Source organism: Medicago sativa, chromosome 4 (genome assembly GCF_051527215.1).
Source record: "Medicago sativa cultivar Bolivia chromosome 4, Bolivia_mono, whole genome shotgun sequence".
In the NCBI taxonomy this organism is placed as follows: domain Eukaryota; kingdom Viridiplantae; phylum Streptophyta; class Magnoliopsida; order Fabales; family Fabaceae; genus Medicago; species Medicago sativa.
Genome location: NC_140752.1, coordinates 46,483,751 through 46,550,204, shown reverse-complemented (window position 1 = coordinate 46,550,204; position 66,454 = coordinate 46,483,751). Strand labels below are relative to the sequence as shown.

General features: G+C 35.9%; 3 protein-coding genes and 1 non-coding gene across 4 annotated transcripts; 1 reads left to right on the top strand and 3 right to left on the bottom strand.

Annotated features, from left to right (window-relative positions):
* Positions 1 to 37,971: 37,971 nt before the first annotated feature.
* LOC146929393 (uncharacterized) lies at positions 37,972 to 38,556 on the bottom strand. Its single transcript, XM_085707308.1, has one exon. It carries the CDS (start codon positions 38,554 to 38,556, stop codon positions 37,972 to 37,974), a length of 585 nt encoding a protein of 194 aa, XP_085563434.1.
* A 435-nt stretch (positions 38,557 to 38,991) lies between these two features.
* LOC146929392 (small nucleolar RNA R71) lies at positions 38,992 to 39,098 on the top strand. The gene has a single exon (XR_015009185.1). It is a non-coding gene; the product is annotated as a small nucleolar RNA R71 (small nucleolar RNA).
* A 7,274-nt stretch (positions 39,099 to 46,372) lies between these two features.
* LOC146929391 (expansin-B3-like) lies at positions 46,373 to 50,781 on the bottom strand. The gene is made up of 4 exons (XM_085701350.1): positions 50,484 to 50,781; positions 49,864 to 50,164; positions 48,572 to 48,701; positions 46,373 to 47,000 (listed from the first exon to the last, which is right to left on the bottom strand). Exons 1-4 carry the CDS (start codon positions 50,656 to 50,658, stop codon positions 46,806 to 46,808), a joined length of 801 nt encoding a protein of 266 aa, XP_085557476.1. The 5' UTR covers positions 50,659 to 50,781; the 3' UTR covers positions 46,373 to 46,805.
* Positions 50,782 to 56,303: 5,522 nt separating this feature from the next.
* Positions 56,304 to 56,912, bottom strand: LOC146929390 (uncharacterized). The gene has a single exon (XM_085707307.1). It carries the CDS (start codon positions 56,910 to 56,912, stop codon positions 56,304 to 56,306), a length of 609 nt encoding a protein of 202 aa, XP_085563433.1.
* Between the last annotated feature and the right edge of the window lie 9,542 nt (positions 56,913 to 66,454).

Below are 66,454 nucleotides of genomic sequence, written 5' to 3'. Positions count from 1 at the left end.
CGTGAAAGGGGCAAAGGAAAGCATGAAGACATTGCAGTTTAGAAAGAAATTGAAGGCCTCAGAAAACAAATCTTGGCTAGGCTTATTCTCTTTGTATCGAAGCATAGCAAGCCCGGATCCTTCAAAAGGTCTATCTTTACATGCTTCCTCAGAATCTTTTGGAAGGAAAGCGCCTAGTTCAGGTCCAAAGGTGGCAAAAAGCCACATTTGAAATAGCCAAATCGGACCAGGGATCATCAGTCTATCAACTTGAACTCGTATGTCAGTTACTCCTTGGTTGAGACTTTCATACAAATAGCCTAGGAGAAGCTTGCTTAGGCAGATTTGCTTCCCCTCGTGTAGTTGGTAAGCTAAGGTCCTATAATGTTTCGCCACTTAAATAGATCTTGTGCAGAAGAAATACATAGACAGCCGTAAAATTAAAAAGGCTATATGTTCTTCATCAGAAACGTCATTGGCTCTGGTGTTGTGATGGTCTGTAATATAGTTTTCAAAGGCAACCCTTATGAAGTCGAAGGTTACGTTTGACTCGCAAATGTTTGGATTGAAGATGTCACCCGTTGGCTTAAGACCAGTTATAGCTGGATTGAACATCCCACATTTTAAGTGATGAGTATTGGTCGAGATGTCCCAAAAGTGCAAAGCAGCTAACAACGTATCTTGGTAGCACCTGGGACCTTGTCTCGAAAGCTGGATAAGATTGAAAATTCCAAGTTCTTTCCAAAAATTCCCTTTCTTTTTCTCAAGCTTGTTAAGCCAGACAAGATAAGGCTCATTATTCTCAAATCTGGGAGCCGCCTAGTAAACCTTAGTACCTAAAAATTTAAGGTCATAGGGAGCGTCAGGGTTTTGAATGAAAATCAAAGGGCAGTGTTTTTTATAGCAGGGAAAGATTTGTTGAACTTCCTCACTCTCGGTTGTCTCAATTGGGCCTAGGTATGCGTGTTTTGAGTCAAAGTGAGGTATCAATACCTGGGATTTCCAGATTTGAACTTTTTCTTTAGTTAGGTATGGTTCTTCTGAAAACCATGCATTTCCAGATTGCGCTGGCACCGAGAAATTGATAAATCCTTGGTCTGATGTTTGAGGCGACGAATCTTCGGTATTGTTCGCCATAAGGTTGTCAGGAAGTTTCGTTTTTATGAAATGAAAAGTGATCTGGGCTTGACATGCAATGTGTTCTTTCACAATAAAGGAGAAAGAAGCCTAAATTGCGAGTATGAGTGGGAGAATGAAGAGCAGGTAGAAAGAAATGGATACCCATTTATAGGCCTTGGTCCTTAACAGGTGTCAACAACGTTGGCAGTTATTAAAATGTAAAGAAAAATTGCAAATCCAAGATGTAGAACGTGGCCCACTAAGTGGGGTTTGATGACATCACTAGAAGGATGGTTTTAACTGCCCTTCGACCAAAGGGATACACTCAGTGAGGTTCAAAAAATGTACTCTTTCTTCTTCTATATGAAGATATCAACGAAAAACACATTTTTTGGGGGGCAATTTGTTAGCCTGTATTTTCAACAGGCTATAATAAATGTGGTCAATGAAGTTTGACTCAGATTTTGAAGAGAATGAATTGGGTTCAACTCTCAAGTTCGACAGTCGAAGCGAAGTCCAGAAGATGTGCTGATCGAGATGATGGTTCGACGTAGTGAAGAAGATGTCGAAGGAAGATTGGCGTCGAAAAGAGGAGCTCAAGAGAGGTTTCTCGTCGAAGAGACATTATTTGAAATTCAAATAAGCCTGTAGTAGTTATTGGCAGTTACATCCCAAACGTGTCTGTAGGTAGTTACTTAGTATAAATAACATTTTCCTCTATGGAAAATGGGTCACAATTCAATCATACTGAAAAATTACACTCAAACAATCCGTCCGCATAAGGAGAAACGAGCAAACAAGTCCTAATGTATGAATCTGTGTACCATTTTACTTTCATTTTAATGTAATTCTAGTTTATCTTTCAAGACTCTTTTCCTTTTTCTTTGTTTAAACCTTTTTCTTTTAAGATTTCGCATCGATCCCATGAAGATAATCTCGACAGGTCTCACCCTATGTCTGGATTTCGACGGCTATATTCATAGTTCGCCATTAGTAACAGGAACAATCACGGTTTTTTGGAAAAAAATCAAGCACAAAATGCCTTGAGATTTGCTGATTGATCTCACTCGCCTTTGTTTTAAATCAGTTCAGTAGTTTACCAAAATCCAGGGTAAACAACTTTATATAGTATTATGCTTGTATACTCGATGTTTATTAATGATGTGGAATTCGATGTGAGTCACTTTATTAAGTGTTATAATCCTTTGAAATTAATTATGTTGTTTTATTTTCATTTGATTATACTTTAATTGTGGAATGTTATCTAACCCCCAGTGGTCATTTGGTTGATCCCCTAGTGGTCGTTTGGTTGAAGAGGTGCTTCTTCTAAGAAGCCAATTCCTTCTCCCTTGTTTCTGCTGACACCATAAATCATTGAAGCTAACTTTCTTCTGAGCGTATGAAATTTAACCTTTCTCCTATTTCACATCTTGAGATTTTCAATTTGTATGTCGAGAGTCTTAAATTTCCATGTTACCAAATCATATTCCTTTTTTAAAATTTTCATGATTTTTGAATTGTTAATACAGTGCCCTATAAGTTATTTGATAACATTGACTAACTCTTCATGAGTGAAGTCAGAATCTGCTTCAAATTCTGCATAAGAAGATGTTGAAGCCATCAGTGCCAGATTGCTTCTTCTTCATCAGTTTCTTCATCAAGCATTTCACATGTTGACATGAGACTTTTACTGACTTTATTTCTGAAGCTCTCATTCTTGGATCTTTCCTTCTTTGACTTGTCCTTTTGCAACTTTGAACAGTAAGCAATGAAGTGATCAGGTTTCTTGCAATTGAAGCAACCCTTTTGGTCATCCTTCTTATCCTTGTAGCCTGATCCTAGGGGTGGACCTGAGCAGGGCAGGGTGTGGCAATAGCCACACCAGCCCAGACCCAATTTTTAACATTGTTTTTATCAGCCCAGCTCATAATTGCATAACTCAGTTTTTATTCCAGTATTCTAGTATAGGAAAAACTCGTGTGTTTCTTTTCCTTTCCTTCTTCTTAGGCAATTACATTCTTGTTGGTGATTTATTGTTCTCAATTACATTGTCCTGTTTATTGCATACTACTACTAACTATATTCTTAAGTTTATTTATATTGATAATATAGTAAGCTAATATTTTGTTTGTTGTATAATTGAGTTAGGATGTAGAATTTTTTTCCAATTATGCCTAGAAAAGAAAAGCTAGTGGTAGTAATGATTTTTTTATCTCATTTTCAACAAATGGAAAGTAGAGCATTTGTTTTGCAATTTTGGTTGCTACAACCACTTTTAATATAACTTCTTGTTAAATTTTGTATTAGTTAATCATTTGACACAAAAAAATATTGCCCCACCGATATTGAAAGTCCAGGTCCGCCCATGCCTGGTCCTTCGGACAAGGGACGGGAATAGGACATGCCTGCCTACAAGGGCCTACGACGTAGCCTATTTAAAGATGTTCATATCAAATAAGCTTTTAAACAAGCTAGCATGCCATATCCGGCTTTTAGAAGGCCATGCTCAGACCTAAAAATTAAGCCTTTGACAGGTCGGATGCTAGGCTTAAGCCTTAAAACTTTTGATAGGCCAAACATAGGCTTTGCAAAGCCTTACTCGGCATAGCATGTAACACCCTATTTTACTATTTAATTATTTGATGGAGTTTAGAGTCCTTTTTATAATTTAATTGATTTATTTGATGAGAGATATTTTTGTTGTGTGTTAATATATATTAGTAGCCCCTATTTTATTATTTAGTGGAAGAATATAATTAATTAGAATTATGAGACTATGGGGGCAGAATTGGAAATAAGGGAAAATAAGTAGGTTAAGAATTTATATAAAGGAGAGAGTCAGAGTTAGAAAGATTAGAATACGTGAAAACTGTTTTTGGGAGAAAAGGGAGAAACCAAGAGAAGAGAAGAGTCAGCGAAGAGAAGTTCTGTAGAACGTTGCAATCAATCAATCTATGGTAAGGGTGAGATTAACTTTCTCTAATTTTAGGTTGTATAATTCTGAAATTGAGTTTAGCATGTTATTATTTGTGAATTTGTGAATTTGGGAATAAGGTTTTGATTTGGAATTGACTGTTGAAAAAGTAGATAATTCAATGAATTCATGATTAACTGCTATTGTTGTTGTTGAGAGATTAAGATTCAAAAACCAAAGTTTGGGTAATTGATTTGAGAATTTAATCATATGAAGAGTGATGCAATTACAAAAATTATGTGGAAAAGTAGTGTTTGAATGTTAGGGTAACCCTAAGTAATGTTTCATATCAGTTTTGGATCATAAGGGCTCTTAAAGTGGATATTTAGGGCGATTTAGAAGCACTCCCGTAACTCAAAAACGTAGAATTTGAGCACATCGCAGCGCTGCACAGCAGTAAGGGCGCCTAGCGCCCACAACCCGAGAGCTGGCGCCTCAGGTGCCTGTTCCTGGCGCCTATCACCCACATATGAGTGTTTTTCACCCATTTATGTTCCGAACTGGGTCTTTCTGTAAACATGAAAGTTTTAGATAATTTTGTTAGCTTTTCAGTGGCTTTGGTTTGAAGTGAAAATGATTTTTGGTTTTTGAGTTATGATGAAAATACTCCAAGGAGGTCTTAGTGATAGCATACCCTATTTCTTGTTTTTGCGTCTTTTTCACACGTTTTTGTTTTAAATTGGTCTTTGGTATAAACATGAAAGTTGTTGATAATTGTGATATCCTTCCAGTAGCCTTGGTTTGACATGAAAATATGTTGTGGATAATTTATTATGTTTTTACAAAGATGCATGATGAATTGTTGATGTTTAAATACGATGTTATATGATGTTGTTTACGATTGATGAATTATGATATTATGATGCGAAGTCGTTGTTGTTGTCGTTGCAGCTGTTGTCGTCAATGTCGTTAAGGTTGTAAGTTGTTGTCGTTGCCGCTGTTGTCATCAATGTCGTTAAGGTTGTAAGTTGTTGTCGATATCGTTGAAGTTGTTGGTTGTTGTTGTATTGTTGTTGAGTCCATGCATCATCATTAAATTTGGGGGCTTGATGCCCTGTTGAATGCATAGTCATTCATATATAAAGTTGGGGGTTTGATGCCCTGTTGAATGCATAGTCATTCATATGTAAAGTTTGGGGCTTGATGCCCTGTTGAATATATAAAGTTGGGGGCATGATGGTCCGATGAATGCTTAATCATTCATACCACGTTGAGAGCCTATGCTCTATAAGTTGGGGGCTTGATGCCCTGATTGGTACCACATGCATAATACGTTGTCAAGTTGATGTAGTTGTCGTTGCAATGTCGTTGATGTTGGGTTGTCGATGTTGTTGTCGTGTTGTCAAGTTGTCAATATAATTAATGAGTTGATAATGAGTAATGTGTTGAAGTTGTTGTCGATGTCGTTGAAGTTGTTGGTTGTTGTTGTATTGTTGTTGAGTCCATGCATCATCATTAAAGTTGGGGGCTTGATGCCCTGTTGAATGCATAGTCATTTGATAGAAGTTTGGCAAGTGTACCAAATACTATCGAAGTAGTAAAAATATCGATCCCACGAGGACTGTTTTTAATCTCAATAATTCAATCGCGTTATTAAAATAGGATGTATAAAAGTTATTTTGTTTTGCCATTAGGCAGAAGATTTGGTTTGATTTTATGAAATTAAGTAACAGAAAATAAAGATTGATTAAGAAAATATGGAGAGAGATGAGATCAGGTCTGTCGAATCCTCTATTGTTCCACTAATTGGTATACTGCACCTATTCTTATGAATGATTCCCCAGTTTCACGATAGTTAACAAATTAGCCCTAATCAATCTCTTGAGTTAGGACCCTCTTCTTAAACTACAGCTCCTAATTCCTTAGGTGGTCTAATAATCCTTGAAGGTTTAAGCACGTTAACCTAATATCACTAACAAACGATTATTCATTCCTAGACTAACCCTGTTTATTATAACAATTCAATTTGGTCTAAGTTGAAAGTTATGGTCAGTAGTCATTCAATCTCACTAAGTTTATATGTGATCAAGATATAAAAAGCAATAATAACAATTGAATTGAATAAAAACTAGATTGTCATTCATAATAAATAGAGTTTCACAGCAACATAGATCAATCAGGGTTACATAGATTCATCTTGGACCTAATCTCTGAGAGATTTAGCTACTCATAATTGAGTTTACAAATAGCATAATCAATGGAAGAATTAAAACATACATAAACTGGATTAGAGATGATGAAATCGCCTCTTCTGCAGTCTTCTGGGTGTCAAAATCGCACTTTAGCTCTCCAAAATCGTAACCCTTAATTCTGGAACTGACTTCAGCTTAAATAGGAAATATTTTCTGCGCCCAAAATCGCGCCACGCCTCATAAAATCGCGCCATGATTCTGCAAAAATCGCGCCACGCCACCAGAAATCGTACCACGATTTCGGTGGCCGAACCAAACCTTCATTCTGGTTACAAAATCGCGACACGATTGCCTATTTTCAGCACTTCCAGAATTTCTGCTTTTCACACCTCCAGGCTGTCTAAAATTGCTACAGACTCAATAAAAACATCAACACAACTGTTTCTTCAAAATCTTCTATTTTTCTTGCTTTCCTTGTTGTTTAAGCTTGCTTGTGAACTCAAAACATCATGAAAACGACACTAAAAATAACGTAATGACTACTGTCATCACAACCCCAAACTTGAACCATTCCTTGTCCTTAAGGAATCTACTTGCAATATTGACAATTGACGGTAAAATAACAATTACCTGATCAAGCGATAGTACCCAAAAGTTCAACTCCTTACTAGCTAAAGATGAGCTAGTTTGACTTGTACGCATCCACCAATTCACAACTCCACGCAACAAATGAATAGGGTTCACACAGTCGACATGCAAATCTACATATTACCATATGCTTGAAAATTTCTAAACGTCAATCAAAATCAATGTCAATGCACACTTTGAGGTCTTTCAGGGTTATAACGAGGCTTAGGTGAAGGTGGAATATTATTTGGATATGTAGGCTACACAAAATATGGGTTAGGCATTCCTACGGAAGTTAAGCACAAAATTCAGTCCGTCATTCATTCACCTTTTGGAACAACAATTCTTGTAAAGGTACTAGAGAATAAGTGTAACAATTGGGACAATCGAGTTTGAAGTTACTCGGATTTTCAATGTTTTGTCCCTTTTTCATTCTTTTTTTTTTTTTTTGAATACACCATTTTGGCATATTGTTTTCATGAGAATGTTCTTTTTTTATATATATATATGTTCTCTAGTACCCCCACCCCAAACTTAGTTGGTTGCAAATTCCAATAGCAACCCCAAACTTATTATTTAGCAACATTCTACAATGCCTAACTCAGAAAAACAATATGGGATAAATCCTAAAAGTCTCTAAGGTTGTAATGTAGTTGGTCACCGAACAAAAAGTTGTAAACCTACCGGCTCAATTTGGCTAAGAAAAGGATCAAATATAATAATTAAAATCAGGGTAGGCTTCAAAAAGGCTCACAGGACCAAGCACTTTTGCCTCAGTGTGCTAATGACAAAGATCAATCGACAGTAGAGAAACAATGCAAGTTCTAGAAATGTAAAAGCATGGAACACTCTATATAAGTAAATTGGAAAAATAAAATTTGGCCATGAACCTTACAGTGTTTAGATTTCTGGGAGTTGTGACTACCTATCTTTAACTTCCGTACACTTCGCCTTTGAAATCAAGTCACTCCTCCTTTTGAACTTTTGGAATACCACTTGAACAAACAATTGTTACTAAACTGGAAAAAATCAACAAACAAGCAAATTCATCAATAATAAACAAGTTCAGATTCAATCACATAACAGGGGGTACAACTGAGTTATTCAAACACACTGGCAATTGTCTGACTCAACAATAAAAATAAAATACTGAAAATAAAAACATAATAATAAAAAGGATGGGTTGCCTCCCACCAATCGCTTTCTTTTACGTCATTGAGCTTGACGCTTCAACCACTGTTAGGGTGGCAAATATGATAGAAAGAATATATCACCCTTCTTCTTCCTCTTGTTAGGGATGAATTCCATGAACTTGGCATAAAGAATCAGATACTCCCATGCACTCACTGTTAATCTTTTGGAATTTAAGCACTCCCACCTTAGAGAAGGACATGCATCAATTTGCACACGAGTTATTTCCTGAACCTCCGTTGGTTCAGATTTCTGGAAAATATCAACACTCCTCACTTTGGGATTTTCTTCCGCCACAACCTTGTGAAATTCTGTCTCCATCTTACCCAACTTCCTTTGAGACTCATGTGCCTTCTCAACAAGATCACCACACTGAACATCATACTTCTCAAATGAAACTTGATTTGACATCAAAAAATCATCTAAAATATTTTGAAGTTGAGTATTGTAATCGAATGTGATCACCTTTTTCTTCCCTTCACAATTACTACCTGGTTGATTTGCCTCATAACAACCACATCTCTCATTTAATAGCGAGATTTTACTGTCCAAATATTTCATCTTCAGAGATAGCATATATTTTTCATACTGCAACGTAACAATCTCTTTGGTGTTATAGAGGTGTAACCTGTCTGCTAACCTGTCTATCATAGCTGCAAAACTTGGATAAACTCTTTAGTAGCACAGTACAATGAGAAGAAAACGAAGAGCATAAATCATCATTTTTTTTCTCAGTTTTTTTTTCCAATATATAAACAAAAATATAAATGACAGAAATCCTAAATAAAAACAAAACTGCCAAGTTAAAATGATTTAACTGTCCCCGGCAACGGCGCCAAAAACTTGATGGAAGTTTGGCAAGTGTACCAAATGTTATCAAAGTAGTAAAAATATCGATCCCACGAAGACTGTTTTTAATCTCAATAATTCAATCGCGTTATTAAAATAGGATGTATAAAAGTTATTTTGTTTTGCCACTAGGCAGAAGATTTGGTTTGATTTTATGAAATTAAGTAACAGGAAATAAAGATTGATTAAGAAAATATGGAGAGAGATGAGATCAGGTCTGTCGAATCCTCTATTGTTCCCCTAATTGGTATACTGCAACTGTTCTTATGAATGATTCCCTAGTTTCACGATAGTTAACAAATTAGCCATAATCAATCCCTTGAGTTAGGACCCTCTTCTTAAACTACAGCCCATAATTCCTTAGGTGGTCTAATAATCCTTGAAGGTTTAAGCACGTTAACCTAATATCACTAACAAACGATTATCCATTCCTAAACTATAACCCTGTTTATTAGAACAATTCAATTTGGTCTAAGTTGAAAGCTATGGTCAGTAGTCATTCAATCTCACTAAGTTTATATGTGATCAAGATATAAAAAGCAATAATAACAATTGAATTGAATAAAAACTAGATTGTCATTCATAATAAATAGAGTTTCACAGCAACATAGATCAATTAGGGTTACATAGATTCACCTTGGACCTAATCTCTGAGAGATTTAGCTACTCATAATTGAGTTTACAAATAGCATAATCAATGGAAGAATTAAAACATACATAAACTGGATTAGAGATGATGAAATCGCCACTTCTACAGTCTTCTAGGTGTCAAAATCGCACTTTAACTCTCCAAAATCGTAACCCTTAATTCTGGAACTGACTTCAGCTTAAATAGGAAATATTTTCTACTCCCAAAATCGCGCCACGCCTCATAAAATCGTGCCACGATTCTGCAAAAATTGCGCCACACCACCAGAAATTGTACCACGATTTCCGTGGCAGAACCAAACCTTCATTCTGGTTACAAAATCGCGCCACGCCACTCAAAATCATGACACGATTGCCTATTTTCAGCACTTCTAGAATTTCTGCTTTTCAGACCTCCAGGCTGTCTAAAATTACTACAGACTCAATAAAAACATCAACACGACTGTTTCTTCAAAATCTTCTATTTTTCTTTCTTTCCTTGTTGTTTAAGCTTGCTTGTGAACTCAAAACATCATGAAAACGACACTAAAAATAACGTAATGACTACTGTCATCATCATTCATATATAAAGTTGGGGGCTTGATGCCCTGTTGAATGCATAGTCATTCATATGTAAAGTTGGGGGCTTGATTCCTTGTTGAATATATAAAGTTGGGGGCTTGATGCTCCGATGAATGCTTAATCATTCATACCACGTTGAGAGCCTATGCTCTATAAGTTGGGGGCTTGATGCCCTGATTGGTACCACATGCATAATACGTTGTCAAGTTGATGTAGTTGTCGTTGCATTGTCGTTGATGTTGGGTTGTCGATGTTGTTGTCAAGCTGTCAATATAATTAATGAGTTGATAATGAGTAATTATGTGAAGCATTAACGTTGTATAATTGTTGTTTATGCTGTTAAATTTGTTATTACTTATGTTGTTAAATTCTGTTGATGGATTATATGCTTATTATTATTGAATGGGAATCTCATCCCTTCTGTTTGAATGTTGCCTCTACGTGGGTAACGTGCAGATAACCAGAATTAGCTGTTGATGTGAGTTGACTCCCTCACGCGTCATCTTAGGGATGCTCTGATATGTAACGGGATGGGGATCTTTACATTGCTTCCTTTTGTTACGTGTCTTTATGATTTATGTTGATGAACCATTGAAATGGAATGTTTAATAAGTTGTTTATGATGTTGAGGCCTTTAGTGCCAAGTATTTGTTTTTAAACTTTTAAGAATTTTTCCGCTGCGACGTATTCGAAATTATTGACAGCAGTCGTTTCAAATAAAGAGTAAATTTTAACTCTATTTATATTTTGAAGAACAAAATGTGACATCCTGTTTGTGATGAACTCTGATTTATTTTATAATATTTATATGTTTGGGAAAACTAGGTGTTACAATTGGTATCAGAGCAGGTCAGTCCGTCCGGCCAAGTAGTCGAGTCGTTTGTGTCGTGTGACGGTTGAATACTGTCGTTGTGTTTTCCTAATCAATGGTTGTTGTGAGTGAACCGAGAATCGTTGGAAGGAACAATGCTGCTATTGTTGCTGCGTTGCAAGTTGTGGCTCAAGCTGTGGGGCAACAGCCTAATGCTGGTGCTGGTGGTAATGTTGGAGGCCGAATGCTGGAAACTTTTCTGAGGAACCATCCACCTACCTTCAAAGGCAGATACGATCCGGATAGAGCTCAGACATGGCTCAAAGAAGTTGAGAGAATTTTTCGAGTCATGCAATGCATTGAACCTCAGATGGTGCGTTTTGGTACGCATATGTTAGCTGAGGAGGCTGATGATTGGTGGGTAAGTACTCGGCCGATTTTGGAGAACGGAGGTGACGAACAAGCCGAGCATTTGAGAATTGTTTTGCAAGTGCTGAAAGAGAAGAATTTATATGTCAAGTTGTCAAAGTGTGAATTCTGGATGAATGAGGTGAGTTTCCTTGGTCATATTATTTCTGGTAGTGGTATTGCTGTAGACCCGTCTAAAGTTGAAGCAGTATCACAATGGGAGACTCCTAAGTTGGTTACCGAGGTTAGAAGCTTTTTGGGTTTTGCAGGTTATTACCGCAGGTTTATAGAGGGATTTTCAAAGTTAGCACTTCCGTTAACACAGTTGACCTGTAAAGGTAGAACTTTTGTGTGGGATGTTCAGTGTGAGAACAACTTTAATGAATTGAAGCAGCGGTTGACGACGGCTCCGGTTTTGATTTTACCAAAGTCCGATGAACCTTTTGTTGTGTATTGTGATGTGTCCAAGTTGGGTTTACGTGGTGTGCTTATGCAGAATAACAAGGTAGTGGCTTATGCATTGAGGCAGTTGAGGATTCATAAACGAAATTATCCTACTCATGATCTTGAGTTAGCTGCAGTGGTCTTTATGCTTAAGATTTGCAGACATTATTTGTATGGTTCTAGATTTGAAGTGTTTAGTGATCATAAAAGTATGGAGTATTTGTTTGATCAGAAGGAATTGAATATGAGGCAGCGAAGGTGGCTTGAATTGTTGAAAGATTATGATTTTGGGTTGAATTATCACCCAGGTAAAGCTAATGTTGTTGCAGATGCTTTAAGTAGGAAAACTTTACATATGTCTGCTATGATGGTTAAAGAGTTGGAGCTGCTCGAACAGTTTAGAGACCTGAGTTTAGTTTGTGAATTGTCACCTCATAGTGTGAAGTTGGGAATGTTGAAGATTAATAGTGAATTTTTGAATAGTATTAAAGAAGCGCAGAAAGTGGATGTAAAGTTGGTAGATTTATTGATTGGTAGAAATCAGACTGAAGATAGTTACTTTAAAGTTGATGATCAAGGAGTGTTGCGATTTGGTGGCAGAATTTGTATTCCTGATAATGATGAGATGAAGAAGATGATTCTTGAAGAAAGTCATAGAAGTAGCTTGAGTATTCATCCGGGAGCTACAAAGATGTATCATGATTTGAAGAAGTTGTTTTGGTGGTCTAGGTTGAAACGTGATGTGGCACAGTTTGTGTATTCATGTCTAATTTGTCAAAAGTTGAGCATCAGAAACCTGCTGGGTTGTTGACACCGTTAGATGTACCAGAATGGAAATGGGATAGTATATCCGTGGATTTTGTGACGAGTTTGCCGAATACTCCAAGAGGGCATGACGTTATTTGGGTGATTGTGGATAGATTGACGAAGCCGGCTCATTTCATTCTGATTAACATCAGTTTTCCTGTATCTCAGTTGGCGGAGATTTACATTTGCGAGATTGTGAAGCTACATGGTGTTCCGTCGAGCATTGTGTCAGATAGAGATCCAAGGTTTACTTCTAGATTTTGGAAGAGTTTGCAAGAGGCTTTGGGTTCTAAGTTGAGGTTGAGTTCGGCGTATCATCCGCAGACAGATGGTCAGTCGGAAAGAACAATTCAGTCGTTGGAGGACTTGTTGAGAGTTTGTGTACTTGAGCAAGGTGGAACTTGGGATAGTCATCTATCATTGATAGAGTTCACGTACAATAACAGTTATCATTCTAGTATTGGAATGACACCTTTCGAAGCTTTGTATGGTCGGAGGTGCAGAACTCCGTTGTGTTGGTTCGAGTCAGGAGAAAGTGTAGTTTTGGGACCAGATATCGTTCAACAAACTACTGAGAAGGTTAAGTTGATCCAAGAAAAGATGAAAGCGTCGCAGAGTCGACAAAAGAGTTATCATGATAAGCGTAGGAAAGACCTTGAGTTTCAGGAAGGAGACCATGTATTTTTTAGAGTCACTCCTGTGATGGGTGTGGGACGTGCATTGAAGTCAAAGAAACTGACTCTGAGGTTTATTGGTCCGTACAGATATCAGAAAGAATTGGAACAGTGGCGTATCGAGTGAGTTTACCACCGCATCTTTCGAATTTGCATGATGTGTTTCATGTGTCACAACTTCGGAAGTATGTTTCGGATCCATCTCATGTGATACCAAGGGATGATGTGCAAGTTAAAGATAACCTTACGGTTGAGACCTTACCAGTAAGAATTGAAGGTCGTGAAGTGAAGAATTTGAGAGACAATGAGATACCTCTTGTGAAGGTCGTTTGGGGAGGAGCGACTGGTGAAAGTTTAACGTGGGAGTTAGAAAGAAAAATGCTGGAGTCTTATCCAGAGTTGTTTGCATGAGGTACATTTTCGAGGACGAAAATTTTATAAGTTGGGGAGAGTTGTAACGCCCTATTTTATTATTTATTTATTTGATTGAGTTTAGAGTCCTTTTTATAATTTAATTGATTTATTTGATAAGTGATATATTTGTTGTGTGTTAATATATATTAGTAGCCCCTATTTTATTATTTAGTGGAAGAATATAATTAATTAGAATTATGAGACTTTGGGGGAAGAATTGGAAATAAGGAAAAATAAGTAGGTTAAGGATTTATATAAAGGAGAGAGTCAGAGTTAGAAAGATTAGAATACGTGAAAACTGTTTTTGGGAGAAAAGGGAGAAACCAAGAGAAGAGAAGAGTCAGAGAAGAGAAGGTCTGTAGAACGTTGCAATCAATAAATCTAAGGTAAGGGTGGGATTAACTTTCTCTAATTTTAGGTTGTATAATTCTGAAATTGAGTTTAGCATGTTGTTGTTTGTGAATTTGTGAATTTAGGAATTAGGTTTTGATTTGGAATTGACTGTTGAAAAAGTAGATAATTCAATGAATTCATGATTAACTGCTATTGTTGTTGTTGAGAGATTAAGATTCAAAAACCAAAGTTTGGGTAATTGATTTGAGAATTTAATCATATGAAGAGTGATGCAATTAGAAAAATTGTGTGGAAAAGTAATGTTTGAATGTTAGGGTAACCCTAAGTAATGTTTCATATCAGTTTTGGATCATAAGGGATCTTAAAGTGGACATTTAGGGCAATTTAGAAGCACGCCTGTAACTCAAAAACGTAGAATTTGAGAACATCGCAGCGCTGCGCTGCAGTAAGGGCGCCTAGCGCCCACAACCCGAGAGTTGGCGCCTCAGGTGCCTGTTCCTGCGCCTAGCGCCCACATATGGGTGCTTTTCACCCATTTATGTTCCGAACTGGGTCTTTCTGTAAACATGAAAGTTTTAGATAATTTTGTTAGCTTTCCAGTGGCTTTAGTTTGACGTGAAAATGATTTTTGGTTTTTGAGTTATGATGAAAATACTCCAAGGAGGTCTTAGTGATAGCATACCCTATTTCTTGTTTTTGCGTCTTTTTCACACGTTTTTGTTTTAAATTGGTCTTTGGTATAAACATGAAAGTTGTTGATAATTGTGATATCCTTCCAGTAGCCTTGGTTTGACATGAAAATATGTTGTGGATAATTTATTATGTTTTTACAAAGATGCATGATGAATTGTTGATGTTTAAATACGATGTTATATGATGTTGTTTACGATTGATGAATTATGATATTATGATGCGAAGTCGTTGTTGTTGTCGTTGCAGCTGTTGTCGTCAATGTCGTTAAGGTTGTAAGTTGTTGTCGTTGCCGCTGTTGTCGTCAATGTCGTTAAGGTTGTAAGTTGTTGTCGATATCGTTGAATTTGTTGGTTGTTGTTGTATTGTTGTTGAGTCCATGCATCATCATTAAATTTGGGAGCTTGATGCCTTGTTGAATGGATAGTCATTCATATATAAAGTTGGGGGTTTGATGCCCTGTTGAATGCATAGTCATTCATATGTAAAGTTTGGGGCTTGATGGCCTGTTGAATATATAAAGTTGGGGGCATGATGCTCCGATGAATGCTTAATCATTCATACCACGTTGAGAGCCTATGCTCTATAAGTTGGGGGCTTGATGCCCTGATTGGTACCACATGCATAATACGTTGTCAAGTTGATGTAGTTGTCGTTGCATTGTCGTTGATGTTGGGTTGTCGATGCTGTTGTCGTGTTGTCAAGTTGTCAATATAATTAATGATGAGTAATTATGTGAAGCATTAACGTTGTATAATTGTTGTTTATGATGTTAAATTTGTTATTATTTATGTTGTTAAATTCTGTTGATGAATTATATGCTTATTATTATTGAATGTGAATCTCACCCCTTCTGTTTGAATGTTGCCTCTACGTGGGTAACTTGCAGATAACCAGAATTAGCTGTTGATGTGAGTTGACTCCCTCACGCGTCGTCTTAAGGATGCTCTGATACGTAACGGGATGGGGATCTTTGCATTGCTTCCTTTTGTGATGAACACTATTTTGTGAACATTGTTCATATTTGACCTTTAATTATGAATTGATAAAAGTTGCTTGCTGAAAGATTAAATATAGACAAAGAAACACAAGAAATAGACTGAAAATATTGTGAATGAAGTGATGTGCAAAAGGAAAACGAAAATTATGTAATTGGGGTTAATTTTGACTAGTGTTTGAGTTGAAAACGTGAATTTTGGGTTTGAATTGGTGTTTAGGCAGATTTGTGGATTCAAACAAGAAATGGAATGGAGAGTTTAGGGACGCCACACTTTCTAATCCTAGAAAATGATAAGTCTATGGAAATGATAATCACCACAAGAAAGGATTCTTGATATGATCAATACAAGGTCCAATCCAGAACCTAAAGAGCAATTACTCACTTTTTTTAACAAAATTCAACTTGTTTTTTTTTATTCAATTTTCGTGTCCTATATATAGGTAGGAGGGACACTTGCTGAATTACAAAGGAAAAGGCAAATAACTCTTAAGATTCCTTCAGCCAAATTAATCTATCATTATTTCCTATGGCTGAAGTAAATTAACATGAATACAGGAAAGGTTACAAGACAAATCAATGAATGATGGTGGCTGGTCTTGATGATCATGATGATGGAGATGTTAGGACGTGATTTTGATGATGGTGGTGGTTTCATATGCTGAAATGAAGTGCCTTCATTGTCTCATTGAAGTCTTGTCTCTTTCTTTTTCAATTCTGCCTTCTTTCCTCCATCAGTTAAATGCTCTTCAATGCTTTGTTTTTCTTTTGTCTTCAGCACTCCTTTGCACAAAATAAACACACAAAACATTCCATTTAAAGCTTTGGAAGCTTTAAAATGGATTAAACACACAAAATAACCATACTTAGTGTTTTTGGGCCAAAATTGGTCCCTTACACTTTTTATTACAACATAACAAAAACAACTAAATAAAATGGGCAGCAAGAGATGCGCCCCAGCCCTCCTCCAATGGTTTGATGCACATGACCATTCTACCCTCCATGCTTCCTAGTGTAGGTTTGAACTCCAAGACTTTTGCCACCAATTGATTCAGCGCCTCCTTAGCTTTCTTGGCCCTTGCCCTTGTCATAGGTCCTCCTAGCCCTTGAATTGAAGCACTTGTGTCATGGACAATTATGCCTTCATCATCCCCTCCCTCTTGAAAAGAATTCGTCCACGAATTGAAATCACCATCACCTACATCAAAAGGAGCTAAGTCAGCAACATTAAAAGTAGCACTTATATCATACTCACCGGGTAACTCAAGCTTGTAAGCATTGTCATTGATCCTTTCTAGCACTTGGAATGGTTCATCACCCCTTGGTTGAAGTTTTGACTTCCTTTGGTTGGGAAACCTTTCTTTCCTCATATGCACCCAAACCCAATCACCGGGTTCAAAAATCACCTTCTTTCTTCCTTTGTTTGCATGTTTAGCATACCCTTCATTTTTCTTTTCAATTTGCAACTTCACTTGCTCATGCATTTTCTTCACAAACTCAGCTTTGTCTTTTCCATTTTTATGCTTCAAAAGAGAATTGTTAGGCATGGGTAACAAATCAAGTGGAGTTAGTGGGTTAAAACCATAAACAACTTCAAAAGGTGACATTTTTGTAGTACTATGCACCACACGATTGTAAGCAAATTCCACGTGGGGTAAACATTCTTCCCACATTCTCAAATTTCTTGTAAGAACACTTCTAAGAAGAGTAGAGAGAGTTCTATTTACTACCTCAGTTTGACCATCTGTTTGAGGGTGACAAGTTGTTGAGAAAAGTAACTTTGTTCCAATCTTACCCCACAAGGTCCTCCAAAAGTGACTTAAAAATTTTGTGTCACGATCTGAAACTATGCTTCTTGGAACTCCATGAATGCGCACAATCTCTTTGAAAAACAAATCAGCCACGTGGCTTGCATCATCTACCTTTTTGCATGCAATAAAATGTGCCATCTTGGAAAACCTGTCAACAACAACAAAAATCGAATCCTTCCCATTCTTTGTTCTAGGTAAACCCAAAACAAAATCCATGGAAATGTCAACCCAAGGAAATTCAGGAGCTGGTAACGGTGTATAAAGACCATGAGGCAAAACTTTTGATTTGGCCTTTTTACACACTATGCATCTTTCACACAACTTTTGGACATCAATTTTCATATGGGGCCAATAAAAATGTTCTTGCAGCAACTCTAAAGTTTTAACAACCCCAAAGTGTCCCATTAATCCCCCCTCATGCGCCTCTTTTAAAAGCAAAGTTCTTATGGAACATTTTGGCACACACAATCTTTTTTCTTTAAACAAATAACCATTGTGCCTAAAATATCCATTAATGGCAGCATGTTCACAAGCAAAAAACTTTGATGAAAAATCAGTATCACTCTCATATAAACTCTTAATATGCTCAAGTCCAAAAACTTTAGTTTCAAGAGTGGAGAGTAAGGCATACCTTCTTGAAAGTGCATCTGCAACCACATTAGCTTTACCTTTTTTGTGTTTAATCACATATGGAAATTGTTCAAGAAATTCAACCCATTTAGCATGTCTCTTGTTCAACTTACCTTGCCCTTTTAAATGTTTCAAAGATTCATGGTCACTATGAATGACAAATTCTTTGGGCAGTAGGTAATGTTGCCAAGTTTGCAATGCTCTAAACAAAGCATACAATTCCTTATCATAAGTGGAGTAATTAAGGGAAGCACCCTTTAACTTCTCACTAAAATAAGCAATTGGATGTCCTTCTTGCATCAAAACAGCCCCAATTCCAACATTAGAAGCATCACATTCAATTTCAAAAGATTTGGAAAAATTCGGCAATGCTAAAATTGGTGCTTTGGTGAGTTTTTCTTTAAGTGCAGCAAAAGCTTGCTCTTGTTTCTCACCCCATTTAAAAACAACATTTTTCTTAACAATCTCATTAAGAGGTGCAGCAATGGTGCTAAAATCTTTCACAAACCTCCTATAGAAACTTGCTAAACCATGGAAACTTCTTACCTCACTTACATTTTTGGGTGGTGGCCAATCCTTGATTGCTCTTACCTTCTCTTCATCCATGTGGATTCCCTTGGAGCTTACAACAAAACCTAAGAAAGTTACATGATTCGTGCAAAAGACACATTTTTCCAGATTTGCAAACAAATGTTCTTTTCTTAAAACTTCTAAAACAGCCCTTAAATGACCACAATGTTCCTCTAAATTTTTGCTATATATCAAGATATCATCAAAATACACAACAACAAATTTTCCCAAAAATTCCCTCAAAACATGGTTCATGAGCCTCATAAAAGTACTTGGTGCATTAGTTAAACCAAACGGCATAACCATCCACTCATACAAACCATATTTTGTTTTAAAAGCAGTTTTCCATTCATCCCCCTCCCTAATTCTTATTTGGTGATAGCCACTTTTCAAATCAATTTTAGAAAATAAACATGCACCAAACAATTCATCAAGTAAGTCATCTAACCTAGGAATTGGATGTCTATACTTAATGGTGATGTTGTTAACAGCCCTACAATCAGTGCACATTCTCCAACTACCATCTTTTTTTGGAACTAGAATAACAGGGACAGCACAAGGACTTAAACTTTCTCTTACCCATCCTTTACTTACCAATTCAGCAACTTGATTTTGAATTTCTTGAGTTTGTTGGGGATTGCTTCGGTAGGCTGGACGGTTTGGTAAAGATGCTCCTGGAATGAGGTCAATGTGATGTTCAATACCTCTTAAAGGTGGTAGCCCATTTGGTATCTCTTTAGGGAACAAAGCCTCAAACTCCTGCAAAAGAAATTCAACACAACTTGGAAATTTTTGAGTGTTAGGAGTGTTAGTAAACAAAGCCACCTCTTTGCAAAATAGCAAATATAGGGGCTGTTTGGTATCAATGGCATTCTTTATTTCTTCTTTTTTTTGCCATGAAACTTTCTTTCTTTTCTTTTTCTTTCTCTTTTCTTTCTTTTTCTTTTTCCTTTCTTTCTTTTTCTTGCGCATATTTTTCTTTCATTTTCTTTTGATCTTCTCTTACATCATTAGGACTCAATGGTGCAAGAGTAATTTTCTTTCCAAAGTGCAAAAAGGAATACTTATTACTTCGGCCATCATGTTGCGCTCCTCTATCAAATTGCCATGGCCTTCCTAACAACAAATGACAAGCCTCCATTGGTACTACATCACACACATCAACATCTTCATACTTCCCAATTTTAAAACAAACCTCTACTTGTTTGTCAACAAGCATTTCTACACTTTCACTAAGCCATTGAAGTTTGTAAGGCCTAGGGTGAGGTCTTGTTTCTAATTCTAATTTACCCACCATGTGTGCACTAGCAACATTAGTACAACTACCTCCATCAATAATTAGAGAACATACCTTTCCTTGCACTAAGCATCTTGTATGGAAAAGGTTTTCCCTTTGATTTGATTCTTCCTCCTTGGCTTGGTTTCCCAACATCCTCCTAATCATGAGAAATTCACCATTTTCACCATCCTCCTCTTCTTCTCCTCCTTCATCATTCACGACACCCTCCTCATCCTCAAGGTCATCATTTTCTTCAATTAACATAGTTCTCTTTGTTGGACATTGAGAGGCTATGTGTCCTTGACCTTGGCACTTGAAACACTTAACAACTTTGTTAGTAGAAACATTTTGGGATGAAGTAATGTTTTTACCTTTAGGATCACTAATGGCCTCCTTAGGTGAAGAGGTACCATCCTTCTTTTGCTTGTCCTTCCAACTTGAAGAATTGAAAGAAGAAGTTGAGCTTCTTCTCAATTGACCCTTCCTTTTGAGTTGTTGTTCAACCTTGATGGCTTGATGTACTAGTTCCTCCAAAGACATGTAATGATGCAGCTCCACAATGTCACTAATGTCACGGTTAAGTCCATGAATGAACCTAGCCATGGTTGCTTCGTGATCTTCCACCACATTGGCTCTAATCTTCGCCACCTCCATCTCCTTGGAATATTCTTCAACACTTTTAGAACCTTGAGTGAGTCTTTGTAATTTGTTGTGCAAATCCCTATGGTAATAGGATGGCACAAATCTCCTCCTCATGATTCTCTTCATCTCCTCCCAAGTTGCAATGGGTGGTTCATTATACCTCACCTTCTCTTTGATCATTTGATCCCACCATATTAGAGCATACTCCTTAAATTCAATGGCTGCCACCTGCACTTTTTCAACATCAGAATAATCATGACAATTAAAAATTTGTTCTATTTTGGTCTCCCACTCTAGATATGCCTCCAGATCATTCGCTCCCACAAAGGATGGAACTTTGATCTTAATACTCCTCAACCTATCCTCCCTTGGCCTCTCATCCCTCCTTCTAGGCCTACTTCCATCATCCTCCCCACCACTTCCATCATTAGTTAAACTAGCTTTTAACTCATCAATTTGTTCTTGAAATTGTTCAGCTTGCACCTGCAACATGGCTTGAAACCTTGTTGTGAGTGCATCTAATAGTAACTTATTTGGACCTTCCTCAGTCATGATTCCCTAAAACTAATCCTCACAAGTGTTTACACTCACTCAAATTGGCTTTTTTTTTAATGTATCACTCTTGCCTTTTTCCACTCAATTGCTCTTTTGAGTTCTTTAGAGAAACCAAGTAAATCAAGGTAAGAAAACTTTCAAAATGGTGAAAATCAAAACACAAACTTAACACAATTCAAGGAATGAAAAAAAAAACAAAGGTTTGGAAATGATGTGAACAAGGAAACTAATTCAAATTCTGAAATGACAAGATAAATGGAAAACAAGGAAAGTGTGGCAATTAAAACACAAAAACGAAATTGATGAACACAAGCAACAATTCTGACCTTTTTTTTTTTTTTAATATATATATTTTTTTTGGATTTTTTTTTTGTAAGATGAAAATCAGAATGATGAACAAGAAGAATTTGATACCTTTGAACTTTTGGCCCTTTTAAAAGGAACCTTGCTCTGATTACCACTTGATGAACACTATTTTGTGAACATTGTTCATATTTGACCTTTAATTATGAATTGATAAAAGTTGCTTGCTGAAAGATTAAATATAGACAAAGAAACACAAGAAATAGACTGAAAATATTGTGAATGAAGTGATGTGCAAAAGGAAAACGAAAATTATGTAATTGGGGTTAATTTTGACTAGTGTTTGAGTTGAAAACGTGAATTTTGGGTTTGAATTGGTGTTTAGGCAGATTTGTGGATTCAAACAAGAAATGGAATGGAGAGTTTAGGGACGCCACACTTTCTAATCCTAGAAAATGATAAGTCTATGGAAATGATAATCACCACAAGAAAGGATTCTTGATATGATCAATACAAGGTCCAATCCAGAACCTAAAGAGCAATTACTCACTTTTTTTAACAAAATTCAACTTGTTTTTTTTTATTCAATTTTCGTGTCCTATATATAGGTAGGAGGGACACTTGCTGAATTACAAAGGAAAAGGCAAATAACTCTTAAGATTCCTTCAGCCAAATTAATCTATCATTATTTCCTATGGCTGAAGTAAATTAACATGAATACAGGAAAGGTTACAAGACAAATCAATGAATGATGGTGGCTGGTCTTGATGATCATGATGATGGAGATGTTAGGACGTGATTTTGATGATGGTGGTGGTTTCATATGCTGAAATGAAGTGCCTTCATTGTCTCATTGAAGTCTTGTCTCTTTCTTTTTCAATTCTGCCTTCTTTCCTCCATCAGTTAAATGCTCTTCAATGCTTTGTTTTTCTTTTGTCTTCAGCACTCCTTTGCACAAAATAAACACACAAAACATTCCATTTAAAGCTTTGGAAGCTTTAAAATGGATTAAACACACAAAATAACCATACTTAGTGTTTTTGGGCCAAAATTGGTCCCTTACACTTTTTATTACAACATAACAAAAACAACTAAATAAAATGGGCAGCAAGAGATGCGCCCCAGCCCTCCTCCAATGGTTTGATGCACATGACCATTCTACCCTCCATGCTTCCTAGTGTAGGTTTGAACTCCAAGACTTTTGCCACCAATTGATTCAGCGCCTCCTTAGCTTTCTTGGCCCTTGCCCTTGTCATAGGTCCTCCTAGCCCTTGAATTGAAGCACTTGTGTCATGGACAATTATGCCCTCATCATTTTGTTACGTGTCTTTATGATTTATGTTGATGAACCATTGAAATGGAATGTTTAATAAGTTGTTTATGATGTTGAGGCCTTTAGTGCCAAGTATTTGTTTTTAAACTTTTAAGAATTTTTCCGCTGCGACGTATTCGAAATTATTGACAGCAGTCGTTTCAAATAAAGAGTAGATTTTAACTCTATTTATATTTTGAAGAACGAAATGTGACATCCTGTTTGTGATGAACTCGGATTTATTTTATAATATTTATATGTTGGGATAACGGAGTGTTACATAGCCTATTCCCACTGCTACTTTGGACCCATGGCTTCTATTAGGAAACATCTTCTTCTTAGTCAGGTACTGAAATATTATGGTTAGAATTCCATCTCTTTAGCATCTGAGTCATCTTTAGAGTCTCCATTAAGAGCCTTTTCATCGGAGTCAATAACGTGAAGAGCTTTGCCAGATTTGTCCTTAAAAATTAGAGTAATAGACTTGGACTTTTAGCAGGTTCATCCCCCGTAATCTCCATCTCATGACTTTTGAGAGAACTTATCAGATTCTCCAATCTAAATGTGTTCAAGTCTTTTGCTTCCTGAATGGCAACAACCTTTGGTCTCCATTTGGTAGGAAGATTCCTATGTCAGAAGTAGTATAACTTTTTTTCAGAACCTGAAGGCCAGATACAAGAGTCTAAAACATTGAGAGCATGGTTTCAATGTCTTCATCTTCCTTCGTTCTAAAAAGCTCACACTAATGAACGAACAAGTTAGCCTTAATTTTTTTTAACTTGTTAGTTTCCTTCATAAGTAGAACATGGTGATTCAAAGATGGCATTAGCACTGGATTTATCAACAATCTTGGTGTATTTTGAATGAGGCAAATCTTCCACAAGAATTCCACGTAGTTATTGATGCTTTATATAAATCTTTCTTTGGGCCTCAGTCAGACTCTTTATATCCACCACCATTCCTTCAGAGTCAACAGGAAAACTGGCACCATCTTCAATGATATCCCATCGATTATCATCAACTTCTATGATGTGACAATACATCTTACTCTTCCATCATGAAAACTTAGCAGCATCTCCATTGAATGATGGAGGTCTCACTGAATAATTATTCTTTTCAAAGGTTGAAGTGTTGTTGTAATCAAATCGAATGGCTGCACCAATTCCAGTACCATCAGTACCAGTACCGGAAGTTCTAAGAGTGTTATCACCAGACATGATTAGAGGTTTTTCTCAGGATATTTTTTGTGACACGGTTAAATGGGTGAGCACAGATTGTGCTATGATACCAACTGAAGATGAGAAAAACACAATAAGGGGGTTGAATTGTGTTGCCTTTTTTCAAATTCTTTCTAAGTGTGTATACAAGTCAGAGTTTGAAGCTCTAATTCCAAATCTGATTCAGAGTTTTGAATGCAGCGGTTATAAGATCAAAACACACACACACACACACACACACACACACACACACACACACACACACACACACACACACACACACATATAGAGAAAGCAATTTATACCATCTCCTCTCACAATCGAGTGTAATCAAGCTCCCTTGCACTTCTAATTGATTTCCACTATTGCTTAAGCACACAAGCAGGCTTCCAATGCTCAAGCATACAAGAAAGAGACTTCTACATTCTAACTTAATCAAATAAAAGATTGTTTGTGTTTTACACTTGATATACAATCAGAGGTGTAAACAAATACAATTCAGAATAGACTCTTAAGACTTAATAATTTTTAAGATATAAAGTTTGTAAGAAATTCTAAGTGTAAATGCGTTTTGATTTTGATACAGTAAGGACACTTTCAAAATATGCAGAGTTTTATATATTTCTTCAAGTCTTCAGCTCCTTATATAGAGGGAAAATCCGAGAGACATTGGAGAGGTGCCAACGCATTACTTTGAGTCCTTGAAAGCTTGATCATAGAAGTTGTAATGTTTCTTGAAATGGCATTACGAAAATCCTTATTTAATTTATTGTTTTTTATTAAGCTTAGTTTAATTCCAAAGTAAATAACAACAATTAATGTAGAGACGATTAACTTACTAGTACACTTGTCAAATCAACCATCATAATTCAAGAGAAAGATAAATCAAACTTTGAGGTATATTAGAAAAATAAAAACATATTGTGATTGTGACGTACAAATACATTTATGTACTTAGTAAAGGAAAAATAGCAAACAAAGGCCATCAATGCACATCGAATATATAGGGAAAAACAAAATTGGGCAATCATCATCAACAATGCAAGGAATATCAACTGCAATATCGAATAATAAAATATAATGTTATTAAAAGGTGATAAAAAATTTCCCTAAAAAAAAGGTGATAAAATTTTGTGTATAAGATAAGTTAGAAAATTAGGAAATGGGGTGAAAAAATAACATACCACCATTTATTACATAAGGAAATAGAGAAGGAAAGATGATCAAAGCATAAAGAAACAAATGAGCTTGAACCATATTTTTCCCCTTTGCATGCAATAAACAAAAATTTGATCCCAATATAAGTAATTTTTTTTGTTTTATTGACTTCAATATATATTTGTTTTCTCTCTTAGGAGTTACAAGAAGCCATCTATAAATTGGAATTAATATTAAATGTCTCTAATCAATATTTTGTGTTTATCTCTTTACGACTAAATTGACCACTTAATCTTAGTAAGTATCTCAAATAAAAACCTTTGATGAACATGAAAGTTAATTATAGTTTTTAGGGTTAAATGTGTTTTACTTCCCTAAAAATAAAAAGAATTTAATTTTAGTCCATAAAAAATAAAACGAGTTTTTTTCATTATTCCAAAAAATTTCCTTTAGTTTTAATCCCTTATGGCCAAATTATGTTTATATTAACGTTAATGTTACGACCCATATTATATTCAAAAAATGTTAAGGACATGTCAATTATGTCCATTAAGGACAATAAATGAAACGGAAAATTTTGTGAGGATAAAAACACACAATTTTATTTTTTATGGACTAAAATAAAAATTTACTATATTTTTAGGGACAAAAAACTTATTTAACAACTTTTTTTTTTGAAGGACTTATTTAACAACTTATTTAACCCTATTTGTTATTTTTCTTTTAGCCTTTGGAGTTAGATATGGAAAAATCCAAAAGAGAACCAACAGTGATGAAACAAATTAGTTGTATAAGTGACACGTTGAAGAAGTGACAAAATATTTATCATGAACTAAAAGTATGAAATGATTTATTTTTTGTTAACAAAATTTAGACTAAAGCTATAACAAAATATGATAATTTTATATAATACCCTCAAATTTTAGAATATCATTTTATATTAAAACAAATGAATATACAAATTTATTTTTTATAAGTGGATTTTTACTAAATTTAAAAATATCTCTTAAAAACTTAATTTCTAAAATAGTTACAGAAGTCTGGAAAGAAACAAAATAGTTAAATTTAATTGTTATAATGATTATTGTCCTACTGGAGACATAATTATTTTAGAAATACAAATAGCCTATAACTTCTATAAGTATTATCTATACTATATATAAAGAAAATAGCAGGTTTTATAAAGATTTTAGGTTGACTTTTATGTTATTTTAATTATACCCTTAAACAAGTTTTCATATAATAATATTATAATGTCGGTTTTATTAAAAAGATAAACAAAATTTGTTATATTAATTATTGTTGTCATTGAAAAATATAAATATGGTTTGTTGGTTTGTTTTTTTTTTTTTTTGATAAGGCAAAAGCAAAACGACATAAGAAAGAATAGTGCCCAACTAAGTTGGAGCCCCACTCTAATCTTTTGCCAATTGCTCATATATATTATTAAAAAAAGGAAAAAATACATAAAAAACTGGGGGGACATAAAACCTGACCTAGTTAAACCATGTGAATCAACCCATAACGGGTGGTAATACATCAATAAGAACATCACACAGTATCCAACCCTAATCAATTCTAACAAACGAACCAATCGGGCCTCTAATTTGGCGAATGAAACGATCGTCAACACGAATTCGGATCACGTACCATCAACTCCCTGCAAAGCAGCAAGCATTAACGACTCTTTCGAGTCCACACAGTCCCATTTCAATCTACGAAACCACGGACATTTGATAGGGAGTGGCTTCGACCGCCAACACGGAAATTAGCGAAACCACACACACCAACCATTACTGCGATCATCAGAATAATAACAACCATTTCTGGCTCAACAACGGTACCGCAATCACCTTCAAAGAAAGTGAGACAAAGACAAACCGTCGTATGCGATATGGTTTATGAACCGACAGCCAACACATATCAGATTCACGTTCCAACCACCCCTGCAACCAAACAGCAAGCATCACAGCCCTCTCGAGCTTCACAATCCACGCCTAACATGTACACAACGTTGAAGGCGAAAGACACAGAACAGAGACTCCCATAAAAGAAACTTGCTGAAACATGAACCAGTCTCACCGTAACATGGCTTCTGACAGCAACACACACGCGGCGGCCGCAAGAAGGAAAATGAAACAGATGCAAACCGAAACACCAGATCCAGCAAAGAATCGATCTACAGGAACCCAGTCACGGGGGCACGATTTGAACGAATCCAAACCGTCGGCGCTACCACCGGACCAACACACAGTGCGCCTGGACTCCCGACGAAGCCGTCGAGAGAACAGAGAGGCGATGCGGATGGCTTACCCATCGTCGCACCACCAACCACCACCATCTACATCTTGACGTCGGAGATTTGGAAGGAGAGGAGGACGGCGCTTTTGAGACTGTTCAGTGAGAGAAGGCTGGTTATATATACTATATTATTTTTTTTTTGAGGGAATATATACTATATTATTGTATATTACTATATCTATATTATATATAAAGAAAATAATCTCTTTCAACTCTTTTGGGCTGTTTTTTTTCTTTCCAAAAATGCCCTCAATTTTAAATACAAATAACACATGTAACAAATAGATAAGAATAAATTTAAATATTAAAAAAATGTAACAAACATGATATTAGTACACACACACACACACACACACACATATGTACAGCTCTGTCAAAAAAATATATGTCCAGTTTTTATTCATTTATCATTTAAAATGTGTAACAAACTAGATGAATGTATTTATACTTACTTTTTTATTATCCTAATTATACCCTTCAATAACTTTTTCTATAATAAAGATTGTTGTTGGTATCATTAAATAAATAAGAATTTAGATTATTTTTTTTGTTATATTGTTGGTGCAATTGAAATAATTAATCATAGCTAGTTTATTTGTTATAATTTGAAAGAAAATTTCATTTATATTTTTACTTTTAATCAAAACCAAAATTTCATAAAAAAAATATGTTTATAATTTTCGAACAGTAGCACAATAAAAAAAGCGGAATGACTAGCACATGAGTGCCGTCTTTTCGCTAGTATAAAGAAAAATAGGGGGAGGAATTGCAACGTGGTTGACCGCAATGGTTAAACATACAAAATTTCTAACATGCTAAAACTCCAAGTTGGCGGACGACAAGAAAAGCATGCCACTAGAGTTGCTCAAGGGGATTGTTTCTTCCTTTGTCGCGCTTATTCCGAAGATCGACCACCCAAAAAAGTTGAAAGACTTTAGACCTTTATCATTGATAGGATTGCCTATAGAAAATCCTATCTAAGATAATGGTGACTAGATTGAAGAATGTGCTTGAGAAGTTGATATCAAAATGTCAGAACACTTTCTTACCTAAGCGTCCCACCCAAAAAAGTTGAAAGACTTTAGACCTTTATCATTGATAGGATTGCCTATAGAAAATCCTATCTAAGATAATGGTGACTAGATTGAAGAATGTGTTTGAGAAGTTGATATCAAAATGTCAGAACACTTTCTTACCTAAGCGTCCCACCCAAAAAAGTTGAAAGACTTTAGACCTTTATCATTGATAGGATTGCCTATAGAAAATCCTATCTAAGATAATGGTGACTAGATTGAAGAATGTGCTTGAGAAGTTGATATCAAAATGTCAGAACACTTTCTTACCTAAGCGTCAAATTTTTGATGGCGTCCTCATTTTGAATGAGGTAATTGATAGGGCAAAAAGATTCAACGAGAAATGTTTGTTGTTAAAAGTTGAATTTGAATGAGCTTATGATTTTGTGAATTGGAAATTTCAAAGTATATGTTGGAAAGAATTGGCTTTAGCAGTATTTCGATTAGGTGGACAATATAGTGTATTTGTTCAACATTGATTTATGTTATTGTGGATGGTGTAACTATGGAGGAGTTCATGGAGAGAGAATAATTAAAGAAAGGAGATTCATTGGTACCATTCCTTTTTTTTTTTTTTGAGGGATTAGCGAGTTTTGTAACAATGGCAGTGGAAATCGACTCTTTGAATGGGTACGTGATAAATAACTCTTATCTCCTTTACTATTTTATAATAATTCACAGATGATACTATTTTGATGTGTCTTAAATCTATTATGGGAATTTTATAATTGGATTTGAGTTGGAAGCTAAAACTTTGTAAAAAGTAATACTCCCTCCGTTTCAAAATGAGTGTCGCTTTAGCCAAAAAAAATTATTTCAAAATGAATGTCACTTTCAGTTTCCAATGCAATAATAACTTTTTTTTTCAATTGTACCCTCCAATTAATACTCTGCACACTACTTCCAGAGCATTACTTTTAAAACTAACCAATAGTTAATAATGATAATTTGGTAAAATAATCATTCTCTTTCTTTTAATCATTGCATTTCTTAATATGTGTGTAAACACCTAAAACGACACTCATTTTAAAACGGAGGGAGTACTATTTTTTATGTGAATATTAATGATGATTTTTTTATGGCGGTCTCTCGGATTGATCAATTTTCTTTTAAATTTTTGGATATTTTATAGGTGTCAATCCACGAAGAGTTGATACTTGGAAGCTTGTTGTGTCGCCATTGAATAGTAGACACATGTCAATTGGAGGGAGAGTGACTTTGATTAACTTGGTTCTTTTAGCACTTTCAAAATGAGTGTCGTTTTTGGTGTTTACACACATATTAAGAAATGCAATGATTAAGAGAAAGAGAATGATTATTTTACCAAATTATCCTTATTAACTATTGGTTAGTTTTAAAAGTAATACTTTGGAAGTAGTGTGCAGACTGCAGAGTATTAATTGGAGGGTACAATTGAAAAGAAAAAGTTATTATTGCATTGAAAACTGAAAGCGACACTCATTTTGAAACAAATTTTTTTGGCTAAAGCGACATTCTTTTTAAAACAGAGTAAGCATTTAATTCTTCACTTTATTTAAAGCTCCACAATGTGTGATTAAAAAGTTAATTCAATTACAATTGAACTTTTTTGTGAGGTGGTATCGAAGAATGTAGAAAACAGTATGCCTAAGATGAAAGAAGTTGTGTTTGAAAAAGATTTTTTTTTTTCTGACCCTGTTCCGAATTTTTTTTTAAATCTGACCCCCTTTGACATTTAAATACAAAAATGACCCCCTTTCTGGTTTTTTCTTTTGTCGTTTTCCTCATTACCGCAGTTTCAAATTGCGGTAATGAGCTTCCTTTCTGACGCATGGCAGATTTGCACAGGTGAGCAGGTTTGACTGATTTTTTTTATTCATTACCGCAGTTTGGAATTGCAGTAGTGAATTTTTTTTCGTTTTTTCTATTTTTGGCACAATATATGTTTTTTAAAAATAGATGCAAATAATAATAAATAAATATAAATGATAATTGTAAAAAATATTAATTTAAAAACACTAATTATATTATTCATTGTGTTGAAAATAAAAACTACTTTCTCCGCGGTATCCATTTACGCCAACCTAAATTTAAATTATGACTTCCCGTAGCACATAATTTATCTTTTTTTCTTCGTATGGGTCGTTGATCTTGCTATTCCTCATGCTCTTCATCTTCCTCTTCCTTGATAAGCCCAAACCGCAAGTGCACGGCCTATCAAAGTAAAAGTAGTAAGTATAGTATCGTTCCGCTAGGGAGTTGGTCAATCTAATTAACTTTTAAAGAATGATTAGAAGAGGAGAAAGTTTAGATAAAGGGAGGTTTGTTTGCTGAAGGTAAATAACAATATTAATAAAAAGCCTTGGGATCATTGATTCATCATAATAACGAATCTTTTCACACGCAAGCCTTAAACTTATAATTATGCGTTAATCTTAATTACTAAGGACAAGTTTCTCTTTAGCATATCACAGCTCCTCTCGAAGTCAGTGAGTGTATCCCTCCAACAACCACACCTATTCTCATGGGTGATTGCCTTTGGGACCCTTGAAGGTCAAAACTTTATGTGTCCCAAGGTTTGCTAGACTATTCTCATGTTTCGCAAACCTTGTCTAAATTCACTTGATCGGATATCAAAGCTCCGCGTTCGCTTTATGAATTGATATCTGTGATGATGAATTAACCATTATCAAACCCTCCGCGTTCGCTTCCACAGTTTGATAATAATTAATTCATGTTAAAACGGTGAATTTAGATTAGGAATTAAGGTAACAAATAATTAGGGTTTAAGGCTTGGCTCGATCCGGATTACGTCATTAGACTTATCCAACAATCCCAAGACAAAGAAGTCTACTCACTCATGTTCATCGTAGACATGGGGGAAGAAGAGAGAAAACGATAAAGGTAAATTGCAAAGAAGAAAGTAAATAAAGTAAAGAACTTTTATTGAAATAATGCTTGAAATAATCAAAGTAAAGGGTGAATGTTTATGGTGGAGAGCTACTCTATTTATAGCTTTACAATCGACTTAGAAACTAAGCAACTAAAGGGATAAAACGGTAAAGCTGCAACAGGGTAACTTGGGCCCGAAGAAAAAGCAGCAAAACAGGTTCTGGAGACGGGCACGGCCGTGCCACATGTTGGCACGGGCCGTGCCAAGCTTCTGACTATGAGGGAACATATTTTTGTCCCGTATCTTCGTATTCTTGCGCTGTATTTGCTCCAGTCCTCTTTCTTTCGCTCCAAGGCACCTTCCACCATATATTCGTTCCTAAAATAAAATAAAAAGCAATTTAAAGTAAAATATTCTAAAAGGAAATAAAATGCAATAAAATAAAAATAAATCTTTAATAAAACTAAATTAAATAAAGCATTAAATTAGACTAATCTATGACTCATCAAACTCCCCCACACTTGAATCTTTGCTTGTCCTCAAGCAAAAGGCAATAGACATAGCAGCAACAAAAGATTTATTCATGGCAATATTAAGAACACATGTCTCAAAAGAAAGGCTTTGCTTCAAGTACACTAATTACAATTTCAAATACTTCTCATGAACCTATTCTACCCAACATCAAGTCTCAAGTGAGTGTGTGTGTGCAGTCCAACCCTTTTCTTGCTCTTGTATAAGACAGATATTATGAGGAATAGGTTCTATCCTTAGTGCTAAAGTAACCGAGAAAAGTCCTTTCTTCATTTCATATAAGAGTGATGGGAATTTAAGTTAAAATTAGATTAACAATTAAGCACAAGGAGCTGCAGATGCTTAGGGGCTATCTATCCTCGTAGGAAGTCTTCTCGGATGTAATTGTCCTTTCCCCTTAGATTCAAAATCACCCTAAGCAGCGCTGCAAAATTATTATTTGTTTCATCTCCGCATAGGAAGTCTTTTTGGATGTAATTGTCCTTTCCCCCTAGCATTGATGAATTTGTTTCACTTTAAGTTCAAATTAGGGAGTCACCACCACAATTAGGAAGTTAGGGATTATCCTTTCCCCCACATGTTGGTGCCATTCTCCCGCCCCATTTAACTTTTAACAATTAAGGATATAACAATTAAGCACATTTGATTAATTTCCCACACAAACTTATACTACTTTTACTCTTAAGACTTTAAAGGGTCTAAGTTAATACTAAAGATAGAACGTGTTCCTTAAAATACCTATTCATACATTTGCTCAAGGATTGCAACCGGGTGCTTTTCTCATTGGAGAATTTTCACAATAAAACAAGACATGGGTATAGCAAGAACATAAGAAACACAAGAAACTACTTTCATGTACAAGAAGCAACCTAAAGAAGAGACAAAACAAAAATTTTCATGCCATTTTTACATTAAAAACAAGCTACTAGTCATGCCTTTCGCTATAAAAACAAAACAAAAGAATAAAGTTCAAGGGAGTTTGGACACTACGACTCTAGACACTTTATTAGGCTCCCCCCACACTTAGGGGAAGCATTGTCCTCAATGATTCAAAAGAAAAAGAAATTAAAAGGAGAGGAAGGGGTGCAGAAAGCTCACAATATGCTATAAATAGCAGAATTTTTTTTTTTTTTGAGTCTGCAAGCTGGCACGGCCGTGCCATATCTAGCACGGGCCGTGCCAATACTCTGTGGCTGGCTCCCTTTTTTTTGCCTTTAAAATATGGCACGGCCGTGCCAACCTTCTGGTCCAGGGGCTTCAATTTTTTTTTCATTTTCTTGAATCGTACTCGGACAATTACCTACAAAACAACTTAAAACAAAACGAAAGCAATTAAATGCGTGGGTTTCCTCCCACGAAGCGCTCTTTTACCGTCACTAGCTTGACGAAAGATGTAAGAGTGGTCCCTCATGGAGGATCTGAGAGGGCTAGTATTGTTTCTTCTTCAACAGCTTCACCTGCATTGTAAATCTTTAGTCTTTGGCCATTAACTTTGAAAGGTCCAGTCTTTTCAGAAAAAATTTTAATTGCCCCATAGGGGTAGACAGTACGGACAGTGAATGGACCAGACCACCTTGATCTTAACTTACCTGGAAAAAGCCTTAACCTAGAGTTAAAGAGCAGCACAAGATCACCGCTCTTGAAGTTCCTTTTGAGGATATGCTTGTCATGCCAATTTTTAATTCTTTCTTTGTAAATACGGGCATTTTCATAAGCATCAATTCTAAGTTCTTCTAACTCACTTAACTGAAGTTTTCTCTTTTGACCAGCTAGATTGGGATCTAAGTTGAGGTTTCTTACTGCCCAATAGGCTTTGTGTTCAAGTTCAACCGGAAGGTGACAAGATTTTCCATAGATTAGTTTAAAAGGTGTCATTCCAATTGGAGTTTTGTAAGCTGTTCTGTAGGCCCAAAGAGCATCGTCGAGCTTACTTGACCAATCCTTCCTAGAGTTGGAAACTGTTTTTTCAAGAATGGCTTTTATTTGTTTATTGGAGACCTCAACTTGTCCACTAGTTTATGGGTGATAGGGTGTAGCAATTTTGTGTTTCACTCCATACTTTTGTAAAAGTTTTTCGAAAAGGTTAGATATGAAGTGAGACCCTCCATCGCTTATTACAACCCTTGGCACTCCAAACCTTGGAAAGATAATCTTTTTGAAAAATTTTATAACAACATGTGCATCATTAGTGGGAGAGGCAATAGCCTCAACCCATTTGGACACATAGTCAATTGCCACCAATATGTATTGATTTCCAAAAGAAGAGGGGAAAGGTCCCATGAAATCAACACCCTATACATCGAAAATTTCGACTTCAAGAATGTTGTTTAAGGGCATTTCATTCCTCTTAGTAATGTTACCGGTGCGTTGACATTTGTCACATTTAGAAACAAATTGATGCACATCTTTGAAAAGTGATGGCCACCAGAAACCAGATTATATTGAAGAATTTTGAAAGAAGTCTTTTGAGTACTGGCGTGGCCACCATAAGAAGAGGAGTGGCAGTGGTCTAGAATACTACTTACCTCGTTTTCAGGAATGCATCTTCTGAAGATCCCATCCGAGCCTCTTTTGAAAAGGTAGGGTTCATCCCAATAGTAATGTTTGAGGTCATGGAAGAACTTCTTCTTTTGTTGGTAGCTCAATCCGGGTGGTAGTACTCCAGCTGCAAGAAAGTTAACAAAATCTGCATACCAAGGTGCGTTAGTTTGTGCCAATAAGAAGAGTTGATCATCCGGAAATGAATCATCCAGGGGCAACTCATTCTCATTGGTCTCCCTAAGGCGGGACAAGTGATCAGCTACAACATTTTCGGTACCATTTTTATCTTTTATTTCAAGGTCAAATTCTTGAAGGATCAAAATCCACCGGATCAACCTCGGCTTGGCATCTTTCTTGTTTAACAAATATTTTATTGCCGAGTGATCTGTGTAAATGATGATTTTTGATCCTACCAAGTATGGCCGAAATTTGTCAATGGCATAGACTACCGCTAACGATTCTTTTTCTGTTGTGGCATAGTTTACCTGTGCCCCATCAAAGGTCTTACTTGCATAATAAATGGCATGCATCTTCTTGTCTTTTCTTTGTCCCAACACAGCCCCCACCGCATAGTCACTCGCATCACACATTATTTCAAAAGGCAAGTTCCAATCCGGTGGTTGTATGATAGGGGCAGTGACCAAAGCTTCTTTCAACCTGCAAAATGCCTTTAGGCATGCATCATCAAACACAAAATCTGCATCCTTAAGGAGCAAGCTTGTTAGTGGCTTAGTTATTGAAGAAAAATCTTTGATGAAACGGCGGTAAAACGCTGCATGCCCTAGGAAACTTCTTACTTCCTTCACCGAGGTAGGAGGAGACATTTTTTCAATAATTTCAATTTTTGCTTTGTCCACCTCTATACCCCGTTCAGAAACTAAGTGTCCTAGGACAATTCCTTCTCTTACCATGAAGTGACACTTCTCCCAATTCAACACTAAGTTCACTTGTTCACATCTTTCCAAAACTTTTTCCAGGTTAGTCAAACAATTATCAAAACTAGATCCATGCACAGAAAAATCATCCATAAAAACTTCCATTATGTTTTCAACAAAATCAGAAAAAATAGACATCATGCATCTTTGAAAAGTAGCAGGGGCATTGCAAAGACCAAAAGGCATTCTCCTATAGGCAAAGGTACCAAAAGGGCATGTGAAAGTGGTTTTCTCTTGGTCATTGGGGTGAATAGGTATTTGGAAGAATCCGGAATACCCATTGATAGATGTTTGGCAAGTGCACCAAATACTATCGAAGTAGTAAAAATATCGATCCCACGAGGACTGTTTTTAACTTCAATTATTCAATTGCGTTATAAAAATAGGATGTATAAAATTTATTTTGTTTTGCCACTAGGCAGTAGATTTGATTTGATTTTAATTAAATCAAGAAACAGAAAATAAAGATTTGTTAAGAAAATATGGGAGAGATGAGATCAGATCCGTCGAATCCTCTATCTTCCCCTAATTGGTCTACTGCACCTATTTGTTATGAATCCTCTTGTAATTTACGATGATTAACAAATTAGCCCTAATCAATCCCTTGAGTTAGGACCCTCTTCTTAAACTACAGCCCCCTAATTCCTTAGGTGGTCTAATAATTCTTGAAGGTTTTACCGAACGTTAACCTATTATCACTAACAAACGATTATCTATTCCTAGACTAACCCTGTTTATTAGAACAATTCAATTAGGTCTAAGTTGAAAGCCATGGTCAGTGGTCGTTCGTTCTCACGAAATCAAGTTATATGTGATCAAGATATAAAAAGCATTAAGAACAATTGAATTGAATAAACTAGAATTGAATTCATAAACAAATAGAGTTTCACAGCAACATGTGTCAATTAGGGTTACAAAGATTCATCTCGGATCTAATCTCTAAGAGATTTAGCTACTCATAATCGAGTTTACAAATAGCATAATCAATGATTGAAATAAAACATACATGAATTGGTAAAAGGTTGAAGAAATCGCCCTTCTAGCCGTCTCCGATGTCTCAAAATCGCACTTTGCTCTCCAAAATCGTCACCCTTGTTCTTCAGATTGATTGCAGTATTTATAGAAGTCATAGGCCTGATCCGTCAAAATCGCGCCGCGCCATGTATATAGGCGTGCCGCGATTTCCCTCAAACAGGGAGGATGTAATTTTGCTTCAAAAATCGCAGCACGGCTTGAAATTGGCGTGGCGCGATTTCCTTCGAACAGACTTCAATATTTAAGCTTTTTGCACTCCAGAACAGTATAAATTGCATGAGAACTTTATCAAAATGTCACAATAAGTCCTAAAAATTACGTAATGACAGCATGTCATCACCCATCTAAGTAACAAAAGTGCGAATGCTTAGCTAGCCTTTCTAACATTTGGTCTATAAAGGGGAGTGGGAAGTGATCTTTATGGGTTGCTTTGTTGAGCTTCCTATAGTCAATACACATTCTCCAACTGGTGATGGTTCTAGTGGCAATGGATTCATTTTTATCGTTCTTAATAACAGCGAGACCACCTTTTTTTGGTACTACTTGAGCCGGGCTAACCCATTTGGAATCAGAAATTGGGTAAATAACACCTGCATCTAGGAGTTTTAAGACCTCTTTTTTCACAACTTCTTTCATGTTAGGGTTCAACCTTCTTTGGTGTTCAACGGAGGGCTTATAGTCCTCCTCAAGTAATATCATATGCGTGCATAATGAGGGGTTTATTCCTTTAATGTCCTCGATGGTATAACCTATAGCTTTAGGATACTTTTTGAGGACATAAAGCAATTTTTCAGTTTCAACCTCATTTAGATTTGCATTCACAATAACAGGGTAAGTTGAATTAGGGCCTAAGAATTCATACCTCAAGCTCGGTGGGAGTGGTTTAAGCTCCACCTTTGGTGCCTCTTTTGGTAGAGGGGCTGGTTCTTTTCCCATTAGCTCCTCCACGCCCTTATCTTCCATAGGAGGAGTTCCATCTAACATCTTCTCATACTCTTTGGCATCTCCATCTAGCTTTGTACCTGCATTACTAACCAAGCATACTTCCAAACCATCATGTGTAGTTGATGCTAAGGGGCATTCTTTCACACAACGGTCAATTATATCAAACATGCAACAAGAGTCTTTAATGGAAGGATTTTTCATTAGTTTAGCAAGTTCAAATTCAATCGTATCCTTACCAACATTAAATTCCAATTTCCCATGTTTAACATCAATTATAGCCCCAGCGGTAGCAAGGAAGGGCCTTCCCAAAAGTATTGGTACTTGGTTATCCTCCTTTATTTCCATCACAACAAAATCTATGGGGACATAAATTTCTCCTACCTTGACAGGGACGTCCTCTATGATTCCAGCTGGATACTTAATGGAACGGTCCGCTAATTGTAGGGTCATTCTAGTTGACTTAAGTTCCCCTAACCCCAATCTCTCATAAAGTGATAAAGGCATCAAACTGACACTGGCTCCTAAGTCACACATTGCCCTTTTCACCATTTCAGGGCTTATGACACAAGGTATGGAGAAACTTCATGGATCTTTAAGCTTTGGTGGCAATTTATTTTGGATGATAGCACTACACTCTTCCGTAAGGTTCACCGTTTCACTCTCCTCAATTTTCCTCTTTTTTGAAAGAATTTCTTTTAAAAATTTAGCATAGGTAGGCATTTGAGTTAGGACATCGGTGAAGGGAACATCAATGTAGATTTTATTCATCATTTCAATGAACTTTTTAAATTTCTCATCAAGCTTAGACTTGGCAAATCTCTGAGGGAAAGGGATTTTTGGTTTGAAGGGAGGTGGTGCAACTTCCTCACTTTGTGGCTTCTCATTCTCTTCTTCAATCACCTCTCCTTGTGGTTCACTAGTTTCTTCCTCACTAGGCTTGACTCTTAAAGGGTCCTCTAGTTGCTTACCACTCCTAAGTGTAACGGCGTTCATTCTAGGTTGGCGATATTCTTGAACAACTAGGGAGAGCTGAGTCTCTAAGATTTTGTTGTGAGAGGAAATAGAGTCTACTTTTGATGTAAGTGTAATAAAAGAGTCATTCAAAAGTCTAGTTTGATTTGCAAGCTCCTTGAGCTGTTCGGATTGGTTAAGAAGAAAATTTTCCATTAAAAGTTCAACATTAGACTTTTGAATAACCTTTTGATCAATTGCAAAACTTGGTGGTGTTGTTTTTTGAACCAAGGGATTGGGGCTTTGGTTAAAACTTACCCCTTGGTCGTTTTGCAAGAAGAAGGTGTAGAAGTAGAAGCACTAGCACTAACATTAAGTTTTTCAAATTTGTGGGTTAGTACATCAATCCTAGAGGCAAGGTGGTCATAATCAGAGACTTCGTACATACCTGCCCTCTTTTTGGAGGGTGAAGATTTTGTAGTGAATTCTCCATCGGTCCATAGGAAGAGATTTCGACCCATGTCTTCAATCAAGGCGTAAGCTGTTTCAAAGTCCTTGTTCATTAGGGCACCACCTGCAGCTGTATCAACAAAGATTTTAGTAGCATGAGATAAACCATTGTAAAAGGTGTGGACGATTAACCACTCTTCTAGACCATGGAGGGGGCAAAGTTTAAGCATTTCCTTAAAACGTCCCCATGAATCATAAAGAGATTCCCCCTCTTTTTGAGTAAATTGAAAAAGCTTTGCCCTTAGTTAGCCGATTTTTGATGGGGGAAGGAAACGGATGAGAAATTCACGCTTTAATTGGTCCCATGAAGTGATGGAACCAACTCTCAGGGAATGGAACCAATTAAGAGCCTTGTTTTTTAGAGAAAAAGGGAAGAGATGCAGTCTTAAAGTTTCTTGGTTTTTCTTATATGTCACAGTGAGCCGCCAAAAAGTTGAGATATGGAGATTGGGATCCTCATCGGGGGATCCCGAAAAATAATTTTGCTGCACCATCTTAAGTTGGGCAGGCTTAATTTCAAAGTCTTCACCCTCAACCGTTGGATACACGATAATAGCATATGGTTCTACCGTTGAAGGAGTCACATATTCTTTAAGAGCACGTCTTTCAGCCATATTGGTATTATTTTTGTGCTTTCCAAGAAGTTAATGGTGAAGGAAAAATAAAAAGAAAAGAGAAAAAGGAAAAGAAGAGAGAGGATTCTAATCACTAAATAAAAGTTAATCAAATTAGTTAACTCCCCGGCAACGGCGCCAAAAACTTGATAAGGCCAAACAGCAAGTGCACAGCCTATCGAAGTAATAGTAGTAAGTAGAGTATCGTTCCGCTAGGGAGTTGGTCAATCTAATTAACTTTTAAAGAATGATTAGAAGAGGAGAAAGTTTAGAAAAAGGGAGGTTTGTTTGCTGAAGGTAAATAACAATATTAATAAAAAGCCTTGGGATCATTGATTCATCATAATAACGAATCTTTTCACAAGCAAGCCTTAAACTTATAATTATGCGTTAATCTTAATTACTAAGGACAAGTTTCTCTTTAGCATATCACAGCTCCTCTCGAAGTCAGTGAGTGTATCCCTCCAACAACCACACATATTATCATGGGTGATTGCCTTTGGGACCCTTGAAGGTCGAAATTTTATGTGTCCCAAGGTTTGCTAGACTATTCTCATGTTTCGCAAACCTTGTCTAAATTCACTTGATCGGATATCAAAGCTCCGCGTTCGCTTTATGAATTGATATCTGTGATGATGAATTAACCATTATCAAACCCTCCGCGTTCGCTTCCACAGTTTGATAATAATTAATTCATGTTAAAACGGTGAATTTAGATTAGGAATTAAGGTAACAAATAATTAGGGTTTAAGGCTTGGCTCGATCCGGATTACGTCATTAGACTTATCCAACAATCCCAAGACAAAGAAGTCTACTCACTCATGTTCATCGTAGACATGGGGGAAGAAGAGAGAAAACGATAAAGGTAAATTGCAAAGAAGAAAGTAAATAAAGTAAAGAACTTTTATTGAAATAATGCTTGAAATAATCAAAGTAAAGGGTGAATGTTTATGGTGGAGAGCTACTCTATTTATAGCTTTACAATCGACTTAGAAACTAAGCAACTAAAGGGATAAAACGGTAAAGCTGCAACAGGGTAACTTGGGCCCGAAGAAAAAGCAGCAAAACAGGTTCTGGAGACGGGCACGGACGTGCCACATGTTGGCACGGGCCGTGCCAAGCTTCTGACTATGAGGGAACATATTTTTGTCCCGTATCTTCGTATTCTTGCGCTGTATTTGCTCCAGTCCTCTTTCTTTCGCTTCAAGGCACCTTCCACCATATATTCGTTCCTAAAATAAAATAAAAAGCAATTTAAAGTAAAATATTCTAAAAGGAAATAAAATGCAATAAAATAAAACTAAATCTTTAATAAAACTAAATTAAATAAAGCATTAAATTAGACTAATCTATGACTCATCATTCCTCTTCCTCTTCCGCCTCCTCATTTTGAATTTCAGCATCATTAGTTTCCATAGTCACCTCATTTTGCACTTGTGGAACAGAGTTCGTCCAAATTCCATTAACAAAATCATCTTCGTTAAACTCTGCATCCAAACTTTCTATGGTAGTATGTGGTTGTGACCATTGGGGTACGTAGTTTGTTTGGGGATAGTGTACATTTTGTGGAGGGGTTGGTAGGTTGAAAGAGGTGTATTGTGATTGGTCTGCGTAATTGGTTTCTGGAGTGTTTTGAGTTGGATTAAAATCATCAAATGAATAGTTTGATATTTGGGAGCTTTCTCCATGATGACTATGCTGAGAGTGGGTTGGATATGGAATTGGGGAGTTTTGAAAGAATTGGTTTGTCAGTTGTGGTGGTGGTTGATAAGTTTGGTTGTAGTTGTAGTTGGTGGATGGGTTAAAGCTTTGGTCAAAGTAAGGGGGTGAAGGTGTCAGAAAGCACTTAAGGATGACATTGTAAAGTTCGACACACATCATGTCGAACAGTTTGATCGAGAGATGTATACCTTCTCTGTTCGTGAGACCATCAACTACAGAGAGGGAAGGCGAATGGAAACTTTCAAGGTTGACCTACAAGCGGGGTGGTGTGATTGTGGGAAATATCAAGCCTTACATTTGCCTTGTTCTCATGTCATAGCCGCGTGTTCTTCTTTTCACCATGGCTACACAACTCTTATTCCAGACGTGTTCAAAAACGAGAACGTTTACGCCATCTACAACAAAGCATTCAAAGTAGTCTAGGACAAGAGTTATTGGCCCCCTTGCGAAGGTCCCGAGCTTTGTCATAATCCAGACATGTGAAGACTAAAGAAAGGTCGACCCAATAGTACTCGCATTAGGACTCAAATGGACGAGGAGTTGGAAGAAAGAACACCGACACCTGTAACGCCCGAGGCTGATGAGGGTAGGGAGTGGTCCGGCTTCTGACATGCTTCTAGGAAAAACTGAATCACATCGGAATGAGAGGGATCCTGAGGCTATTGAGGTATGGGACTGCATGGTTGAAGGAAGGCTTATAAAAATTGTTTGGTACTACCTATATCAACAAGATGCATCTTCTTTTCGGTAGCTCATTCCATAAGAACTCCATAATTAAGTGTGCTTGACTTGGAGCAATTTTGGGATGGGTGACCTACCGGGAAGTTTCCCGGTAAGCGTGCGAGTGAGGACAAAACACACTGAGAAGACTCGTGTTGGTTTGTGGGGTCAGTCGACAATCCTGAAAGCAGTCAGGGATGTTAGAAATGGTATCAGAGCATACCTCTCCCAGTACGATGTGGTTCGAGGACGAACCAAGCGGAAGCTGGTGGGCATGTAACGGCCGAGGCTGATGAGGGCGGGGAGTGGTCCAGCTCCTGGCATGCTTCTAGGCAAAACTGAATCACATCGGAATGGGAGGGATCCTGAGGCTGTGCAGGCATGGGACTGCATGGTTGAAGGAAGACTTATAAGAATTGTTTGGTACTACATATATCAACAAGATGCATCTTCTTTTCGGTAGCTCATTCCATAAGAACTCTATAGTTAAGCCTGACTGCTTTCAGGATTGCCGACTGACCCCGCAAACCAACACGAGTCTTCTCAGCGTGTTTTGACCTCACTTTCACGCTTACCGGGAAACTTCCCAGTAGGTCACCCATCCAAAAATTGCTCCAAGTCAAGCACGCTTAGCTATGAAGTTCTTATGGAATGAGCTACCGAAAAGAAGATGCATCTTGTTGATATAGGTAGTACCAAACAATTCTTATAAGCCTTCCTTCAACCATGTAGTCCCATACCTACACGGCCTCATGATCCCTCTCATTCCGATGTGATTCGGTTCCTCTATAAGCTATCGGGAGCCGCTCATTGTCGTGCCTTGTGCACCGGCGCTCCCCTACCCTCGTCAGCCGTGGGTTTTACATGCCCACCAGCTTCCGCTTGGTTCATCCCCGAACCACACCGTACTGGGAGAGGTCCGCTCTGATACCATCTGTAACATCCCAGAAGACTTTAAGCATTGCCGACTGACCCAAAAAACCAACATGAGTCTTTTCAGCGTGTTTTGTCCTCACTCGCACGCTTACCGGGTTTGCACTTGTGGAAACTTCCCGGTAGGTCACCCATCCCAAAATTGCTCCAAGTCAAGCACGCTTAACTATGGAGTTCTTATGGAATGAGCTACCGAAAAGAAGATGCATCTTGTTGATATAGGTAGTACCAAACAATTCTTATAAGCTTTCCTTCCACCATGTAGTCCCATACCTACACGACCTCAGGATCCCTCTCATTCCGATGCGATTCAATTCCTCTATAAGCTATCGGGAGCCGCTCATTGTCATGCCTTGTGCACCGGCGATCACTCCCCTACCCTCGTCAGCCGTGGGTGTTACAACACCGAGACTGTGTGGGTTGTGTCGGCATCCTGGTTATATTAGGAGAAATTGTCCGACCATTCAAAATCGGTAGTTAATATAGTTATGTATTATGTGTTCAACCAATCTTTTATAAGTATTTATGACCTTTTTTTTTACCTTTAATCAAATTTCGTCATTTAAAAAAATTAAGCAGTTTTGTGATTTTAATGTCTATTTTTACTATGCAAAAGAAGTAGAAACGTATGAAAAAATGATTGTGAATTTGGATGAATGGTATATTGTTTTTTAATGCCAAAAATAGAAAAAACGAAAAAAAATTCATTACTGCAATTCCAAACTGCGGTAATGAATAAAAAATTTTAAAAAGAAATCAGTTAAACCTGCTCACCTGTGCAAACCTGACATGCGTCAGAAAGGAAGCTCATTACCGCAATTTGAAACTGCGGTAATGAGGAAAACGACAAAACAAAAAAGTGTCAAGGTGGGTTAGGTGTAAAAATTTTAGAGGTCTTTAATAACTCTATTATCAAAGTTGATTTTGCGGCGCTTACGGTCTTGGTGCCTTCAAAATTTAGAGGTCTTTAAATATGATGAGTTACAAAAAATATATGTTTACCCTCTGCAATATTAGCGGTTTTTGGTTTACCTCCTGGAAAAAAATTGTTTAGATTCTAATCCTGTAATTTGAAGATTGTTTGGTTTTAGATCTTCATGAATTTTGACGGTATAAAATCGATGATATGACATGGGTAAATCGAAATTCTTTCAATTACAAGGGGCGAAAGTACCTTAAATTTTGTAATTTGATGTCATGAAGGTTCAAAACCAAAGAATCTTTAAATTACAGGGTTGAAATCTAAACAAATTTTCCTACTGGAGGTAAACCAGAAACCGTTAATATTACAGGGGGATAAACATATATTAGCCAAAAAAAAAATTGTTAAGTTGGGAAGTAGGTGTTCTTTGTGCTGGAGAGACTTGGTGAAAACTTGTGTGATGCCTACTTATGGATGGCTTCATGACATGGTTAGAAGAAAATTGTGAGATGAACAAACTGTTTTGTCTTGGCTTGATGGATATGGTTGTTAAAGAGGCGAGAGTGACATATATTGGTAGTTCGGTTAGTGGTCAGTGGGTGTGGAGGTTGCGGTGGAGGAGGTCGTTGTTTGTTTGCATGTGAAGAAGAAATTTGTCAATGAATTGGAAACTACTCTTGAGGGATAGTGATGGGTGAATTTGGTTGTTGAAGTGTTCTTAGTTAGTTCTTGTTATAAACACTTGGTCCCTTGCGCAATCTAGTGATTCGGTTATGATAAAGGCTTTGGAAAATGTGAGAAAATTTGATGCTCCTTCTAAGGTCGATGTTATGGCTTGGAGATTACTTTAAGGGGGACTAGCAACTAAAGAGGCTTATTACTTATAAGACGGGTAATGTCTACCATTCATGATATGACTTGTATTTTTTGCTCAAATAATATTGAGTTTAGTAATATTTTTTCTTCTCATGTCTTTTATATTATAATGTATTGTCCACCCTAAATAATTGGATGGGTATTCAAGGTGTAAATTATAATGAAGGTGTTTAACATCTGGTTATGCATGGAAACTTGATCTTGGGTAAGCACTTGAAGATAACTCGTTTTCTTATTTGGGTGTCCGTCGTTTATTATCTTTGGTTGGCTCAGAATAAAGTTGTTTTTCAAGAAGGGACTTTGGATTGCAATTCGTTTATCTCCCAAATAAAAATGTTTCTTGGGGATGATTTGTTGGTACACCTTGTAGAAAATTTAATTTAGTGCATTCTGATTGGTGTAATTGTCCATTGAGATGTCTATCTATTTGCTAGTTTGAACTTTTATGGTCTGTTTGGTTGAGATGATTTACAGAAGAGAGAAAGAGGAGAGAGACAAAGAGAGTAGAAATATGTGATTTCTTCTGTTTGGTTTGGCAGAGAAACTGAGAAGAGAGAAAGTTTTTTGCGGGACCCACTGCTTTTTGCCTTCCCTCCATTTTAGCGAAGAAAGTGAGCAAATGTCTCTTTTTCCTTATATTTCCATTATTACCCCTCTGTCTACCTTGTTCACTATTTGTCTTTGTACCATTTTTATCCCAATCTCCCTTTTATACTTTCGTATGGATCATCCCTCCCTTTCAATAGCACAAATTCAACCAATTCTCTACGTTTTTGGCATATCCATTTTCCAGTAGTCTTTTTGCCATTTTTTCTTTTGCATAATATGAAACGGTAAATAGATTTTATACAATTTCTTGTTAAATCTAGGTAAAGCTTGAAACTTTATTTGATTTCGGATTCTATTTTGCAGTAGGTGGTTTTAAGCGGTGGTTTTTTCTCTATGAAAATAGAAGCAATATGGTCAAGAAGACATTAAGATTAAGTTCATGTAAAAAATAAAATTCAAAATAAAATGGTATGTTGGACTTTCAGCTGAAGGACATTTTTGTCTCTTAAAAAATAAACACACTTCTCTCTCTTCTATTTCTCTTGTCTTTCTTTTAAACCAAACAATACATCAAATCTACTCTATTTCTCACTTATTTCTCTCTTCTCTAACTCTCTCTCACCTATTTCTCTCTTCACAACTTCTCTTTTATACCAAACACACCCTTAGATAAATTGATGTATGCACTTTGAGGTGGAGTATCCCTTATGCTTTTAGTTTAATAAAAGTTCTCTTTTGTTTAAAAAAAGAAAAAAGGTCATGTTAGTTGCCTCGGGATACTAGTTAAAAAAGTAAAAGATAGAAGTTTTTACTTGAAAACAACAAGTTTTTGACTTTTAAAAAGTTGAATATATCACTTTTTAACAATTTATAATGCAAAATTTCTATATTAGTTTCCTTAACTAGTGTCCGGGACATTAGTTAATACACCCTCCGGTCACAAATATAAGCAAAAATCCATGTTTTAGATTCATTCAATAAATGATGTATGTGGTCTTTATTATAGACAACATACATCATTTAATGAATGAATCTAAAATATAAATTTTTGCTTAAATTTGTGACCGGAGGGTGTATTTCCCAAAGAAAAAAGAGAGAGAAATAGAACCATATGAGGATACATAACTTGAGGTAGGTCACAAGATCAGCAACATCAAATAAAATAAAATTTAAAGACATTCAAAGGTTGGAAAATCAGTATTCTTTAAAGTCCAACTGGCTCACTACACACGTTCAACTCTGCAAGGAATTAAGGATACAACCCTACACGCTCTCTCTCCAGTTTTGGAGAGGGCTACATGACATTTGCCACCAACAATAACACACCATAATAAAATTAGGCATACAAAAACAAAAAGAGAAACAAGAAAAGAGAAGGACCATTTAATGCCCTTGTGCAATTCAATGGCTTGACTACTTTTCTTACAAAGAGAAAAAGTGGACTTAGATATATATAGCAAACTAAGGGAAAGAGAGTTGGGAACCCATGTGAACTATTTTTACGTTATGGGACCTAACCAAACTTTAATTAATTAACTAGGTAAAATGTGGTTATTAATAACCCACTATAGGAAGGAGCCTTGGTTGGTTTCTTTTGTACCAATTGCAAAGGTTGTGTTTTAGTGGTAGAAATTTAGGCGAGAAGTGTAAGTGGCCTTTGGAACCCAATTGCTAGGAACAACATCTCTAGCTGATAGGGTTCTACCGGTGGTAGAGCTGAGTTTAACAGAGAATGGTCCCCTTAAAGGTCCACCAATAATGCACCAATTTGCACCCCACAGATGATTCATTTGTAGCCACTCACTAGAACCATTCTGCAATAAAAATACAATAGTAAAATAAAAAAACATAAACATAGTTAGTCTCATTGTTCAAATTGTAATATAGTCTATTCAAAGTAAACAAATCACTAAAGAGAATGAAATGAGTGATAATTTTTTATCAAGAATATTGTGAGTAATATCCAATCATTGGTAAATGGACTAATGCTTGATATTACATGCATATTAATAACAAATTATGAATGGTTACAATATACATCATTGATTTTCTAACTTTACTAGATTTAGAGGAGCTAAATGCATCTTTTAAGATATTGGTTATATGCATTTGTGTTTAATAGTTAACTATTGTTGTAAACAAATGTCTATTTAATGAATTATTTGATCTGATTTGGCAAAATAATTGCCAAGTGTTCTTAAGCTTGAAGTCCTTTCATAGAGTGGGGGAGAAAGAAGTGAGAAATGTTATTTAAAGATGTAGGTCCCATATCACATGCATTGAGTGCAGAAAATAGTAGCAATAGTATATACATCAAAAGCACTAAAGGGGAAGTTGGGAATATAATATGTGGAAGAACACACACTTATACTCTATTTAAATGGTGTGAAGAGGGTCACTCCCAATTGCCTAAGAGTGAGACAGAGGCACGTGATTTAAGAGGACACGTCCCCAAAATTTGGAAATATTTAACTTATTACTGTGAAGCACGAATACAGACATGGACATGACATGGATATTGACACACCAACATAACTAATAATTCGAAAAAAATCAAATAATTCAGTGTAATTATAAATGTCGGCGTTGTGTCGGTGTCGGACACGACATGTGTTCGACACTAAGATACACCTAATCTGAAGAGTGTTCGTATTTCATAAAGAGTTAGTATGAACTATGCGAGTAGTTCCTTTTACTATCATGGAAAATCAGTGTGCACCGTGAATGACCATAATGCTTTATTTCACGTTTAGCCAACCAATTCCAGTCAAAATTTGCAACAGTTTTCAAGATGCAGTTTTCCAAAGATGCAAATGCAATACTTATATTACTACTACTACTATCTTTTGCACTTTATTCATTAAATAAATCAAGTGTACATAAGCAATTAGTACAATAAAAAGTGTACATTAGCAATAAAAATATAAAAAAAAAATTATATTTTGACATCAAAAATTTTATAATTTATAAATATGATGTTATTTGGTGTAATTGCATCATATTTATAGGTTCAAGATGTCGCATATAAAAATAAGAGATAAAAAGTAAGAGATATTAAAATAAAAATATTACATGGTGTCACATATATGATATAAAAAATTCAAATAACAGAACTCTTAAAAATATATTAAAAATCCTACCACTTAAAATTTCTTAATATTATAGACCGTTAGCTGTAATTGCATCTGATTCTCTGAGAGATCAGAAGTTCAGGGTTCTTCTCTTGCATTTTTTTATTTCTCTGTTTCAGTTATATTAATTATACAGTTATACTTTTTCTCCATCTGCCTCTATCAAATTGTTCTTTATTCATTTAGATGTATCTTTGGGATAAGCAATAACGCCAAAAAAATAATAAACATTAGAAACAGAAGAAGAAACGTACTTCTCGTATATGCATAGTGCCAATATCTCCCTCTGCATCTTCAAATTCAACTAGAAGTGATAACCAAAATGGTGTGGAACCTTCATTAACATGAAATGCAATTTTTTTCCCTGGATATTTACACGGAGTTCTGCATTTCACATAGGTCAAAAATTCATTTATTAGAAAATTGATGTTCAAAACGTGTCTTTCATTTAATCCACAAAACAAAAAGGTACATTACATCAAACCTATCATATGATTCAACAAAGTATGCATTATGCAATATTTATCCTATTTTATAGAAACAAACAGAGTAGTGGAAATAGAGATAAATCATTTTTCCTTAAAAGGATACTGAGCTACGTTATTATTATAATATTATTATATAAATAAACCAAAGAACAAAAAATTAAGATGTGAAAAGTCAAATGTTTGCACCATATAAAAGGAGAAAGGAACAGAACTCGTCAAAGAGTCAATATACAACAAAGGTAAAGTTCAGAAAGCAACCCCACCAAAAAATTAACCAATCATGCTTCTTCCTTCAGCATATCAATGTCAGGTAAAATGTTATGCCCAACAAATAAATACATTAATTAAAAAAATATTTTACTTATAACCCTTAATCAAACGCATATTAAAAAGAGTAAAAGTAACAAAACAAATTTGCTAGGTTGTGACAAAATCACAATGTTTCACTTGATATTTCGTCAAAATTAGTGTGCCAAAGAATTCATTGGGCACAAAAATATTTGTCTAAATAAAAAATAAAATGATCAATTTCAATAAATAAAAAAAAAGGCTAAGTTGAATAAGTGAATTGTTTCGAGTTCAAACTCCGACTCCTATATCGGGTTAATATATGTTTATCATCTTGTAATATTAGCAGTTTTTTTTACCTTGTGTAAAAAAATATGTTTAGATTCTAACTTTGAAGATTTTTTGGTTTTGAAGATTCATGTCATCAAATTTCAAAATTTAAGGTACGTTTGTCACCGCCAATTTTGGTTTATCTCTCGCTATATCGTTGATTTTGTACAATCAAAATTTTTGAAGATCTAAAACTAAAATTCTTCAAATTACATAGTTTTTTTTGAGGGATTCAAATTATATAGTTGAAATCTAAACAATTTTTTTTGCACATATAGACCAAAAACCGCTAATATGACATAGGAAAAACGTATATTAACCAAATATATTATACATTGTCTATAGCAACCAAAAAGAACTACCCTATCCTGGTTTTACAGAGAATAAAAGAAATTTTTTGACCAGAAAGAATAAACCAATATTCATAAAAGTAATTTTACCTTCTGTAAATGACAGGGATTTGACCGCGGTTTCTTAGTTGACCCTTCTCACCGGAGATAGCCATATGTCCAAAAGCAGCACCGCTGAGGTCAAAATGGGTGGTGTCAGTTGGGCAGCCTGGGCACTCGTCAGTGATTATCACAGTAACTGCTCTCCTTGAACATATGCTATTGTCTAAACACTTCACTTTATAGCAAGCACCACATCCTTCCCCTTTCATAAACAGCACTGGTCCCACTGCCCCTACCCTCGCCCTCAATGGCTTCACGTCCACCAATGTTCCATACCCACAAGCTCCACCTAATTCACACATTATCCTCATAATTAATCCCCAACATACTCACTATTATTAACATTACAACTACTACTTATTCCGGACCTATTTATAAGAGAAACTTGAGTCAACAAAAATTGATGTGTCTGATTAACAATCAGTCCAGATACATTGAGTATTTATCTATAAAGCACTCAACGGACACAGGAGACTCTATTAATAATTTGAAAAATGACGTAATTGAATGTAATTGTAATTGTGTCTAATACCAAACACGATTTTAAGCAGAAGTGTTAGTGCTACTGAAGTGAGAGAAAAAAACAAATAAGAGAGAGATGTTGTTACCGGTACTGCCGTCTCCTTCGGGGTCACCATACCAGGTGGCGGTACCGGGATACCAATGTAAGTCAAGAGTATGATGCTGAATTTGTCCAACCGCGGTGGCAGCCGGAAGCAGGGCGAGCTTCATGGCTAAGCCGAAGCAGAAAAGCCTCAGATAGGAGCTAAATTGGAGCTGCATTGTACACTACTGTTGTTCGGAGCTGAAATGGTGGCGTTTTAGAGCTCTGCCGACAGTTTCGTGGCGGCAGAGAGAGCAAGAGAGAGGGAGATTCTGTCTGTTGTGGCGTTTGGGTTTAGGTTGAACCGTTAGAAGAGAGGGTTGTTGGTTTCTTATAGTACAACAGCGCATGATTGCTTTTGACCTTTTTGTCCGTTGGTTTTGTGTTTATTTACTGAAGTGTGCCACTGAGGGATTCAGTGTGGGTCCTACCGGTTGTAAAGGCGTTGATTCCGCTTGTGCGCGCCAAAAATGCAGAACATTGGGGATGCGGTAATAATTAAATAGTGGAGAATTAAAGTCTCCATTTTTGTTAGAAAAAAAAAAGTGTTGCTTTTCCACATTTTCTTGTAGAGATAATCTTTTAAAATAAGCCTTGTAATCCTAACTTAACTGATTTATATATGTGAGATTTCAATACTCCATCCGATCACTATTATAAGCAAAAGTTCACTTTTTAGATTCATTCAATAAATAATGTATGTAGCCTATATATAGACCGCATACATCATTTATTAAATGAACCTAAAAAGTCAACTTTTGCTTATAATAGTGACCGGAGGAAGTAGTTATTATTAAAACAAATAAGAGACAATAAATCTAAGGGTTAAATAAGTAAACGGTCCCCTTAAATATGATTTTAGTCCCCCTAAAATATTTCTTAGGCTTTTGGTCCCTCTAAAATTTTTTATTTATGAAATTAGTCCCTCCTCTACATTAGTATTACACTAGAGGAGGGACCAATTTCACAAATGAAAATTTTTAAAGAGAACAAAAACCTAAAGAATATTTTAGAAGGACTAAAATCAAATGTTGGTATATTTAAAGAGACTATTTATTTATTGGGTTAATTATGTTTCTAGTCCCTATAAAATAGCGACCTTGTAAGTTTAGTCCTTACTTAATTTTAATAGCATTTTTAGTCCCTAATTTTGTTTTTTTACCCTGAGTATTAGTCCCTACTCAATTCAAATTTGTTTAATTTATGCTTAAACTCTTAAATTTTTGAACAATTTTTTGCAGACATGTTTAGAACATTACTAAAAGTTCCTCCGCAAAAAATTATCGCAAAATTTGATTTCTACATCCAGATTTTATTACTTTTTATCTTTAACTTTTGTCGTTTTAAAAAATTCATATTTAATTCATTTCATGTCTGAAAATTCTAAATTTTAGTAAACGAACCTTTCATAGTGTTCTAATCTTGTCTCAAAAAAATCGTTCAAAAATTTAAGAGTTTAAGGATAATTAATCAAACTTTGTTTTAGCAGGGACTAAAATTATAAGTAAATTTTTTTTATAAGGACTAAAAATGCTATTAAAATTAAGTAAGGACTAAACTTACAAGGTCGCTATTTTATAGGGACTAGAAACATAATTAACCCTTATTTATTTAAGCCTAAATCTAACTATGTCATGCTAAAAATAACTACTCGTTACATATTTAAGAAATAAAATGACAATTGCTCCAAAATATAAATATAAATAAATGTCCCATCAAAAGAAATATATAAAGTAAATGTAAGTACACTATGTTCTTTAGAAGCTGGAATTATGCTGCCCAACCGAATGGTTAGTTGAACTGTTGAAGAACTCTGTTCACACCTGAGTGTGAAAATGTATGTGAGCCTATGTTGACACTATAAATTAGGATCATTATCTTCTGCACCTATAAGATACCGTCCATTTAAATTCATTTTGAATGTTGAAATCATAATTAAAGTTTTTCAAAACTTAAATATCAGTAGATCTGTTAGTTTTATTGAAATCTGATTCCTGTAGTTATTAGCAAGTTTTTGAATTTGCTATATTGCTATTTTGAAGTCTCAATAACTCAGATCGTGGCATTTGCATGTATTTATATAAGCTTGTTCCTGATGTTAATTGTCGCAAGAAAATACAATATTTTTTTTTAAGAAGCTAAATGAGCTCGTTTAAATTGACATTGAAGAAAATCAAACCTTAAACTTTAAAAAGAGGAACACACTTCTAGATCCTATGCAACACCACCATATGCCAATTTATGAACCATGAAGGCTAAATCAACCGATCTATGGTTAACTTGATCTTTAGTAGGCTTTATCAATGTGCATATATTTGGAAATAGGATATAACATGTGATCTAACTCATTCTAAAGTAAAATAAAATCTAGTAATAACAACAACAAAAAAGTAAAAAATCTAGTGTTCTTTAGATTCGATAGATGTATTTGGAGTCAAATATGAAGATTATTTATTACTCCCTCCGTTTCAAAATGAGTGTCGCTTTAGGCTTTGGCACACAGATTAAGAAATAGAATGAAATAATCATTGGATATAACGCTTTTACTAAACTGCCCTTACTTTATAAGAAAAAGACAAAATTAAAGTTGCATTGAAAATTGTGTGAGAGAAAAGTTGGAGAGGGTAAAGTTGGAAGAAAAAAATTAAAGTTGTATTGGAAATGTAAAGCGACACTCATTTTGAAACAAATTTTTTTGGCTAAAGCGACACTCATTTTGAAACGGAGGGAGTATTTTATTTAATGATTTTGTTTGGTTTGTGTTAATGATAAAATTTGGAGGATTGTTTGCACCAAAAAAAAAAATTGAGGATTGCTCGACACACAAAGATGTTACAAGTACCGATCACACACAATAGGTCGATACGGAGACAAGAAAAGTATATATCTGTACAAAAAATAATTTTTAGAAACAACATTAAGCAAGGGTTGGTATGATTCAAAAGGAAAAATGTAGACACCAAATAAGCAAAATTGACTAGTAAAAGTCGACAATCAAACACTACAAGTGAAGTTGACCCATCGACACCAATGAATGTTAGTCGGTTTTCAGTGCATTAATGCCGAAAAAACGCTAGCATCGGAAGTAAGAGCATTTTCAATAGAGGGTCCATTTCTTAAGGACTTTATCCTTTTAATGATTCGGAAGAAAAAATGGTACCTATTATTTAAAAGACAATTATATAAAGACTCTCTCATCAGCAACTAATAGGTTTCACAACCAAAAGAAGTAATAATACATGTATAATGATGCAAACAGACCCTTCATTTCTTCGCAATTTAATCATCATATGCTTGTTTTTAATGTATCTTTTTTTGTTCTTTAAAATTCATCAAAATTACCCTTTCTTGAAACAAAAAACTTCATAAAAGATACACACATGCATGTAAGGTCGTCCAAATTACTAATTAACTTGTCTAACATTTATTAAACATTTATGTATGATCAGTTTGGCACACTTCAGAGTTGATCAAAAAGCACCGTAAACACACTTGACAAAAGAAATTATGAATACATAAGAAAGCTTGTAATTGAAAAAGGTCGATTGGCTCCCACCGGATTTTTAACTATTTTCTTCCCTTCTTTTTCACGAATATGACAACTTTTCTTTAAAGAAAATGTTAATCGATATCTCCGGAGCACTCTATAAGACCTTTAAATGATAACTTTTTATAAAAATGTGTAATTAATGAATTAAAAATTGAAATATTTGACTTTTGTATAAAATAATTTTTCTTTTAGAATGCTAAAGAATGTCCCAAAAACACTAGTTAACAATACTCTTTCTTTAATTATTTTGATCACTTTGCGTTATGACAAAAATAGGATAGATTTATTTGGTATATGTTTTGTATGGAGTGAAGTTTGAAGCAGTGGAGGATAGATTTCCTTGGTATTTGCATGAAGTGGAGATTGAGGTAGTGGATACTAGTCGAGAAAATTGCGGACAACAAATTATTGATTGGCTATTGGCCCTATCAAGCAACTATTATCGTTGTCTTTCTATTTGCAATCCACAATTGAGGAGGACTATCTATGTGTATATATAAAGTATAAACAAACAAAAATATAGATACGTACGTAGATCTTCTCTTCTCTTCTCTGAATAATAATGTATACAAATTAAGCACCATAATGAGGAAATCTAGAGTAATGTTTTGGTACACATTGTTTGAATACTATTATAGCAAATTCCTTGTTTCTAAGAAATTATTATTACCAACCAGAAAGAATTTGTGAAACACATTTTTTGTGACAACAACTTTAAGCAATTCAAGGTCTTACATGTTCTCACTTAAAACTCATTTATTTTGTTCTTAATTAATAATAACCTGTAAAGAACGGTCATTAAAATGTGGCTATCACATGTGTGTGTATATATACGTGTGTGTGTGTGTGTTTCAATGGTGAAACTATATAGTAAATGTTTCTTACTTTTAATCTCCTCAATAAGGCATCCTATAGACTCTGCCCCATTCAATATGGAAATACTATATATATATAAATTTCTACTATATTTTAACTTTATTGTCGTCAGAAGTTATTTGTTTTTTTCTTAAAATCCTAGATTTGATGGAAAATAATAAAAAATTAGTTATATTTTTTATACTGATGTAATACTCGCAAAGAGCTAGACAGATGAAATAACCGAGGTATGGAATGGAGACGGGGAGTACTCCCCGCCTCGTTGACATCCCTAACCAAGGGTTGCAAGTTGCTACTTATTGATTATGTTTCTGTTTTTTATCTTATTTTTGTAGGCAAATGTTAGTATATTAATAAATAAATTAGTGGGTTTTGTTAATTTTATGTATTTTAAATTCTAGATCTCGTAATTAGTACACTTGATAATTACTATCATTAGCTAATTCTAGTATTTTTTTGAAGGATTTATAGTATTGTTATGGTGCTTCTTCTGATTATTCATCACAGAGTTTCTCCAGCCTACCAGGAAATCAGGTAATTGTTTCCTCAATACATATTGTGAGAGATCCAAGGTCAGGAATCTGGGAGGTGGTGCTGACTACCAAGGTAGCAAAATTTGGTATTGGGGAAGGTGAAAAACAAGTCGTAGTACTACTACGAAATTTCAATAAGCATTTTGTTATTTGTGCATAAGAATCTTTTGCATTTGCCTTTTGGGAGTTGAATAATGATTCCTTACAATTACCTAATTATAATTACAATTATTAGTATATATGATAATTAATCTATTGCAGTATAGACTTATATTTCAGTTATCTTAAGGCTTCATCTTACTTTGCCACCAAAACCCCAATGGCACATCACATCGTGCAAATCAGTTAAGGGAGTACGTAGTAGAAGTAATCGTAGCCGTAACTTGAAGCGTTCAGATTACACGATCAGCAAACTAATTTTAAATGATCTCAATTATCATTGATTTAGATTGAATAATCCATAGTTATCACGGTAGTAATCTATTTCCCTAAGTTTGTGTTCCATGCTTACTTTAGGCGTGTAGATTTTTTTTTTTTTTTTTTAAATATTTTAGAGACGAGAATCACATATATTAATCTTAAAGATTTTTTTTTTTGTTTTGAAGAAGTCAAAATGATATTAGATTAAACACTGGGAGTAATTCATCTCGCACAAGGTGTGCAAAGAGAGTCACTCCTCAAAAAATACAAGAGCAGGTTTCTGTTACTACACAAAACAGACTGAAAAAGAGACAAGAAGACTACTCCCTAACACCCATACAAATTAAAGGGTGTCGCCACCAGTCATTATAACTGAAAGCTGAAGTGAGCCTATTTGCCCTTAACCAAGAAAAAGATAAAAACTTTACTTTGTCTAATAATTGAACTAAGTCCAGTGCTTTGTTTCCTTCCAAACTGTCCAAACGCAAGCATGCCAGATCACTCTGAAGAAAGAATGCGTAAGTCGTGGTAACCCCGCCATGTGACCAAACTGAATAAGATGCTCACGAACAGAGTCAGGAGAAATGAATGATACCTGAAGCCACTGATAAACCCCGTACCATACACTGCCAAAGATGTCACATTGGAAAAGAAGATGACTATCCGTTTCTGAACACCCACAACCAGCTATGCACAAAATGTCGTCATGATGAAGAGCTCTCCTACGGATAAGATTGTCTTTGGTAGGTAGTCTGTTGCGAAGTAGCCTCCAAACAAATATTGAAACCTTTAACGGAACCTGCTTCAGCCATGCTACATCAAAAAATCCACGCTCCAGAGAGGCGTCAGATAGCGTGAGATACTGGTAAACCCCCTTAACGCAGTAGCCGTTAATAGGATCCATAACCCAGCGCCACCTATCAAGAACATGGTCCTGCAAAACAATATTACACAGCAAGGAAGAACACTCCGTAACTGACTCCTCTTCCCACGCCAAGAGGCGCCTCCACCACTCCCAAGCATCACCTCCGACCGCCCACCCTCTCCTAGCCATCTCTCTCACCATCACCCCCTTATTTTTAGCCAGGTCATACAAGCGAGGAAAACGCACACATAGAGGTGCGCCCCCCACCCAATTATCCAGCCAAAAATAGGTGCTACTCCCTCCACCAACCACTCTATGAACATTCTCCTCAAACCAACTTCCCTCCCCGAATCCGACCCCACTCCGTATACCGGACATCATCCTCCACCACACCGAACTATCCCTCCCCCTTCCTTCAACCACCCTCCCACCTCCCCGTACCTAGCCTTTAAGACTCGATACCATAATCCCTCCTTAGCCACTAACATACGCCAACACCACTTCCCAAGTAAAGCAACATTAAATTCCCTCAACCTCCGAACACCTAACCCACCCTCTTCCTTCGGCATACAAACAGAAGTCCAGTCAACCCAAGCAATTTTCCTAATATCCTCACAACCCCCCCAAAAAAAAATTTAAATAAAGATTCGATAGAAGAAATTATACCTGTGGGGGCCTTGAAGAAGGAAAGAAAGTAAACCGGAACAGATGACATGACATATTTAAGAAGTATCAAACTGTTATACCCTAATTTTGGACCTAAAAATACTTGTTCAAAATTTTCTTTCATCTTTGATATATGTCTATTATTCTTGAACATTTGCCAATTTGTTATTGTTTACACTGACATTTCACTCTGCTTTATCTCTCAACTTAGTTTTACAAATCCTTTCAACTGTGTATTTGTCCATGTTTTCTTGCACCTCAAGTCATCCAAAAACATTTTTTTCTTGTATTACAAGTCATTTGAACTGGTCTCCAGTCAATTATATATTCCTCTGCATCTTATTTCAATGTTATTTGCAAAATTCATGAAAAGGGTATTTTAGTCATTTCCTGCATTCAAATTCATTTTAGTCCTTAAAAATTGTTTGAGTCTTTTCAAATGGGTTGAATAAGTCTTTATTTCAATTCCATGTCAAAATCCATTCCAAAAATTGCAGTTGAAGTCATTTTGAGTCAGTTTAGCCCCTAGGGGCATTTTAGTATTTTCATGTGTTAAAACCCTGTTTAGTTTCTAAATTTTTTTTCCCTGAGTCTTTTCAATGTACTTGTATAAGTTTTTGCTTAAATTCTTTGTTAAAAGCCATTTTAAAATTGCAGCAGAGTCATTCTGAGTCGTTTTAGTCCCCAGGGGTATTTTGGTCTTTTCACACGAAATTTCGACAGAGAGAGGTTACTTTAAAGTACCTCATTTAAGTAGTTGGTTCGTTTTAGTCCATTTTGTGTTTTTTATTGGTTTCACTTTACGTTATTTTCAAATTGCATTTTTTTACCAATTTTATTTTAATTACAGTTTTAGTCCTTTTTGTCATTTTGCATTTTGGTCCATTATTTCTTGTTAATTGCAGAATAGTCCTTATCTTTTGGTCAATTGCAAATTTGTCCAGAAAGTTAGTTATGCCACGTGTCATCAGGTCATTGGTCCAATTATCCCAGTCATCAGCTATAAAAGCCAACTCATGGTCAGATCCATTCATTCTGTTACACATCATCACAAACACTATTAAATCTGCCAAATCAGCAGAAACAGATTCCACCTTTCTCTCTCTACTCTTCACGGATCAAACACCATCAAAAAACCAAAAATCTCAAGAACATTCAAGAACACTCTTGAAAGTTCATAACAGAATCATCATCATCACCAAACCCTAATCCATCAATCTTCTCAGAATCATCACAATCAAAGCCAAATTCGTTCGAATTGATCACTGATTTTTCAACAATCAAGCAAGTTCATCCGAATTCAACACAAACTTCCATCAATTCCAGAAGGCCAAGCACCAATCTGAGTTCGTTACAAACTCTAATCGGCTCCAGAAGAATACAAAAGCCAGAAGTGTGAAAGGGAAAGAATACGAAAGCCAGAAGTACAAACAGATCAAGAACACGAAAGCCTCAATTCTGGATCACACTTCACAAGATTTGAAGAATCTTTGAAGTTTTCCCTTCGATTCGTCTCAAGTATCCGAATCCAGCTCAAGGTAAGCTCGTTCCCTTTCTTTCTTTGTGCAAGTGCAAGTTTTTGTTCGGATGGATTCTTGTAGATCTAGGGTTATTAAGCCTTGATATGCAAAAATCAAGGCCAGAAGTAGAACGAGGAGGATGAGACGAATGTTTTGGTGTAAAAAGATTTTTGAAATGTAAAAAAAATGCTCCGGCACGGTGGCGCCGCCGGCGAACCACCGCACCGGAGCAAGCTCCGTTCGTCTTCTCCGTTTGTCTATTCTCAGAGTCTCTCTCTCTCTCTAAAAACAACTTAGAGAGAGAAAGTAGTGTGAATTGTGATGCTGTGTGTTGTTGCCTTGCTTTTATACCCCCTGGTCCCCCACGCGCGCGCGTACGTTATGCCCCATGCTCCCTATACGTTTGGACTGTTGGATCTAGGGTTTGTTAGATCTGGATCAATCCAACGTCCTCTGAGGCGTTTGGATGATCCAGATCCAGTGTTAGTATTGGGCTTGGGCCTATTGCTGCTGGTAGTTTCGTTTTGTGATCTTTTTTTGCTATGTCAACACTGTTCAGTGCTGTTTACACCACTTTTTTTTTACCAAAAATCCTTTAAAAAATTTCCTAAAAATTTGTTCAGTATTTTCTTGTTATTTTTAATAAATGTTGATGTGTTTTACATGTTAATCTTGATGGAAAAAACATGAAAATAATTTGTACCTTGTTGATTTAATTCCTTTTCATTTCTTGGTAAAGATCTTGTTAAAAAACCTCTAAAATTTTGTGAATCTCCTTGCAAGTAGTTTTGACACTTAAAACTTGTTACTTAGGATGTTTTGATATATAAAAAAGTGGATAAAAAATAATGTGTTGTGTGTTGCTTTATTTCTTGATTTTTAGGTTAGGAATTTGTGAAAATATGCATAATTTTGGGTTCCAATTTTTAGTGTATGCTTGTGAGTTGGGATGTGTGGATTGGGAATTGATTTGTCACTGTTTGGATGTGTTTCTTGCTGCATGTGAATATGTGTGATTAGTTTCTTGTTTTACAAGTCATGTAAATATTTGTTTGTTTAAATAAAATGCCAAGTATGTCTAAACATATCATGGTTCTTGACTTGGGTGTGTTCTTATAATTCTCATATTATTGATTATAATAAAACCTTTAGAAAAATATCATGATATGAGGATTATAGGCCATATACTTGTCTTGATGTCATGGTAAATTTTAGGTGTATTTTGCTACTTTTAGGTTAAGAGTTTCATTACTTTTTGTCAAGTTTTTTTAGGGTTTCTTTTGCTTATAATTTCCATTCTATTATGTCTTATGCTACTAACCCCTTTTATTTCATGTTTCATGCATTCCATAAGCTCATCTCATCTCATATTCTAGTTTAATTTTCTTGCAATATTATGTTTCTTACAAAAGCTTAGTATGTAAAGAATTAGGGACTTGTAATATTACTTTCATGTCATTTACTTTTCTTGCAAGACCATAGCATGTAAACTAGGGCATGATGTAAAGGACAATGGACTCTAATGATTGTTATACCCGAATTTTGGACCTAAAAATACTAGCTCAATTCTTCTTTTCTTGTATTTTAAGTCATTTGAATTTGTCTCTGATCAATTACATCTTTCTCTGCATTTTATTTCAATGTTATTTGCAAAATTCACATAGAAGGGTATTTTAGTCATTTCCTATGTCAAAATTTCCTTCAGTCTTTAAAAATTTGTTTGAGAGTCCTTTCAGGTAGTTTGAATAAGTCCTCATTTCAATTCTATGTCAAAATCCATTTCAAAAATTGCATTTGAAGTCATTTTGAGTCAGTTTTGCCCCTAGGGGCATTTTGGTCTTTTCATGTGTCAAAATTCTGTTTAAACTCTTAAAATTGTCTCTGAGTCTTTCAATTTGCTTGTATGAGTTCTTGCTTTAATCCCTGTTAAAAATCCTTTTAAAATTTGCATCTGAGTCTTTTTCAGTCGTTTTTAGCCCTAGGGGCATTTTGGTCATTTCACACGAAATTTCGGCAGAGAGAGGTTACTTTAAAGTACCTCATTTAGGCCATTGGTTCGTTTTAGTCCGTTTTGTCAGTCTTAATCGTTCCACTTTACGTTTAGTCAAATTACCATTTTTTATTCCAATTTTATTTTTAGTTTTCTTTTAAGTCCAAAACTTCCAAAAATTGCATTCAAGTCCTTTTTCTAATTTCAAGTTTTATTTTTAAGTTTTTTTGTCTATTTCGAAATTTTATTGTTTTTAAGTTTTTTATTTGCAGATTAGTCCTTAACATTTTTGCAGGTCAGTCCTTGAAGTTCTCAAAATTGCACAAAGGTCCTTTTGTCAAAAATCCAGCAAGGCCGAATCAGTTAGAGTCCAAATCCAGGTGTCAAATTCCTATTGGTCCAGTAGTACACTTGGCAGCCTATAAAAGGCCCCAATCATTGCCATGCCACTCAGAATCACACAACTCTGCAAAAACCTTCACAAACACAAAACAGATTCTCTCTCTTCTCAAAACAGATCAAAATCGTAACCGTTTTCCCAAATTCCCCAAGAACACGAAGAACACAATGAAGAACCCTAATTTTCCAGAACAAAGAATTGAATCAAATTGAAGCCAATCCATTACAATTCTCAGAGATTCACATTCGAATCTTCATCATCGAATTGGTAGAACTGCAATTCAAGCACAAACCCGAATGAATTGTGCGATCACAGTTCGAAAGAGAGAGAAGAAGAGAAATTGAAGCAAGATCAAATCAGTTCGAAGAAGAAGAGGATCAAAACACCGATTTATTTTCGGTTTCGAAGCTTACCAGGAGAAGCAGAAGCTTACTCAAGGATCTTACGTTCGAATCTCCAAACAAATCCAGGTATATTCAAAAAAAACCTTCTCGTTTTGCTCATAATCATCATCGAAGGTTTGAATTCGAAGATAAGCGGTGAATCGAAGAAAGATTTTGAAAAGATTCGAAGAAGTTCAAACGAAACCCTAAAAATGTAAATCGTCCGAGATTCACCGTTTATCTAGGATCAAGTCCATAATCAGTGAAGAAAGTAGTTCGAATTAGGGTTTTGTTTCAAGGAATTTCGAAAAGAAAGTTGAAACCCTAAAAAACCGTAAAGATCCAAAATCAAACCTGTGCAAAACATGTAGATCGAAATGTTTTGAGCATTCTTCTTCAAAGAACATGTAGATCGAAACGTTTCGAACTCTTTTTCTTCAAAAAATATCAAGGTCGAACGGTTTGAACAACTTTCTTCAGAAAATAGCAAAGATCGAAGTGTTTCGTGTCCGTTCTATGTTGATTTGTGGATTGATTCATAGTTTACGGTTTGAAAATCATGCTTGTTGTGAGAAGAACGATGAGAGAAGACGAGAGAGAACGAGAGAGTCTGAAGAGAAGAAAGAGAAACCTAGGTTTAGAATGGAAGTGGACCGGTCTCCACGTTTTTATAAGAGCATGAACCAGACCGGTTCACCTGAACCAGTCTGGTTCACCTTCAGACCAGTCTCTCTTTCATTTTTCAACGTTAGATGCTAGCAGTGATGACGTGGACGGTGTGGATGTATTGTTATTGTGGTCTTGATGTGCCTTATTGTGTGCCTTGCGTCCCTGGCCTTTAGATCTAGGGTTTCTTAGGAGTTGGATCAATCCAACGCCTCTGAGGCTGTTGGAGGATCCAAGATCCACCAAGAACCTTGGGCCTGGGTCCTTTTTTACTGGATTCTTCGTTTTTGCTTATTTCTTGCTATGTGCACCACTGGATCTTGTTTTTTACGCCCCTTGTTCATTCAAAATTTCTTTAAAAAATTCCAAATAAATTTCCATGAGTTCCTGATAATTTTCTTGATGGTTTTATAACATTTTTGCATAATAAAATTTGATAAAAAATATGTGTAGCTTTTTTACTATTTTTGCTAAAATTGGTGATTGTCTTGCACATATTGAGTCTAAAAGTCCTTTAAAAATCCCTTAAAAATTCTAAAAAATGTCATGTATGTTTCTTGTTATATTTTGTAACTTTTCTATGCATTTTGTTTACTGGAAAGTTTTATTAAAAAATATTATCACATTTTCTTGCATTATTTCTTGTTTTCATGTGAAAAATCTTATGAAAATTGCCTAAAGTCCATTGCAAGCTCTTGATGATTGTTTGTGGTACATGTTACTTGAAGTTTGTGAGTTTATTGTTACTATTTGTGTTTGATATTGCTGCATGAGTGTGAATCTTGATTAGTTACTTAGTTTACAAGTTACTTGTGTAAATAAATAATGCAAATATGCTTAAGTTTGCTTCCAAAAATGACAAGTTCACCATGTTGCCTTAATTCCCATTCTAAAATCTGATTCTAAACCTTTAAAAGTGTGTTGGAATGTGAGAATTATAAGTCATATGACTCTTGCATTTTATGAGCAAATTTTAGTCATGTTTTGCACTCATTTTGCCTTTATTTTGGGTTGTTTTCTATGCTTTGTGTTATAGTGTTTTCCTTGCTTTATTTCTTTTGATATTACCATGTGTTACTAACCATTTCATTTCATGTCTCATACTTTTCATAAGCATTCCCATTTCATTCCATATCCATCTTATTTCTTGCACTTTAAGTTTCACCAAAAATTAGAATGTAATACTTAGGACTTTTTGTACTTTACTTTCATGCCATTTTAAATTCTTGCAAGACCATAGAATGTATCTAGGCCAATGATGTAATAAGGACAATGGACTCTAATAATGTACACCGACACAAGCACCGACACATGCACACACATCACTTTAGGTATATAGCTAGAATATGCATGTTTAGATGTATGTTTAGGATTGTATGTTTAGATGAATGCTTAGGATTTACACTTAGAAAAACCAATTTTCCAAAAAATATGAACAATTTCACTCAAATGTTTTTCTTAATAAACCTTGGGATCAAAATCCCATTGAATTTTCCTTTTCTTTTTCTTAAACAAAAAAATCTTAAAGAATTTTAATCATACTTAGACTTTTTTGCAAAATGACTAATTCAACCTCACAATTTCACAATCTTATGCCCTTGAGGCCTCTTTTCCCCCTTCTTAAAAATTCCAATTTTCAAACTTAAAATCAACCAACAAAAACAAAAACATTTTTGGAAGAGAACTACGGTGGATTTGATCCCTTAAACGGGTACGTAGGCAAGGAATCAAAATTCCTTCAATTCAAATAAAATAAAAATTCAAACACTTTCTTCTCCCTCCAATTCTTCACTTAGTAAACTCTTAGGTGTAAATATCACTTTCAAATAGCATTTAAAAATAAAGCGCGCGCGTAGAAAGTAAAGACGGTTCCTATAGGATACTATAGTCGTTATGGGTGCCTAACACCTTCCCGTAGCGAAAACAACTCCCGGACCTCGATTCTCAAGCGTTTTGCTTATTTTTTCCCTTCCAAAGAAAAAATGAGATGTCAAAGGTTAAAAAGGTTCAAACGTAATCAATGTTTGACACCCGAAAACCAAGATAAAACAGCTGGCGACTTCATTGGGGAGATTCGAGAGTTACGCCTAGTCTTTATTTCCACGCTTGCGCTCTTTTTACTTGTTTCCTTTACTTGCTTTCTTATGTGAATAAATGTTTAATTTCTTGCAAACGTGTGGGGTGAGAATATCAAAAGTCCTGCACCCGGGCTGAGTGAACTTAGGATTTAGGAGGGATATAATCGACAATTCATTCCGGGGGTTGCCTCGTGTTTTGGATTATGCGATCAATCCCACATAGCTGAGGCATTTTGGGGGTGATGTTGTCGGCACGTGTTGTCGCGTTTAGGCACTTTACTTCTAATTGTTCTATGATGTAGTGCGGAGGCTAAACCGAGTGTTGCCTCGAGTTTTAGTCGTCACGCGATACTACACTCAAGTTAGACCTTCTTATGGATAATCACAGAGCGAGTGTTTGTCTCATGACACCGTGATATACGTCGGAGAGGTTGCAACTTGGGAACCCTTTTAGAACCCGGTTACTACTATCCAAAGCCCTAGTTTCACCGGACACCGTGTCCACCCATGACTTCTCGACTTTGAACTTCAACCCACCATGTTTTTTCCGTACTTGAACATAATCATGCATACATGCATACATGCATAAACTTTTTTCATGCATTATTATCGAAGGGCTTAGACAAATTGAATTTGTAAACATTGTAGGAATGGGGAAGACTAAGTCCTACAAGTTCAAGGAAGTGGATTTGGCTAGTTTGAGAGATTTGGCACTCAAGATCGAGGATCCGACTGGTTTCCGACATCGTTACGGGGCTTTACTTACTCTTCTCCAGACTAATGTGGATGAGAAGCTTGTGCACACTCTAGTGCAATTCTATGATCGGGACTACCGGTGCTTCACTTTTCCCGACTTTCAGTTGGTGCCCACACTCGAGGCTTATTCTTGCTTGATGGATCTATCTATTACTAAGGGGGTACCCTTCGCGGGACTTGAGAATCCTCCTACTCCATTGGTTATTGCTAAAGATCTCTATCTCAAGACCACCAATGTCTCCAAGAATCTTGTCACTAAGGCTCACATCCGAGGGTTCACTTCGAAGTATCTACTTGAGAAAGCTAACCTCAAAACCACTTGTCAAGACACTCTTGAAGCTATTCTTGCACTTCTCATCTATGGGCTTATTCTCTTTCCAAATCTTGATGACTTCGTGGATATGAATGCTATTATGATCTTCCACTCCAAGAATCCGGTTCCTACTTTGCTAGCTGACACATACCATGCTATTTACGATCGATCCGGCAAGGGTCGTGGATACATTCTTTGTTGTGTGCCTCTCCTCTATAGGTGGTTTATTTCGCACCTTCCGAAGTCTTTCCATGATAATCCAGAGAATTGGTCTGTTTCACAAAGGATTATGGCTCTCACTCCTAATGAAGTGGTTTGGCTCACTCCAGCTTCTAGAGTCAAGGAAATCATCTTCGGTGGCGGGAAGTTTCTTAATGTACCTCTTCTTGGTACCCGGGGTGGAATCAACTATAACTCGGAGCTCGCCTTGCGACAATTTGGTTTTCCGATGAGGGAAAAGCCCATCAATCTTGCTACATCTCCTTACTTCTTTCACTACTCCAATGCACTCACGGGGATAAGAGAAGATTTCATGGAAGCTTGGTCCAAACTTCGGAAGAAAGAGGTGAAGCATATGGGTGTAAGGTCCGGTGTTGCTCATGAGGCCTATACACAGTGGGTGATAAACCGAGCAGAGGAGATTGGCATGCCTTACCCCCCAAGAGATATGTGTCTGCATCTATTCCAACCATGCCTTTGCCTCTACTCCCACCTACTCAGGAGATGTATTAGGAGCATCTAGCTATGGAGAGTCGGGAGAAGCATCAGTGGAAGGCTAGATACTATGAGGCTGAGAACTTGATCATGACTTTGGATGGAAAAGATGAGCAGCAGACTCATGAGGTGATGACACTGAAGAAAGAGTTGGCTAAAGCTAGGAAGGAAATTGAAGAAAAGGATAGGTTGCTTATGAGAGACTCCAAGAGGGCTAGGGGGCCCGTAACTTCTATGCACGATAT

What these genes read in the sequence shown, in the direction of transcription:
- LOC146929393 (XM_085707308.1), bottom strand. Translation starts at nt 38,556, where the DNA reads ATGGAAAATTTTCTTCTTAACCAATCCGAACAGCTCAAGGAGCTTGCA.
- LOC146929391 (XM_085701350.1), bottom strand. Translation starts at nt 50,658, where the DNA reads ATGCAGCTCCAATTTAGCTCCTATCTGAGGCTTTTCTGCTTCGGCTTA. An exon ending in ATCCCTGTCATTTACAGAAG is followed by an intron (nt 48,702 to 49,863) that starts GTAAAATTACTT and finishes TGTGAAATGCAG; the next exon opens with AACTCCGTGTAAATATCCAG. An exon ending in GCACTATGCATATACGAGAA is followed by an intron (nt 47,001 to 48,571) that starts GTACGTTTCTTC and finishes TTTTTATTGCAG; the next exon opens with AATGGTTCTAGTGAGTGGCT.
- LOC146929390 (XM_085707307.1), bottom strand. Translation starts at nt 56,912, where the DNA reads ATGGCTAGGAGAGGGTGGGCGGTCGGAGGTGATGCTTGGGAGTGGTGG.